Here is a 72,089-nt window from a genome sequence, read left to right as displayed (position 1 = left end):
GGAGGGGGCATTTGGAAGACCATTGAAATAGTTCAGGTGAGACCCACCCATCTGGTAATGGTGGAGGTGGTGAGAGGTGACCATATCTGGGATACTCTCTTGCAAACTAAAGATAAAATTCTGAGTCCCCCACTGATTGAATGGATCCCCTCTTGGCCAAGGTGACCCCAGAAAAACCCTAAAAACTGAATTCCCAGCAATGAAGAGATGGGAAGTCAGACAAAACTCATTGCACCCTCTCCCTTTTGGAGTTTAGACACAAGTGACCAGCATTAATGTTAAAACAGAAATCAAAAGACTAATAGAGTGGACTCTGCGGCAAAAGATACCAAATTATAAACAGGGCCTAAGGTCATGCAAAGCAAAAGTTGAGTCACACTCCCTTAGAAGTAACTCTGACCCAACGTATTGGTTAACAGAAATCCTTATCTTAAAACTTTATTTTCTGCTGATTCCAAAATTTTAGACAAGGCTTTACTCCTTTAATGAATTACAAATTAAAGAATCTCTAAATCCAACTGTAACCTGTAAGTTCGAACTTCAACATGTCCTCCCTTTGGGGGCTAAACCAATGTTATCATTCATGTATTGAGTTATGTCCTTGCTGTAACTCCTGTCTCCCTAAAATGTATAACGCCAAACTGTAATGAGACTGCCATGGGTGCATTTTCTCAAGACTTCTTGAGATTGTTCCCTGGGTCATGACCACACACATTGGCTCGGAATAAACGGTTTTTACGTTAACTTTTTGTTTGTTTGTTTGTTTGTTTGAGACAGAGTCTTGCTCTGTTGCCCAGGCTAGAGGAGTGCAGTGGCACTATCTCAGGTAACTGCAATCTCCACCTCCCGGGTTTAAGCAATACTCTTGCCTCAGCCTCCCGAGTAACTGGGACTAGAGGTGCACGCCGCCATGCCTGGCTAATTTTTTTGTATTTTAGTAGAGACGGGGTTTCACCATGTTGCCCAGGCTGGTCTCGAACTCCTGAGCTCAGGCAATCTGCCCGCCTTGGCCTCCCAAAGTGCTAGGATTACAGGCATGAGCCACTGCGCCTGGCCAACATTCTTAATATTGAGCTGACTCAGTTTGCTAAAGGGTTGGATGCTCTGTGTGTGTGTGTGTGTGTGTGTGTGTGTGTGTAAAATACATATGTATGTGTGTGTGTGTATACATATTTATTTATATATATTTGTCAAGGATGTCTGCAAGATTTGGAGTCTGAGCAACTGAGAGAGCTAGTTGTTCACTAGGGTGTTTGGTGAGTCAACACTAAGACCCACAAACCAACTGTTTTGGTTGAACTGCAGAGCTTTTGTGAACAAACCATGGAAATATGGTCAGAAGCAGAGGCTTCTACAAAGACAGCTGGAAAATCTGAAAGAGTAAACAGGAACAGCCACTTCTCATTAACCTGGCACTGAAGTAAACATTCTCTCACAAATGCAGATTTTTTTTTTCCTAATGAGGTCCTAAACAGTTAGAAATATTTGGAACCGAATTTTCATTTATTTCCTGTCTCGCCAATGTCAATAGCTTCCAGCCAAAGACCATCAGGAACACACCTACAGATGAATAAGTTAGATCATTGCTTGTTACCATGCAGGGTCCTCATAATATCCCCACAGAGTCCAGGCAGCTCCCAGGTGCCTAGGGCTTACTTACAAGTATGGGTTCCTTAGATGAGGTCTTTCCACTAATGGACAGTCCTAACCTTGAAATTGATTTTATGGGCTAATAATAACAATTATGACCGGACATTTGACACCATACTCCCGGTGTCTATAATCATCTTTACCAAATATTCCTCATGTACATTCCACAGCTCTATTGATTTTGTTAGATTCACATTCCCTTCGAGAGATGACAATTGGAGTGTAGAGGAGGATGAGGTGCCCATTTGGTTATTAATTGGTAGAATCCTGAACAGTGAATTATCCTAAAGAACAATTGACCCAATTAGATGGCAAGATGATGAGTATACCGAATGACTAATGACTAATTAGTTTATTACAACTGTCTTAATTGATTAGGATAAGTCAACTGATCAACAATTTGCTCTGCTGCCTTCATATTTAACCATACTCTCACTTGAAACAAAACACAAAAGCACGTCACCTGGATGGTTACTTCATTCTCCCCATTGTATATGCACAACCTATTTTTATTGTATCGTGATGGTTCATCCATAATAACAGATCCAGTACAGTACTTGGTGCTTCGCATATTTTGAAATGATCAGAGTCTCATCCTTGAGAAGAATGCCACCTTCAATTTGTGCCTCCAGGGACACAATAGTTTATTCACATAAGAAACAAAACCATCACCCATCTCTGTTGGCTTCACCCTCTGATAAATGGCCTCACTGTTTGAGATTTTCCCCTTTCTGCCTGCCCCTATATAAGATTAATTACATTCCTCTGTATCACTCATTCTCTCCACCATTGTGTTCATTTCCTACTAACTTTATCCACTGATGTACTTCACCCCCCGGTGTTCCTAAGGAAGCCTGAAATTAACATAGCCTTTTTTTAATTACTTGGTTTTTCCAGGGTAAACCATCCCTTTGTGTATATCCAGAGAACTATGTACATCATTATCATCTGGCTCCCAAAGGTCTTCTCTCCTCATTAATCCTGTAAGTGATTTACTTATTCTTCAATTTAAATAGAGACATGCCCAATTTCCAGTCAGGACAAATAAAATGCGTGATTTCTGTCACCTCCACCCTACCCTTAGTTTAATGTGCTTAACTTGAAAGTTGCTGGCAAACAACTTCCAAACACTTTTGTGAGAGCAAGGAAATTCAATCCTTAAGATGCAATGGCGGTAATTTCCTTTTGTAACTGCTGGCCCAAAGTGAGTTCCTGGGGCAGTTTTCATGGTAAAATATCCTGCCCACAGTTCTACAAAGAAACAGTATAATTTAGTGAAAAGAGCCCTGGAGCTGGAATCAGAAGACCTGAGTCCACGTTTATCTTAAGTGTGTGACTTTAGCTGCATCACCTGATGTTTCTGCTAGTACAACTTTGGCAGCCAGGAACAGACAACCCTGATTCACCAGAATGTAAATAATAAGATTTATCATCTGGTGTACTATAAGTAATGTGAAATGGGCAGGTTTAGGAGTGCTGGCCCTAGACTCTGGATCTGTAGTTTCCTTGGCTTTGTTCTTTTTTGTGTATTAGGTTCATCTATAGGATGGCAACAAGATGGCTGCAGCAACTCCAGCCATCACATTTAGATTCAATAACATCCCGAGGCAGTACAGTGACTGTCTTCTTCTCTTTAAGAAAAAGAAACCCTTTTCCTAGCAGCTCTTCAGCACGACTAATTGGCCAGACCACATCACAAGTCTCCCATAAGCCAATTATTGGTGAAAAGCATGAGGTTACCACGATTGGCTTAGACCAGTGGTTTGAACCCTTGGCTGCAAATTAGTATACACTGGGGAATCCTTTAACTATCACAGTGCCCAGAGCATACCCCAGACCAATAAAATCAACCTCTGGGGGCAGAATCTGGTATCAATATTTTATAAAATTCCTCAGGCTGCTAATGTTGAGAACCACTAGCTGAGAGTAATCAGAATCTACTCACGAGTTTCTCTTTAAGATTATAAGGAAGAGAGCGGATTCTTGAACAGTATTGGGTTTCTGATGGGCAGAATGAATGAGGACAAAGATGATGGCTAGGGAACCATTATCTGCTTTCCTTCATTTCCCAGAGGCACACCTGTGAAATGGAAGCTAGTATCTGTCGTACTCATCTGCCAGGGTTGATGTGGTTCATTGTGAAATTTCAAGTCAGATATATATATCTATATTTATATACACATTCAGCTATGCAAATATAGATATCTGGATATATGAATGATTGTTCTTATTGCTCTTATGCCCTAAGTGGACAAATGTCCAGGCTCTCTACCATTTAGCCAAGTCAGGTTACAAAAGGTTACTTTGTTTATGAAGATCAAATACACGGAAAAAGGTAGGCAAACATAGGCATGTTTAAAAAATCTGTTTCCAATTACTGACTATTCCGCAGCTTGTAAATAAACACCCAGACCAGTGATTCACACGCTTTTTTTTTTTTTTAGACAGGGTCTCGCTGTCACCCAGGCTGGAGTGCAGAGGCGTCATCATGGCTCACGGCAGCCTTGACCTCCTGGGCTCAGGTGAGCCTTCCACCTTGGCCTCTCAGGTAACTGGGACTACAGATGCGCACCACCACACCCAACTAAGTTTTTGTGTGTAATTTTTGTAGAGATGTGGTTTAACTATGTTGCTCAGGCTGGTCTTGAACTCCTGAACTCAAGCAATCCACCAGCCTTAGCCTCCCAAAGTGCTGGGATTACAGGCATTAGCCACCGCCACTGAAGGTTCTCAAACTTAAGGCTGCGTAAGAATCATCTGGAAGGCTTGTTGAAAGTGACTGAAAAGCCCCACCCCCAGAATTTCTAATTGAGTAGCATTCAGTAGCAAATAGCGTCTTGTAGCAAGTTCCCAGGTGCTGTTGATACTGCTAGTTTGCGAACTTTGGAACTACAAATTGGCATTTCTTATCTCCATTAACGTCAAGGTACTCGAAGTGTGATCTGGGGACCAGGATCTTCAGCATTACTGAAAGACTGTTAAACATGCAAATTCTCTGCTCCCACCCCAAACCTACTGAACCAGAAACTCTAAAGCCTAACAGCCCTATCCCAGAGTTTCTGATTCAGTACCTGCGACAAACCATCCAGCTGATCCTGATTCTTGCTGATGTTTGAGAACCACTGATCCTTCCTGGCTACACATTAAAATCATGGAATTAAAAAAATTAGCATGCCTTTAAAAAATTGCCCAGGTGGTTACAATGTGCAGCTAGGGTATGAGAACCAATGGGCTACAGCAGTATCTCGCAAATGTTCGTGGGCTAATTACTTGGGATCTCGTTAATATGCAGATGCTGATGCAGTAGTCTGGAATGAAGCTTGAGATTCTGCAATATTAAGAAGATCCCTGAATATGTGGCTGATGCTACTGACCTCCCAGTCATAGTTTGAGTAGCAAGGATCTATGTAGATAATTAACAGACTCCCTCAACTCCCACCCCCGTGATGCTTTAGTGAATTGACATGCATCTTTTGAGAAGCTTAGCTTTTTTCCAAGCATCACTGAGCAACAGAGTGGAATCTAATGGGAAGCTTTGGAGCCCCTTCTCATACATGGCTAAGCTGATTGCCCACTGTGCCCCTGCTCTGTGGTTTTCTGGGTCTCCCTTTAGAATGAAGAGGTTGGCTGAACCCATACAGCTGCAGCCCTATTGCTCCAATCAGAATCATCCCAACCTCCCACACAGATTCCTGCACTTGCTCTCTCTTTTCCTTGCCCATCCCAGGATGTGAGCCGTGTTTCATTCCTACCAGAAAGTCTGACATCCCAGTGACCCTAGAGGGTATAATATCTTTGAGGTATTTAAGGCGAATCATACTCTTTTGCCCTACCCTGATGTAACCAACTACATTTCTAATTATTTTCATGGGTGAACCATACAGTTGGCTCTCCATATCCTCGGAACCCATGGATACAGAGGACTTGAGTATCCTGGGATTTTGGTATCCTTGCAGGTAGGGATCCTGGAACTAATTCCTTGTGCAGACGACTGTGCTGACCTAATGTCAGTGAACAGGTGAACTTTGGGGGACCAGGTGACCCTTGTATTCTGTTTATTTATGGGACAGGCACAGGACTGGGTTCTTTAGTTTTTCAACACTAGTAGGACACAGAGGATGAAGAATAAATAGGGGGATGTAGGCATGAAGAAATTTGTCATTACTATCATTTTTGATGATATCATTTTCAATGAAACTAGGCTGAAACCTTCAAGGGTCATTGTTCATGCCTCAGTTGTCAGTTGAGCCCACATTAATAGACAAGATGATTTCCAGATAATCCAGATGATTAACAGAAGAAACAAATCATAAGTGATGGGTGGGTCTGCCTTCCTCTGAAGCCGCCTGATGCAGACCTACTCATCTCTAGAGACAGGTTCAGCTGTATGCTTCCTGGCAGTGACCCTCAATGTATGGTCCCCTGACCAGCAGTGTTGTCTTGGGAGCTGGTCAGGTGGCCACACTTGGAGTGACTTTGCTCTAGTAGGTATTCAGTGATTATGTGTGTAGCACTGTTGAAATTTACACATTCTACTCAGATAAGAAAAAAATCACTTTGCTGAATAAAAGTAGAGGGTAAGGGAAAGGAGATAAGACTTAAACTCACCATTTACCACTTAATGGCATTTTAGTTCCTTCTGGACTAAATAGTCCTTGCAGTATCCCACTTGCTTGCCCAGTCTTTCTATTTCTTCTTCTTCCTCCTACTCTTTCTCCAGGTGGCGTCTAGGCATCCTTGGTAGCCCCAGTGACTTTGTGACAGCAGTGGGAAGAAGGCTTAGTTCCCATGTACATCCATGTCCTGGAGCTCTCCTTGGTTCCTCCGTCCCTATGGTGGTGGTGTCCTTGGGCTTCCTGTTTGTGTCTGTGGCAGCTGGTACATGCCTAGTCTATCTGCAGGCCCCATGTCCTTTCTGGGTGACTTAGTCCCAGCTTGGTTCTCCTGAGACCAGTGGTCCTGGTAGCCCCCTGTCATCCTCTCTCCATGTCTTGGTTTAGGTCACTCACCCCAGCCTCAGGGCACCGTGCCCCATGCCTAGATGGCCCCGTGGTAGGTTTTCTGCTAGTTTCCTGCTTTTGCTGCTTTCTGCCCTCTTGGGACCTCTGGGACTTCTGATTTCCATGATGATGTCATTTGGCTGCATAAAGAGCTTCTGGATAACTAGTTCATGGGCTCTAAAGAGACACACAAGTACTACCTCAGGCCCTCTCGCTTCTGAATGTCCCACACTCAGCCTCCTTTTTGCTATGGCCATGGTCATGCTCTGTTGGGGCGGCAATGGACAGAGCACGGGGTTTCTTTTGGGGTCTGTGACTGTCCCTTGGTTCTTCCCTCTATGACCAAATGCTCATGCTGCTTATGGCAATATTTCTCCCACCTTTCCTGTCTCTTCCTTCAAGCTCCCTCCCAGGAGGGAAGAAAAGCAACAGCGCTGGCATTGTGTCTTTGCTGCCCTCCCCTCATAGGAAGTCTAAGACACATTCCTGAGCTGGCATTTACTCAGCCCCAATTCCTAGGTCATGTGGCAAAATGGCCAGAGGGAAATAGAATGCAGACTGGGATAAGGAAGATTAAAAAGTTTTATTTTGCTTATACAAATTGTTTACTGGTAAAGAATACAGAGTTTTAGTCCTTTCTGAGCTCCTCTGTTCCTTGGACTTTCCTGCCAAAGTAGAAACAGAAAACACAGTGCCTATTAAATGGAGAGGGTGGGGGGTTGGGGGTTATGTGATCACTCACAGCAAGTAGAGTTGGAAATAATTATTATAATAGGCATTTGTGTTTGTGTTTATCTACACAGCAGCAAAAATCAACTGGCTGTGGCCGGGCACGGTGGCTCACACCTGTAATCCCAGCACTTTGGGAGGTCGAGGTGGCTAGATCACGAGCCCAGGCGTTCGAGACTGGCCTGGCCAACGTAGTGAAAGCCCAAATCTACTAAAAATAAAACGAAAAAATTAGCTGGGCATGGTGACAGGCACCTGTAATCCCAGCTACTCGGGAGGCTGAGGCAGGAGAATCGCTTGAACCTGGGAGGCAGAGGTTGCAGTGGGCCGAGATGGCGCCACTGCACTCCAGCCTGGGTGACGGTGTGAGATTCTGTCTCAAAACAAACAAACAAGCAAACAAACAAACAAACAACTGGCTGTGCGGGTCCAAAAGCATAGTTTCACATTGGGAATGATGCCTGTTTCATCTGTTAGTATATCCCCAGTGCTTGTATCTGGTACACATTACCAATAATTGTGTGGAATGAAGCAAACATGTAGAGAGAGAGAGAGAGCCCAACAGACATGGAAGTGGGTGAAATAACACAAGAGCTTTAACAGTGCAGATGGAAAGAAAATCCTCCAGCATGGAAGGAAAATACATCCCATCACCCCAACCATCTTCACTCAAGAGAGTCAATAGACTAGTCCAGGCAGAATTCGGACAACGGTTTAGACGTGGGTATCCTAATCATAATGGAGTTTTATGTTTCCTTGTTTTACAAATTCTGCTTTTATTTCCACTTCTTTAACAACATTTTCTTCCCAGTGACCAACAGATTGCAACTTCAAGATAATTATATTTCACTTAACATAAAATAACACCTTTAAATCAGTCCCTATGATTAGGGATGTTCTATTAAAACATACACACACACACACACACACACACACACACACTTGGCGGGTGCAGTGGCTTACATCTATAATCCTAGCACTTTGGGAGGCCGAGATGGGTGGATCATGAGGTCAGGAGTTCAAGACCAGCCTGGTCAATATGGTGAAACCCTTTCTCTACTAAAAATGCAAAAATTAGCCAGGTGTGGTGGCATGCACCTGTAGTTCCAGCTACCTGGGAGGCTAAGCCAGTAGAATTGCTTGAACCTGGGAGGCAGAGGTTGCAGTGAGCCGAGAGCACACTGCTGCACTGCAGCCTGGGCAACAGAGTGAGGCTCTGTCAAAACAAACAAACAAACAAACAAAAAACAAAAAAACAAAAAAAAAAAAAGAAAAAGAAAGAAAGAAGAAAGAAAGACTCAATAAAGTTCAGAAGGTTGAGGCAACATGCATCTGCCCCTTTCCAGTAAACCAAAATCATACATCCCACATCCTTATTTCACCACCAATTAAAATTTCAGAGTACTCATCCTCCCTTTTGTTCTTCTGATTTTGTATTATAGGGATTCTTTCCTATTCTACTAGCAGATACTGCTGCGATGCTCAGAATGATGGCCATCTGAATCCTATATTTTCCAACTAAGCTGGAATGAAGGGCATCCATAGACCACATGAAACACTCCTCACAGCTTCCATATGTCCCAGCGCAGCGAACACCAGGCATGGCCCCCAGCAGGCAGCCTCTGCCCAAGGCAGCATGTGCAAGTGGATTCTGGTCTTCAGGGCTTCCAGCATTCACTTTTGTTCCCATCTGTCTCTCTTCTCACTTACATGAACCCCCGACTTAACCAAACTCTTTCTTCTCATGTTTTACAAATTGACAGTTGTCAACCATGAGTTCTCAAGTAATATTTTTACTATTGTGGAAAGGTAACTCAACTTCCCCCTCTCTCTCTTCCAAGCATGGTGGTTACAGGAGATCCAGGAATTAGAAGCAAGTGATTGTCTCATGGTGTTACTCATCACTGGCCAACATCGTATGTCAGTTATGCTCGGGCTTCAAGTAACCAAATATCCAAAAAAAACCCCACAAAAAACAAAAACCATGTTACTTAAATAAAAATAGGGTGACAGAGTTGATCTGGGGCTCACTGGTATGGGACCTCAGGTTGCCTTCTCTGTGATCCTCTTGGTTATCTTCTATGGCCACTAGCTAATGTGGGTGGTAGCTGCAAGCTTAGAGTCCTCATACAGCAATGTTCAAAACGGGAAAGGAGGAGAGCGCTTCTTCTTGTGCAAGTCTCTCTCTCTTTTATCAAGGAAGAAAATCATACTCAGAATCAAAATCTTTTTCTTCTAGCATATTTCCCTCCTTAGGTCCCGGAAGATACAAATGGATCATAAATCAGTGCCCTGGCCACAAGGGATCCCAGGAACATGAGATTCAGATATTGTCTTCTTCTGCACTTCTTGGTAGGCTCTGTACTAACCATGTCTTTTATTTTCTATATTCTGATGCTTTGACATCTGGGGCCTTGCTGACCCTGGAGGGACTGCCCTTCCTAGGGTTAGCCAATTCTTGGAGACAACTCTCCCACTTTTCAAATGTAAAGTCACCGATTCAGAGTCCACACATTTCTAACCACCTCCTTTATGGGGCTGTAATACTCTAGGCCCCTCTCTATCTGCCCTAATCACACTAGGAAATAGCCCCTATGTCCTAGACTTCACTGAAATTACTCGAACTTGCTAATTCTAAGCCTACTTGCCTTGTCTTGCCTGTTCCTTGCTGGAGAAATCACAATAAAGACTCTTGCCCAAAACTCACCCTTATTCTTGTGACTCAATCAACCCTGGAACTTCCCTGTGTGGCCCCTCTTGCATGGTTTGCCCACTCCTCTTGGGAACTGTGAGTAACAAACTGTCTTTTCAATAGCAGTTTTCTCCTGATCAGTCAGCCTTACTGAACCTCAGATTTTTCATTAATACATTATATTTTAGAACAGGCTTTCCTGATAACAAACCCTTCTGGAAAAGTTTTTCTCTTCCAGGGAAAAATAATAAAAGAAAGTCTCTACTTTTCCAGATAAAAGAACGTTCTAATTCTTTGTTGCCACATGACAAATTACCCAAAGACTTAGTGGCTTAAAACCACAATGATTATTTTACTACCTCTCATGGTTTCGGCGGGTCAGGAATCTGTGCAGTACTCAGACGGGCAGTCTGGTTTCAGGTTGCTCACATGCCTGCTGCCAGGCGTGCCTGTAACGGCAGTAACATGTGGTTAAAGACACTCAGTCGGGCATTGTGCTATGCACATGCATTATCTCCGTTAATCTTTTATAGCAACCCTTTGAGATGGGTACTATTTATTAACATGATTTTACAGATGGGGCCATAGACTCACAGAGTTAAGTAATTCATCAAGGTTATGCAGTTGATAAATGGCATCACTGCTCAAGAGGGAAGCCCCCTCCCTCCCTCCTTTCCCATCACACTACTTCATTTTGATGTCTTTGTAGTAGGAGAGGTTTGAAACCATCCCATGCATTCATTTTTTTTCCTACCTTGTATCACATCCACAGCCGAATGCAAAGTCCTTGAGACCAGGTGTGTTGCTTATCTTGTTCACTTCTTTATTCCCAAAGGCTGGAGTAGAATCTGGTACATTAAATGTGCTCAGTAAATAGTTGTTGAATGAAACATACAGCTTGGGTTTGATTGCCTGTCTGACTAATGGGTCTGATAAGTAGGTCCTGTCTGCAATGACTCCAAGTCATAGAAATGACCCCACCTGCCTGAAGGTGCTTATTCCTCAGATTTGACTCTTGGGCGAGTCCCTTTTCCCACTGCTGGCATTTCTTGTGTGCACTTCCGGTGGCTTGTTCCACTCATGAAGCCTTACTTCCCTTCATATAAGGCTCCAAGTTCAATGGTATTTCTGCATTACTGAGGATACATGATGCTGAATCCTGCGGGAGGACAGTTTACTGCCTTCTTAAAAATGTAACAGTGGCCGGGCGTAGTGACTCACTCCTGTAATCCCAGCACTTTGGGAGGCCAAGGTGGACAGATTATGAGGTCAGGAGTTCGAGACCAGCCTGGTCAATACGGTGAAACCCCATTTCTACTAAAAATACAAAAATTAGCTGGGCATGGTGGTGCGCACCTGTAGTCCCAGCTACTCAGGAGGCTGAGGAAGGAGAATCACTTGAACCCTGGAGGCGGAGGTTGCAGTGAACAGAGATCACATCATTGCACTCCAGCCTGGGTGAAAGATCAAGACTCCATCTCAAACAAACAAACAAACACCAAAAACAAAACAAAACAAAACAAAACAAAACAAAAACGAAACAGTGACAAATAGGAATTCAGAATCCATCTCTGCCTTTCTTCCTTTTTCTTTTCTCTTTCTCTCTCTCTTATTCTCAGTTCCACCCCCAGCATGATACTGAACTTTGGCAATGCTGGCATATATGGTACAGGTTCTCTATTTCTCTATGCTGTCTTATGTTCTGCATGGTCAAGTTTCTCCATAATAGCATTTGTGAAAGGGAAGGGGTGGCATGGGTCACATTAGACCCTGGGGAGAGGACCCCAGATATCCTAGCTCTCCTTCTTAAAATGCAGAGAAGTGTGCCCTTGGGGACCAACATCCTCTTATGACCAGAGTGAGATGCCTGCGGGTGAGTGTATTGGCATGCGTGGCACTATAACCTTATAATAGCTGCTCTTTGTCCTCACAATAAACCTCTAACCCAACCTTCATTTCACATGTGACGGGGAAGTCTCTTTCCTTTCATTACTTTCACTATGGAGTCAGGTGTCCTGGGCCACCATATGGCATAATTATACCTTGTGACACGGTAGCAGGGCTTCATATGTTGTATTGAGCTTCCTCAGGGACAAGATATTTTGTCAAGGGAGAAGGACTGATATCCCCAAGCTTCCTGTGGGGTGGTCGTTCTAGAGGAACCCCTGTTTGCTGCTACCATACTTTTATGGACCATTACAGATTCCATCTCAAAAAAGAATTCTACCCTAACTTTGTGGAAGATCCAGATTTCCATAGCTTTCTGGGACATGCTGAATAAATTGTATAAGATCTTGCAGGCAATTACTTTTCACAGAAAGTCTTGGGCCGGAAAAAAATAGCATAAATCCGGCTGAAGCATTTCAAAATCTGTAAGCAGAATAAATTCCAGACCAGGGCCATGGAACAGTGATTCTCTTCAGACACAATGATTCTCACCAGAAAAATATGTTCCCCTTCCTATGTAGAAAAATGGAATCACTGAAGGAAAGAGCCTAGAGGATCTTTGATGATCATCCAACACAACCCCTTCATTTTCTTTATGATTTGAAGAGGCAAAGCATTTGGTGTGAGGCTACAGCGTGAACTAGTTGCAGAGGAGAAACTGGAACGCACAGGTCCTGACGTCTGGCCTAGGGTATTCTCATTTTGCCAATCAGCCCTCTGATCTATGATGAAGAACTCTGAGATTACAGCACACTGGGAACAAAAAGGAGGAGGGGCCTTTTAGAAGAATGGCGAGTTCACTTTACACTTGAACAAACTCGCTCTGGATAGAAAGGCTCACACTTTAGATGTATACTGAGAATTCCCAGCCTGGCCCTCGTTCTCCTAACTGGGCATCTTCAACCTTTCTTGTCATCAATATGTTGGCATTCTTGCAATGGTGTGATGAGGACTGGAATAAAGAAGGCATTGAGAGATCAAGGAACTTCAGGAGCCTGGCCAACCACTTGAGTGAAAGAAACTAAATATAAAAGGAGTGGTTTGGGCTATGTTGAAGGGGAGGGCATGTATTCCATCTAAAGGTATTCCTGCTGTGTTGGACATGTATAACCCATGGCAGGCTACATACGACCAGTCTGTGACCTCTACTGTGGCCACATAAGAAACTTATTACTGCTGATATTTCTCCTTAACAAAGGAAATGGTGCTTTCATTTGACTTTGTGACTTTGGGGAACTTGAACTTGCACTTTTCAAGCTGGAGGATTTGACACCAGTTACCAGGTCTCCGTGACCTTATAATGCCAGACACTTTCTTCCACATTCATCCAGGCCGTAGACCATCCACTGCACCCTGAGGACTTGGCCCTAGGACCCAGGCTGGAGAACAGGAATACAAAATCAAGGAGGTGGTGGGCTCTTGGTGACTATGTAAATAGGACTGGTACTTCGTGTTTCATTTACCTGACATGGGAATTCAGGCCATGTGAATTCTCCAACCTAGTCACCTAGTGAATGCCTTGGACTGCACCCTGGGAGTGTATTCACAGGAGGTTCTGTTCCAGGTTGTTTGTAGAAGCACATTGCCGCTGGAGCCGCCTGGTAGGGTGGTCCAAACCTGGAATTTTCTTGGAGCATGTGAAGTCTCTGTTGGGGCTGTCTTTCAAGATTACCCAAACTTCCAACTCTTGAGGTACCAAAGAATTCCCAGCATTCTTCCTTGATGCCAAGCAGAGAGAGCATAAGCAGAGAGAAGGTCCCCAACATCCAGCTATCTCAGGTTCCCTAGATCTCACTGGAGATTGGAAATCTGCCTTGGTTGCTGCCTGTCAATCCTCTCTCTGCAGGGCTGAGATCTTCTTCTTGGAGTAATATTAGTAAATAGACATCACATTGTTCTCTCCATTTTCCTGTTTTATTTCCAGGCAAACATTTTTCTTCCTTGCAGGTCACCTCTTCCCATGCAAATCAGCTTCTTAAAACAAATGGCTGAGAGCTGTCGGTGGCCCAGTCCCGCAAACAGTACTGGCCTTTGAATTCCAGTTCAGACTCATCCAGGACACCCCCAACCCAGCACTGTCTGGTGAGCTGTTGTTTGGCCCAAGCCCTTGCAGAAGTGACCTCCAAATGGGATGCACTCCCTCCAGACCGAATGCCTGACAATCCATTTGGGTGAGAGAAGAAACAAGTAGAATCTCTTTTTATCTTGTATCTAAATAATTTAGAAAGGGATTGCCACTATACAATATTGTGATTGACACGGTACATGTACATGATTTGTTAATAAAAATACATGCACTAGAGGTTCCAGCTTAAGAATTTTTTTTTTTTTTTTTTATCTTAGGACAGAGTCTCGCTCTGTCACCCAAGCTGAAGTGCAGTGGCACAATCTTGGCTCATCGCCACCTCTGCCTCCCGGGTTCAAGTGATTCTCCTGCCTCAGCCGCCCGAGTAGCTGGGATTACAGTCATGAGCCATCACGCCTGGCTAATTTTTGTATTTTTAGTAGAGACAGCATTTCACCATGTTGGCCAGGCTAGTCTCAAACTCCTGGCCTCAAGTGGTCTGCCCGCTTCAGCCTCCCAAAGTGCTGGGATTACAGGCGTGAGCCAGGTGCCTGGCCAAGAAAACTTTTTATTTCATTTCATTGACTGCTGTCTTACAGAGTGGCTTAATGGTATTTTTAATAAAAATCAAGCTATGATTTAGAAAATAGGCTGCTTTCAAGTGATTAAACAAGACCCTGAAGTCCTAAAGAAAATCTTAGTGCAGATATGGGTGGCTCAGCATTTGCATCTCTGTTCAGGCCAGGTTCTTTCATCTTTGTGTAGCGTGTCAACCTTATTCAATAATAATAACAACAACAGCAACAATAACCCTTTATAGAGTAATTATCCAGACCCAGGCACTGTTGAAAGCATTTATGGACATTATCTGATTGGATTTCTCTAATGACCCTATGAGGTGGAAATGAACTGTTTTTACTCACATTTCTGACACCAAATGTGTGGCATCCTTTTCAACACCACTTCTCCAACTCTCCAACACCGGCCGGGTATCTTACAATTCATGTCAATTCCAACACTGTCTTCCTGCAGTTAGCATCAGATTTCACAAATTAAGGGTTCAATCCTTCCCACAAGACTGCCCCTGCTTCAGACACGAGTCACCAAGTCCCAGGTTGTCACCTGTACTTCTGACCAACTGGTTATAAGTTCAGAGGGTTTCTTTAGGCCCCTCCCCAGTTTCCACAATTTGCTAGAAGAGCTCACAGAGCTCAGGAAAGTGTTTTACATACTACTACTGGTTTATTACTATGGATACGACTCAGGAACTGTCAAATGGAAGAGATGCATTGGGCAAAGTGTGGAGAAGAGACACAGGGCTTCCAAGCTCACTCCGATCCTGTCACTCTTCCAGCACCTCCATATGTTCACCAACCTGGAAGCTCTCTGAACTCTGTTGTTTAGGAAGTTTAATGGAACTCTCACTAGGTAGACATGATTGATTAACGAGTTAGCTATTGTTGATTAATTCAATCTCTAGTCTCTCTTCCCTGGAGGTTGGGGAGTGGTGCTGAAGCTTTCAAGCTTCTAATAAGGTCTTGGTCTTTCTGGCGACCAGCCTCCATTCTGAAGCTATCTCTTGGATTTTGGAGAGAATTACCTCATTAGAACAAAAGATACTCCTATCACCCAGGAAATTCCGAGAGTTTTAGGAGTTTTGTTCCAGGAACTGGGGACAAAGACCAAATATCTTCCTATGATAATACAGGTGAGTACCATTTTATAGATGAGGAAACTGAAAGTTAGAGAGGTTAGGTAACCTTGCCCAAAGTCTCTGAGCTGATACACAACAAATTCTACAAGGCAAGGTTGTAATTCCCATCTGTTAACTCAATAGCTCATCTGCCTAACCACTTCACCATAGTTCTTCTGCCAGAGTTACTGTCAAAGACTTCCTCTTGTTAGGTGACAGAGAACATCTATGTTTTTCTTTTAACTTTTGTGTTTTATTATAAAATCTATATATACTTAGCAGGAGCTAATTTAAAGTAAGAACTTCAACATGTTGATTTGTTAGCTTAATTTATAATCGAATGCATTCTTGGGACAATAACTGAGTCAAGTCATCCTCTGTTTGTACCTTTGTCCAGGTGTTTCATCACAGAAGGACAGAGAAGGTCAGGTAAAGGAAATATCTGGAGAGGTTAATTAAATCAGATAAGGTCAGGTAAGAACCAGAACGCCAGGCAGGTAAGAAATATCAAGGGCCATTTTCACAAGATGGCACTGAAGGTGAAGAGGGAAGTTCCTGCCCCTCCCAAAGCTGAAGCAAAAGCAAAGGTTTTGAAAGCCACGAAGGCAGGGATGAGAGGCATCCATAGCCACAAAAAAAGATCCACAAGTCACCCACCTTCTAGGACCCAAGACACTGTGGTTCCAGAGGCAGCTTCAATGTCTTCAGAAGAGCACCCCCAGGAGAAACAAGCTTGACCATCATGCCGTCCATCATCAGGCCCCCAACCGCTGAGTCCGCCATGAAGACAGAAGACAAGCGTTCACTGTGGATGCCAAAGCCAACGAGTGCCAGATCAAACAGGCTATGAAGAAGCTCTGTGACATTGATGTGGCCAAGGTCAATACCCTAATCAGGCCTGGTGGGGAGAAGAAGGCATACATTCCACTGTTGATCATGCTTTGTTGATCATTCTTGTTGATCCCAACAAGATTGGGATCTTCTAAACTGAGTCCAACTGAGTAATTCTAAATAAACATTGTTTCACCATTAAAAAAAAAATCATGTACTGTAAAATAGGCTTAGGAAAGGAGAAAGACACGTTCTAGGTAAGGAAAAGTTCAGTGGTTCATAGAATTCAGGTATTGGAGCTCAGGAAACAAGGCTAAGAAACTAGGGGAAGACAGAGGAAGAAATTGGGCAGAAGTTCTGGATAATCCAAATAACAAACTCAGATCAAATTATGAACAACAAGAATACAGAATTTTAGCCAGAGACCCAGACTCTGTGTAACAACAGTGGAGATGGAATCCTGAGGCAATTGATTTGTAACGCATGGCTTCTCTCAAGCCTTCCTGCCCATGGTTATATTTTGCTTCAGAGTGTTGGAAGCCAGGGAATCTGAAACTCAAAGCCGGTCATTGCACATGTGGGGAGGAGGCACCGGGTGAAGAGCAGATACATGGGGAGATCCTAGCAGTAGGCATAGGAATGGAAGCCCACTTAATTAGCAAAAGCTTGATTTGTGCAGTGTGCAATTAGAGAAAAGGAACACATATTAAATCAGAGATTGATGGAATTGCTGCCATCTGTTACAAGCTGGGGAATGTGGGAAAGAGTTTAGCTCACATTTTGGTCAGATCAAACAATTCTTTGTGGTTCTATTTTTCATACATGGAAGGTGAAGCATGGAAGTTCATGTCTACTTATTTCTTTTCTATGATCTTTTACTTTGCTAACTTCTCATCTAGTTGCTACACCCAGCCTAGTATCCAGCCCAATCAGGGCTTTTAGTGGTTATTCTAATTTATTGTATTATAGTGGATTACTGCTGACTACATAGAGAATTCCTTCTAAGGCTTGAGGAGAAGCCTGAACAGAGCCTGTTCTCTGATGAAAAGTGAAAAAAATTGCCTGCAGGTAATGAGTTCTAAGAATCAAATGTCTTAAGACTCTCAGGTGTGTGCTGCTTGAGAACAAAGTTCAGTCAGATTTGATTAAGTGAATTAATTAGCAAATTTATTTTCATTACTGAGACAGTAATTTAGTTCTAGCCTGCAGAGAACTCACATATGTTTCAGGCTTGACAAGGGCTATGGCTATTGCAGTTTACCACAGTCTGAGATTCATAGTTAATTGGGATACATTACAGTTCTCTGGTGAGAAATAAATCCAAACAAGAAAAAAATGTATATATTAGCAGCCCATTGTTTTCAAGGAGTTAATAGCTCTCTGAATTGTGCATCCTCCGTAAAAATGATTGTGCATTCCACACGGCAATGATTACTTTGTGAGAAAATAAAGCCAAAGAGAAAGTAAAAGTTAAGTAATCAATTTGTCAAATGCTATACACAAAATAAAGTATTTTTAGATGATTTCCAGTGTCCTCATTTGTTAAGTGAGAGATTGTTAAAATATTTACATTTCATCCAAACATAAAGCTATTTTTTTTGTACACCCTACTAGAGAAATGTGTGTTAGAGAAAACAAAAAGTGGAATATTACTGAAAAAAGTGGAAGGGGAGTTTCGTTTTCCATAGTGTCTTGGATTGCCCTCTTTGCTGTCTCCTGGATAATTTTTCTTTCCTAGAGAAACTGGATAAAATATTGCTTCCAATTCCCTTCTAGGGAGGATGGAGACTTTCTGAGGAAGAATCTTGATGGCCCTGGGAATTGAACACTAGGAGAACAGCTATGTTAGTTAAACTGCTCTACATAAGAATTAAGTCAAGAATTTAGACTTTTGAGGGCAATTCTTTTTATTTATATTTTAAATGGCTCTTACATCTCTTCAGTGTCTTTTAACCAATACATTATCCTTCTATCTTCTTTTTTCCTTGCAGTTGCGTATTGAGGACACAAGGTCCTTCATCCTACAGAACTTCCTAAAATCTGTATTTTGCTGGTTGCACCCTTGTGGTGTTAGATATCTATTGAATTCCCTGAAATGTAGAATTTAGAATTAGAGGCTGGTCACAGCCTGGTTTGCTTTTTCCCCATCAAGTCTGCCTCATAGGTAGTAGTGTGCACTTCCTTCTGGAGGTACACAATGTCCTCCTTTTGTTGATGTTAGCAGTCATTGATAATCATTACCTAGATCCTGGATCAAGGCTACGCAAACCTAAAAGATAAATCTGGCCCACTGCTTGTTTTTGTAAATAAAGTTTTATTGGAACACAGCCACACCCATTGGTTTACATGCTATCTTTGGCTGCTTTTGCACCATAATGGTAGAGTTGAGCCTTTGTGACATACACTGTATGTCCCACGATGCCTAAAATATTTACTTTCTGGTTCTTGGCAGAAAATGTGTATTGACCTCGATCTAGATCCATTAAATTATTAGAGGACACAAAATGATGTCATTCAAAATTTGTCATTCTTCACTTATTAGTTACAGTACTTTTATTTTTAAAAACTTCCATTGTCAACTGTTGATTACTACAGGTTCTATAAGAAAGACAGAATATGTTTGATCCTTTCAATCTTCTTTTTAAACATTTTTTAGCTTGTTTTAAAACATAAAGCTGTTGGCCAGGTGCAGTGGCCTGTAATCCCAGGACTTTGGAAGGTCGAGGTGGGTGCATCACTTGAGGTCAGGACTTCAGGACCAACCTGGCCAACATGGTGAAACCCGGTCTCTACTAAAAATACAAAAATTAGCCGGACGAGGTGGAACGTGTCTATAGTCCCAGCTACTCGGGAGGCTGAGGCTGGGGAATCCGCTGAACTTGGAAGGTGGAGATTGCAGTAGCCGAGATTGTGCCATTGCACTCCAGCCTGAGTGACAGAGTGAGACTTCATCTCAATAATAATAACAATAATAATAATAACAATAATAAGACTGTTACTTAACATCCTCCAAAGAGGTCTAATAGTCTAGTTCTTGTTTGGTTTGATTTGAGAATTGTTATAAACTCATGAATTTAAACATATTTGATGAGCTTCAGATGCTCTCAGTTATTATTACTCTTTTTTGTTTGAGACGGAGTCTCACTCTGTCTCCCAGGCTGGAGTGTAGTGGCGCCATCTCAGCTCACTATAAGCTCTGCCTCCTGGGTTCACACCATTCTCCCGCCTCAGCCTCCCAAGTAGCTGGGACTACAGGCACCCACCACCACGCCTGGCTACTTTTATTGTATTTTTAGTAGAGACGGGGTTTCACCATGTTAACCAGGATGGTCTTGATCTCCTGACCTCATGATCCACCCACCTCAGCCTCCCAAAGTGCTGGGATTACAGGCGTGAGCCACCATGCCTGGCCAGTTATTGCTATTGTTATTAACATTCCAATTGTTCCCTCCTTAGCCATTAAGTGCCTAAGCCATAGACGGAGTCCTTGTAACAGAAACCTAGCAGTTTTTGATAGTTTTCTTGATTTTTGAATTGACAACTAATTCCAGACTCATCTTGTATTTTTCCTGCCTCAGTCCTGAAATTAGGCATCTCTCTGAGATTTCTATGTGGGAAATGGTATTTAGAGCCCTTAATCTGGGTGCTCACTATTAATGGGTTGGTCATTGTTTGTAGGCCTTTTCCATGGATGGAGCTAGAAAACATGTATTCATTAAGTTATAAGATATCATGAGTTCAGAATCATACTTCCCATTTTAATTAAAAACTATAGAAATTTTACTTAACCTCATCAATCTTACATCTGTCTATCCTTTCAACTATACTCATTATCTCAGTTCCCAAGGACAGTAACACATTAAGCAATACGTATATCTCTCACTGTATCAGCCTCAGCATAATGATACAAACTTCACCACCAACAGGCTGATTCTGAAAACGTTTCTTCCCTGGTTCTTTTAGTCCTTAGGCTGTCTCACACAAAAATTTTACACTCAAATTACTATCTTTTAAAGTCACTTAGACTAATTGCTTACTGAGTGGTTTCACCACCCACTGTATGCTAATACATAGGGAGGTTCATTTGTCTAATTTTACTTTCAATATATAAAGATTACTTTTTTACTTCATTTTATAATTTTATAAAATATTTATATAGTTCTAAAGTCACATCTACAAAACAAGGTATTTTCAACTAAGTCTTATCCCCTCCATCCTATTTTCTCCTTCTCTTTTAGGTAACCATTTTTTTTAAGTTATGGTTTGCCTTTTCATTTTTTTAAAAAGCAAATATCTTTTATTTTTTAAAAAAGATAAACTACAGGATTTTATATATATATGTATATATAGGTAGATATATACACACACACACACACTTCTATTTACGTCTTAATTTTTTTCACTGAATATTTCTTTTGTTGTTGTTGTTGACATGGAGTTTCACTCTTGTTGTCCAGGCTGGAGTGCAATGGTGTGATCTTGGCTCACTGCAACTTCTGCCTCCCAGGTTCAAGCAATTATCCTGCCTCAGCCTCCCAAGTAACTGGGATTACAGGCGCCCCACCACCACACCCAGCTAATTTTTTGTATTTTTAGTAGAGACAGGGTTTCACCATGTTGGTCAGGCTGGTCTTGAACACCTGACCTCAGGTGATCCATCCGCTTCCACCTCCCAAAATGCTGGGATTACAGGCATGAGCCACCGTGCCTGACCATTCACTAAATATTTCTTTGAGATTACATTATGGTAATGTCAATAGATACTCTCTGAGGTTGAATTGGGAAGGAAGGAGCATGGGAGAGAGATGGCAGTGGAGGGAGAGGAGATGGCAGTGGAGGGAGAGGAGAGGACAGGAAGGTCAAACACATGGAAGAGGAATAATGTCAATGTCAATGTAATACCTTCCCATAATAAACTTCAGAAAAAAATTTTTAAAAAATATTTTGCTCTTCACTTTTACTTCCCTCTGGCCACCAGTAAAGAAGCGGTGGCTGAGTTTTGGGTCTGGAGGTGTAGAGCTACACAGAGCATTTGGGAGCAGAAGCTAGAAGCAAGGATACCATGAACATGTACGTCCCTGGGAATCAGAACTGTGGAGAGTGATCAGCTTTTGTAGGCCACAGAATCTGTGGCATTCCAGGCCAATCACACTCTCTTTCTGCCACAGCTGATTACAAATTAGAGTTTCCTACAACTACCTGCCCACGAGGCTCCGTAATGTCCTCTTTTAGGGATAAAGGGACTCATCTGATGGCTGAATCGCACCAATGAAGTCCCTGAATGTCCCGTATCTTTGTGTCCCTGTATCAAAACTCCAGAAAGTCTCACTTGATCTCCCAGCCTGTTTTATGGATGAAGGCAGAAAGCCTCTGTGGTTATGTTGGGTGAGACTTTGACACCAGCATGTAAATTATGGAACTGACTAAGATCAACGAATGAATCACAGCATCAAAGCAGCACCAGGGCCCTCCAGGCTTAACCAAGCCTCAGTGAACCTCAGCCCCAACATGCCAGACGATGTTCCAAGACATAATTTTTCTTTGTACCTCAGCCAAGAATGTGGCAGAGTGGCAGTGACGGGGTACTCACACTGGTTTCCCACAAAGTAGGTGCTCCAAGGCAGTGTCTTGGCCAAGTAACGAATCTTAAGTGTGCTCGTGTCGTTAAGCTGGCAACCCTATTTTTCCCTCCCCTGATGCAGCAGTGACACAGCCTTCAGAGGCAGTGAGTGGGGAAACCGTCTTAGCCTTTATACTCCATAGGCAGAGACAGGAATTCCTTTTCAGTTGGTGTGTGTTTTCTTTCTAACCATTAAGTGTGTGCTTCCACAATCAATTCTCTGATTCTCTGACATCAACTAGGTGTCCTGGCATTCAATTCTTTTCTGACTCCACCCAGAGTTAGTACAGACCCCACAGGTTAAGTGCTGAATCCCACAAGACTGCCCCCACTTCAGATGCCAGCCACAAATGACATCCCTAGGCAACCTGTACTGTTGCACTAGCTGACTACAAATCGGGGTTTTCTGTGACTCCTCTCACCAGGCTCCATAATTTGCTATAATAATCACAGAACTCAGGAATGGGCTTTACTTCCTATTACAGGTTTAGTATTAAGGATGAGCTCAGGAAATGGAAGAGGTGCACAGAGCAAGGTATTGGGGGGAGGTGGTGCAGAACTTCCATGCCCTTCCCAGGCTCACCATCCTCCCAGCACTTTGATGTGTTACCAACCAAAAACCTCCAAACCTCGTCATTGTGAGTTTCTTATTAAGGTTTAATTACATAAGCACAATTGATGAAATCATTGGCCCTTGGTGGCTGTCTTCAATCTCCTGCCCCTGTCCTCTCTCCCAAGGTGGGGCTGATATATAGGTATATATACACACACACATATATACACACGTATATATACATATATACACACACATATACACACATATATACACACATATATATATACATATATGCACACACATACACACATATATACACACACATACACATATATACATGTATATATACATATATACCCACACACACATATACACATATATACACACACATATACACATATATACACATATATACACAAGTATATACACATATATACACACATGTATATCCACATATATACACACATATATACATATATACACGTATATATACACACGTATATACATATATACACATATATATACACACACATATATACACACGTATATATACATATACACACACATATACATATACACACCTATATATACATATATATAAACACATATATATACACAAATATATACACACACACACACACGCATATATATATTTGAGATGGAGACTTGCTCTGTCACCCCCAAGTTGGAGTACAGTGGTGTAATCTCAGCTTACTGCAACCTCTGCCTCCAGGGTTCAAGCGATTCTCCTGTCTCAGCCTCCCAAGTAGCTGGGATTACAGGCGCATGCCACCACACCTGGCTAATTTGTGTATTTTTAGTAGAGATGAGGTTTCACTATGTTGGCCAGGCAGGCCTCAAACTCCTGACCTCAGGTGATCCATCCACCTCGGCCTCCCAAAGTGCTGAGATTGCAGGGGTGAGCCACTGTGCCCAGCTGCTGGGGCTGATATTTTAACCCTCTAGCCATGTGGTTGTTTTTTTCTGGTGACCAGCCCCCATCTTGAAGCTATCAGGCCCTCCATCCTGCCAAGAGTTACCTCATTAGCGTAAACATGGCTATGGTCAAAAAGGGCCCCTCTACAAATCACAAATTATACTCCTGTCACCCACAAAATTCCAGAGGTTTTGGACACTCTGTGCCAGGAACCAGGGACAAAGACCAAACTGATTGATTCATTCATTCACTTATTTACTTATTGTACCACAGCTGGTAAGAAGTCATTAACATGTGTTGAGGGAAGACAGGATGAGGCAGAATGAGTTTGAAAGTTCCAGGATTTTTGGCTTAGAGTTCACCTCTTGGGAGGGTTTAAGAGCTAAGTAATTCAGCTTCACCCATGTATCCACGTACACATAAACATGGATTAGGTGTGAGGTGGAAGGTGGGGAGGTGGCAGAGCAGGTACCAGAAGTAGGAGACCCAGGCTGTGATAGAGATCCCTGTAGCCGCAAGGCAAGGACCCAGAGACACCAGCTGAGCACCATTCCTTGGACTCCCGAGAACCCATCCACAGCAATCAGGGACCCTGACGTGAGATCCAGGCATCATCGAGGAACAATCTGAAGGAAGTAGGATGCCCCTTTACTGAAAATCAGATTAGGAAAGTAAAAAAGGGGAAAGAGGCATTCTTACTACGGTAGGCTTCAGAACTACATCCTGAGCCTGGTGGTTTTGGCTTATGTCTGTGAACAGCCAATGGGTGGCTAGTTCTCCGAACAGTGGAAATCTGGCCTTGTCCTCCATGACTAAACACATTTCGTAACAGGCAGCCTTTCCCCTACTGCTAAGTGGTTTCAGGTACTAAAATATTAAAGAAATATTGTTGGTTTTCGTGGCCACTGGTGGAGCTTAAATTTTCAACCTGCTTCATGAAAATACAAAGTGTTAAATATTAACTGAATTGGGCTATTTTTAGCTTTCTGTTCTGCTTAAGCTTTCTCTTCCTAAAGCACTCTGCCTGCCTACCAGCCCCTTGTAAGAAACTTTTTGCCTGGACTAGAGCCAGGTCAGTGCAGATGGAGCAACCTGGATGCAAAACCAAGATGTTTAGGCAGCTTGATGGATCCAAGTAAAAATATTGCTATTAGAAGCAATTCTTCGGGCTTTCATGCGAACTATGACCCCTCAGGAGCAACGGAGTTCTTAAGCTGTAGTCTTTATATTTTGACAAAAAGAAAATAATTTGAGATTATTTTGTTAGTGAAAATAGCCTTGGTATACATATTGTTTTCTCCCAAAGCAAATGTTCCAGAAAATGAATCGATCAGGGTTTCTCATTCTGCTGTTTTAAGCCATGCTTTGCCTTAATTGACTGTGTCACTTAGTGGTATTAGCTTAAAACCCTGATCTCTTTAGCTAAGCCAGGTAGAACACTGACTTCACAGGCAGTAAGTAGAAGGCGGCTGGCTGACCCTCAGTTTTTTTGGGCAGAGATGGAGATTCCCTTTTCACCCAGAAAATGGTCCAAACTACTGTATTGATGGGAAGTCGGGAAGATGCAAAAACAGCATATGGCTCTGACTTCTTTTTAAGGCCACTTAGACAAATGACAGTGAGTGATTTTGAGGAAAATTAGTATCAGAAAGAAAAAAGAAAGAAAGAAAAAATTGCAGTACCGTATAAAACAGGCAGTCACTGGTTATCATTCTGAAATATGATTTCAAGTGAATTTTCCACTTTGATGCCAACAGAGCACTTTTCTTTTCCCTCCCTCCCTCCCTCCCTCCCTCCTTCCTTCCTTCCTTCCTTCCTTCCTTCCTTCCTTCCTTCCTTCCTTCCTTCCTTCCTTCCTTCTGTGCTCTCTGTCTGTCTTTTTTTTAAAGACAAGGTTTCCCTCTGTCACCCAGGCTGGAGTGCAGTGGTGCTGTTATAACTCACCATAACCTTGAACTCTTGGGCTCAAGCAATTCTCCCGCCTCAGCCTCCAGGGTAGCTAAAACCACAGACCTGTGCCACTAAGCCATGCTAACTTTTTGTTTCATTATTATTATTTTTTGTAGAGATGGGATCTTGCTATGTTGAGTGAACTCCTGGCCTCAAGCAACGCCCCTGCCTCAACCTTCCAAAACGCTGGGACTACAGGAATCAGCCACCGCACCCAACCCTTAACAAAGCATCTTTCTATGAAGTACCACATGGCTAAGATTATAAGAAAATTCCACTGGTCCCGTCAGCCTTTCCCCCAACACAAAGTAGTCCTGTTCTTCGACCAGCTGCAAAGACTTCATTTCACTCAACTGTGGACTCAGACCTGCAAAGATACCATTGAAACCATTAAAAAAAAAAAAAAAAAAAAAAAAAAACCTCAGAGTGTGAACTTTTCCTGACCCTATTTTTGGGGTGGAGCTCACAGTACAAGTGCACATTTAAAAGCCTGCAATGGAGGTGTTTGGATTACTTGCCATGTTGGAGTACATCAGTGTCAGCACTGAGAGATGATCTAACCAGTGGTTCTCAACCTTCACCGTGCATGTGAATCTTCTGGGTGGAATCACATGAGGGAGAATTAAAATATACAGATATCCAGGCCCCACCCCAGAGATTCTGATTCTACTGGTCTAGGGTGGGACTAGCATTTCTGAAAAATGTCATTGGTGATTCTAATGTATAGTCAAAATTGAAAATCATTCCATCTTCTTTATTTTCAAGATGCGGTTACTGAATATCAGAAAAGTTAAATACTTTTGTAAAGTTGCAGCTGAAAATTTGTGGGGCTGGGATTCAATCCCGGATACTTCTAACTTCAAATTCCTTTCCCTTTCTGCCAACGTATTTTATAGATCATACGGCCTTGATGCGGCTGAGTTGGAATATAGATCTTAGGTCTCCTGGATTCCCGCCTAACGATTTTCTGGCTCCACCGCATCCATATCCACTTTTTTCTAGCTCTTGACTTACTGGAGTGAGAGTCAACAGCAATTTTCCCCTTTCACTGAACTTCTGGATAGATTGTCCCAGAGAATATGAAGTTAACTTTCTTTCGTTCGAACATTAGGCAAAAGTAAAGTCAATCAAAATTTATAGCCAGGGCTCAGAAACTCATTTCTATAGGATTCTGTAACCAAGCTTCCAGAAGGATTTGAGAGTCTTAGATACTTGGTTTTCCCAGGAATGAGCCAGTCAAAAAGAGGTCACCAGCTGAACTAGATGATTCTGATTCAACAAATCCATCTCCTTTGTCTGCCTTCTTTAGGAATTTTTCCTTATTTACAAAGGATTATAGAAGAAAGGAGTTAATTTCTATGGCCTCTTTGTTCTTGCCTTCTTAGAGAAAACATCTTTCACTTCCAAATTGACTTGAAAATTTATGATAAGAATGAAGATAAAAACAACTAGCTTACTGAGAGCTTATTGGCAAACACTTCACATGTTATATTATAAAATTTCACAGCAATCACATGATGTAGTATGTTTCTACTACATAGCTTTTCAACTGATGACACTAAGGCTCAGAGAAGTTAAATTATTTATCTAAGGTCACACAGCTAGCAAGTAGTGGAACTGGAATTCACAGCTTGACACCACAAACTCGGGCACTGGGTTTTGTCAGTGTCTGTAATAGAAAGAGCTGATGTGATGCCTGTGGTTCTGGTCTTCATCTGTTAACCCTTCAGCCTATATACAGAAGGCATGGGCTGTACCAAGGACCTTCTCCTTGGCAAGATTTGCCTTCTGTTGTACGCAAAGGAAAAGATTTCCTCCTCACATCAATGGTCTTCAGAAAATAACCTACCACATCCAATCACTTGCCTCAAGGCTGGACAACTGTAATATGCAAAACACTCTGGAATTCTCATGGAGCAAATCAGCACTAGACTGAACTTGAGACCACGTTCTTCTCAACTCCTTCTGCTGCTCTAGCCTGCTTCCCTCACTTACTAGCATTTTCTTTTCCTTCTAAAGAGCATTCAGTATATTACGAGTATATGAATCTCTGTCTCAGACTCTACTCCTGGGAAACCTGAGCTGAGACAATTGGGACCAGGAGTAGTCCTAGGAAGCTGACTTTAAGGATGAAATTCTGAAGGTGGATCACTTCGGACCTTCTGCTAAAGGAGGTATCATCACTGGTGGTAGGTGCAGAGTGATATTCCCTGGCTGCTGTAGCAGCTCAGTTAAGAAGACTGTCACCTGTAGTGAACTGGGTGGGACACATGGCAAATACATATGGTACTGATTCCCCCAGTTCTTCTCTAAGGGGAACGTTGGTCATTTACTCAGGTAACAGCACAATGAGAAAAATGGAATACTCATACCATTTGAGGGTTGTAGATACAAAGTTCAAGTTGACACTGACACACAGGGACCCAAAGCTCCATCTGGGACTCCAGTAGAGTAAAAGTATAGAGGAGTCATGTAATAAATGAAGTCCTGACCCAGGTCTGTTTCATAGTGTCCACTGGATCCAGATACCACCCAGTGGCTATTTCCTCAGTTCCTGAATACATAATGGAAATGGACACATTAAGTTGTTGGCAAAATCCTTACATTGGTTCATTGACCAATACACTTAGAGCTATTTAATAAGAAAGGTTCAGCGCAAGCAACTGAAACTCCCTTCATGTCCAGTCAAGATAGCAAATGTAAAATAATCATTATATCTTTGGAGAAATGGTAGATAAAGATTTAAAGGATGCAGGGGCAATGGTCCTGCAAAAACTAGGTTCATCATGGAGAATAACAGTGTACCACTGCAAACTTAACCAATTAGTACAGCCAATTGCAGCTGCTGTTCTGGAAATGGTGTCTTTATTAGAGACTCTGGCAAGTGGCATGAAGCTATTGATCTGGCAAATGCATTCTTTTCAATACCCATCAAATAGGAAGACAGAAGCAATTTGCATTCATATGGGATGAATAGCAGTATACATTCATGGTCTTGCCCCAGAAATATGTTAATTATCTTTCTCTCCATCCCTATATTGTCTGAAAGGATCTGGGCCATCTGGACATTCTATAGATGAACACATTCACCCATATTGCTGACATCATGTAAGTTGGCCCTGATATGCAAGAAGTGGTAAAACACATGCACTCTAGAAGGAGAGAGAGAAATTCTAAAAATATTTAGAGTCCTGATACATCAGTTAAATATTTATGGACCCTGTGTTCTGGCACAAAATGGTTCATCCTTTCTAATGTAAATGACAGGCTATTGCACAATGTACCTCCTACCACTGAGAAAGCAGCACAGGGCTTAGGTGGCCTCTTCGGGTTTTAGACACAGCATATTACATTCTTGAGAATACTACTCTGACCCATTTATTTGGTAATCCTGATGTTTTAAGGGGACCTAAAGCAAGAAAGGGCTCTGAAGCAGGTCCAGGCTGCACTATAAGCAACCCTGCCACTTGGGATGCTTTATGGAGTTTCTAGCAAGTCCCAAGAGAGAACTCATAAGGTTTCCTATGATTTCCTAGGTTCTTGAGCAAAAGAATACCATCTGCAAGTTAGACATATATGCCATTAAAACCACATGCATATGTCTCCACACACATGCTCAAACTCAACTGCTACTGAGCCCTGACAGAGACACCATGTCTTACCGTAAGACATCAAATGGCCATGGAGTCAGAATTGCACATAATGAACTGGACTCATCAAGTCATAAAATTGGGGTGGCCACTGCAAGATAGAAGTGGTATATTCTGCATTGAGCTGGACAAGGTTCAGAGAGTACAGGTGGCCTAGACATCAGACTCCATGTCAGTTTCCTCTATCATATCAATGCCTCTCGCACAGCTCACACCTTTCATCTCAAGAATCATTCTCTATGTTCAGAAGGCAGAGGAGAAAATCTCCTGTACTTAATACATAAGTGGATTCAGATCAGTAGGTTTGTAGGAACTGGAGATGAACTTCTTCACTCTAGCCCCACTTAGAGATGGCCCTGAAAAAAACAGAGATGAGAACAAAACTTCTGAGTGGGCAGAGCTTCAGGTCATGCTCATTGGCATCTGCTTTGTGTGGAGAGATAATTGACCTGAGATTAGAATATATATGGACTTATAACTAACGCAAATGACTTAGCTGGTTGGTTGAGGAAGTGGGAAAAACAAGATTGGAAGAGAAGACAAGGAGATCTGAGGAAGAGTTACGAAGATGGACATGTGGAAATGGACATCGAGTGTGATAATCCTTGTACTGCATTTTATGCCCACCATAGAATATCTGCTGAAGAAGAGGCACCAACACCCAACTGGAAAGGTTGATGTAGCCAGTTAATGGTAGCCAACCTTGGTCCTTGACCACTCCATTGTTTAGTAGTGAGTAGGGTTGCCATTATAGTGGAAATAGAGGCTATGCATCTGTCCAGCAACTTTGGCTTCCTCTTGCCAAGAGTGAGACTTGCCAGGTTGGACTTCAACTGTTTAATATCCAACCTGCCAGTAAAAGAGACCAAATTGAGCAACTATAGGGTGCCATCCCATCAGTAAGACCAACCAGCTACTACTGTTGGCCTTTCAGTTACACTGGATCCCTTCTTCTCTGGAAAGAGCAATTCATCTTAATCACAATTGGCATGTATTCTGGATACCAGTTTACCTTTTCTGCCTGAAGTCCCTCTGCCAGTACCATCATTCCAAAGGCTCACAGAGGGCTTCATCTTCCAGCGTGTAATCTTGTGTAGTTATGTCTTCAGTCCAAGAGACTGGCAGAGAGAGGCACAGCAGTGGGCACATGGGCATGGCATTCGCTGGTCTTACCACATATTGTACCACGTAGAAGATATCAGCCTGGTAGAACAGTAGAATGTCCTTTGGAAAGTGCAACTGAGGCATCGGCTTTGAGATGACACCCTCTAAGGATGGAGCTTTTAAAAATATTTGGAGTGCATCTCCAATAGCTAGAACGCACAGGTCCAAGAACCAAGCAGTAGACATAGGAGAGCCTCCTATGACTTTCATTCCCAGAGGCCCTCTTAAGGAACTTGTGCTTCCTGCCCCTGAGTGTGAGTCTCAAGTTCTAGTTCTCAGAAGGCCTGTGCTTTCATCAAAGGACACAGTAAACATCACGCTGAACTTTGAATTGCATTTACCACATGGCCACTTTGAGTTTCTCGTGTCAAAAGACCAGCAATGAAAGAAAGTAGTTACCATATGTCTTGTGAGGGGTTATAGCCTAATCATGAAGGGGTAGAATTGTGATTAAACAAGGCAGGCAGGGAAGTGATCCACTGGGGTACCTCTGGGTACTCTCATGCCCAATTATAATTATTAACAGGTATAGAGAAGGAAAATGATAAAATCAAGTAAAGTTTTGAGATCACATACAGCAGCAGGGGTTTGATTTATGCTTTTCCTATCAGTTTCCCCAGTATTTACGACCAAGCAGGATCATGAAGAAGCTGTAACCAGATGGGGGAGAACTTAGTGTCAGAAGCACCCATAGGGCTGAGAGCTAAAGGAGTGGACTGTAGTAGTTGCTATTGGTACTTATGCCATATTCCCCTTACTGCCCAGCAAATCCACCCCTCAGCCCCTGCAAGTACTGCAGCTAACGCTTCACACCTGAGACTCTCCCCATCTTCCTTCTTTTGCTACTACTGTGTAGCTGTTTATGCTACCGTTGACCCTAATGTGTTGCAACTCTAATGGGAACCACTTTCCTCCACAGCTGACCCCTACTTCTAACTATTCCCTAGCGTTTGGGAAGAGACCCTGGTCTCCTTCACTGTTCAGTCACAATCACAGTACTAACTGGATTTCACTAATACTACTAATTAAATTTCAGTTCAATTCGGGGAAGATGTTCCTCCCCACTCACTGGATATGGTCTACCTTCCACACTCAGAAAACTCATTCCCAGGCTTCAACAGTGTCCTGATAAAGTGTGGCACGGTCAGACCAAATTCAGTTCAGTTCCTGCGAGTCTATCCTCTAGCACAGTCATCCTTACTGTCTCACTTGAGGCTTCTGCATGGCTGTCAAACAAAGTGGTTGGGGCCCTATCCTTTAACAAGGAGGAGCAGTCCACTTCTATAGGCCTAGACAATTCAAGACCCTCCAGGGCGCCCGCCCAGATGTCCTCTCCAAAGTTTCAGTGTCCCACCCTATGAAGACCTAGACGTTAGTGTAGGAAACTTGCTGGGGCTGATTCGTCAATATTTTCTCAAGTTCTGGTGCCCTTACAGATAGATCCTGAGCCTGGTTCTCAGAATGACCAGCCCTCCAAATATAAGAGATAAGCATTTCTTTAAAGGATGCCAAACAGGTCCTCTGGTGTTCACATTTTACTTTAAAATTTTGATGATCACCCTAAGCCTCTCATTTTCTCTCTTCAAAGCCTCAGTCGTGTTCAGCCACCCGGTTCCTCAGTTCTTATAATTACCATTTCCCTCATGCTGCTCCACTCCCAGAGAAAGTGCACAAGCAGGGGCATATCCTTCTGCCTGTGTCCCAACCCAGAGGCTGAGAAATCTTGCTCTAGCAAGAGGAGCCTGTCCTCCCAGTCGTAATCCTGCTTTCCAATAGAAGTCTGGATATAAACATAAATATCTCTCTCAAGAACAAGCTGTATATTTAAGGCACAGAGCAATTTAAATCTAATTTAAAGAAAACAAATCTCTAATTCTGTGTTGATCTTGTCCCTAAAAATGTTTTACCTAGTTCACATAGTTGAACTGAAACTTAACATTGCTCAGTCTGAAGTTATCTACATTTAAATTAGTTCACTGATTCTAGAGGGCATTGGTTACATGTTTGTTTCACATCTACACTACAAGAGGGATTGTCTTCCCTGAAGATAACTTCTATCTTCCATCTTAAAAGTGAGGTGAGAACTTGCAGTGGCCCCAAGGACAGTTTTCTAACTTTGAAAACATCAAAGATACGGCCTCTATCAAGTATCTCTTCCATTTAAAGATCAATGCATGCATATAGACAAATTGTTACACCCAAAGGAAATAAACACTACCCAAAGCTAATTACTCTTAACACATTGATATATTTCCCACCAATAATGTTTGCTCAGAAGACACACATCTGAATCGATATGTTTTTAAAAATCTCAAGGAGATAATTTATATTATTTATAATTTGTAATTGCAGTGTGAATTATTTTTGTGTGTAAGTTATTTAGAAGGATACTTCAAAGTTTTTATTTTGGTGGCTTAATAATTTGCTCATTTTTAGTTTTATTTTATTCTGGTAAGAAAAAAGGATGAGAGGAAAGGCTGCACCTTTCATTTATTGTTTTTGCTTTTTTAATTTGAGATTATTTTTGTAACCTAAAGTGCTCAATTAAAAAACAATGTATTCTATAGATGGTGAATGTTGAGGTTTATTGCTCATTTTTAAGAGGTATCTGTGTTACTTCTTGAGTAGATTTTGTAGTTTCTATATATACACTTCATTATTGCTTGTTTGATTTATCATGAGTAGTGATATATCTTAATATCCCCAACTATTACTGCATGACAATTTTTCAGAGGTTCTGTTAAATCTGCCTTGCTATTTTATTCATCTCATACATGTTTGTACCACTCATCAAAAGAAGTGAACTTTTGCTCCCTTCAATATTTTTGTCTTGAAGTTGGTGTTTGATATTCAAGCTTGTACTTCTCCTTCCTTTTGTTTGATTTTGATTGATGTATCTTTGTCTAATATTTTTCTCTTCAGGTTCTGAACACCTTTGTTTTAGATGTTCTCTTGTGGACGGGAATTGGCTAAATTTTGAAAAAAAAAAAAGCAAACTCGAGAGTCTTTGCCTTTTAAGAGGCGTTTAACATCAGCTTTGACTACCACAAAAGGCCTATTTCATGTTCTAACATACAGTTTTGTACTTTTTAAATATTGTTTTATGCTGTTTCATTTGTGACTCCTATTTGCTCTATAAACCATGTTTTCTTTGCTTTTACTTTCTTTGATGTTTATCTTTTAATGTTTCAAAAGTCTCTTTGGCTGCACCTTGACTAATTCTCAGAGTCAAGAAGGAAAGGATCTTTTGAGTACACAATCCTCCACGCTCTTCTCTCTCCACATTTCTCAGACTTTGTTAATATTAGCTGACGTTTTAATCTCAGATTTTTTTCATAGAATCATGAATTTTACATTATTTTAAAAGGAGCAGATGTTTTGATTTTAGATTCATTTTACAACTAGATTTACATTTATCCTGGAGAGAACAAGACAAATATGAAGGATGTTTATCTAGTTTTAGAGCTGAATCCTGTCAAATTTAATGCAAAGTCTCCATTTTTCAGTTTGTAATATTTTAGTATCGCTCAATTAGTTGGAGACAATCTTTAAATAATTGTTTCCTATGGATTTTTTTGGAGTTCTTGTTTAATACATGTATCTTTTTTTATCACTTCCATTGATAAAAGACATCTTGTATCTCAATAGTTTTTGCTCCAAACTGTAAGTGTTGCTCCACTACCTTGTGGGATTGATACTGCAGATGAGAAGTTAGAAGACAGCCTCTAACTTGCTTTTCCTTTTCTACACAACCCTGTTTTTTTTTTTTTTTTTAAGACAGAGTCTCACCCTGTTGCCCAGGCTGAAGTGTAGTGGCACGATCTCGGCTTACTGCAAGTTCTGCCTCCCAGGTCCATGCCATTCTCCTGCCTCAGCCTCCCAAGTAGCTGGGACTACAGGCACCCGCCACCACTCCAGGTTAATTTTTTGTATTTTTGGTAGAGACGGGGTTTCACCATGTGAGCCAGGATGGTCTTGATCTCCTGACCTCGTAATCTGCCTGCCTTGGCCTCCCAAAGTGCTGGGATTACAGGTGTGAGCCACTACGCCCGGCTTCTACATAACCCTTTCTTTTTGCTGAAGTACTTTTTAGGCATATTGATCCTTTTAATTTAAACAGTATTCCAAAATTAAATGAGCATGCTCATACTATTTTGCCTAAGACAGCTTGGGAATTGCAATCCATACACAGAGGTCATTTTTTTTTTTTTTTTTTTTTTTTAATCCTTGGCCCATGGAGGGTGGATTTGTATTTTTTCTTCGATAATTGCTTATGCTTTATTTCTCCCCTTGACCTTTACTCCTGGTCTTTCATCTCTGTTATTTTCTTTCTCAGTATTTCCTTTCAGACCTTTCCCTCTGTATCCTTAAGCATGGATTTAATTTCTTTTAATTTAATTTCTTTTGCAGCATCAACTATGTCTTCTCCCTCCTTTTTTTTTTTTTTTTTTTTAACTTTTCAAATGATAATTCGAGTAGGTTTTCATCCAGGGAAGCTCCATTCTACAAGTCTGACGTCTTTGTCCTCCACTGTTCCCCTGATCCTCCTGATCTTTCAGCCTTGTGGAGAAATAGAATTGGCTTTGGGGCCCCATGTGCTCTGCCCACCCCTGTGTCCTTGTCCTTCCTTTCCATAGCCAGGCTCTTCCTCTTAGGATGAATTGTTCCATGGCCAGTTGTCACCACTGTATGCCCACTGTTCATGGAGATTTAACCTCCAAATAGATTTTAGAAAGACAAGAGGTGAAGAGGGAGAGAAGGGAACAACTGTACGCTTGGTGTCTCAAAAGAAGTCTCTTGGGTACTCTTCATTGGGGTCCTCAGAGTTCTGGTTTGCACCAGTCCTGGATTGCTTGTTTTTTTTTTTTTTTTTTTTTTTTTTTTTTTTTTTTTTTTTTTTTTAGACGAAGTCTTGCTCTGTTACCCAGGCTGGAGTGCAGTGGCATTATCTCAGCTCACTGCAACCTCTACCTCCTGGGTTCAAGCGATTTTCCTGCTTCAGCTTTCCAACTACCTGGGACTACAGGTACGCACCACCATGTCTGGCTAATTTTTGTATTTTTAGTGGAGACGGGATTTCACCATGTTGGCCAGGCTGGTCTCAAACTCCTGACCTCAGGCGATCTGCCCGCCTTGGCCTCCCAGAGTGCTGGGATTACAGGCGTGAGCCACTGCACCCAGACTGGTCCTGGATTGCTGATGGCATATCTCCCTCTCCTTTCAAGGTCTCCTTCTCACCAGATGAAGGTTTTTTTCAATCCATCTTCACCTGCCTCGTCTCTCAAGTTTTCCTCCCAGACTCAGGCATGCAGTTGCCTGCTAGTCATAGGAAAGTCCACTTTTTAAAACCATCCACTCTGCCATCTCAGGTATCTCCCGAGAATCTTTGAGAAACTGGACTAGGAGTGTGGACTAGACTAGGAGTGTGGTTACTGTTCTTTACAGAAAACAAACAAACAAGCAATATCAAACTAGCTGTGAAGAAAAGTATGAAGGATGTAGGAGGTATCCCACAGGAAGTAAAACTTAAAAACCAAGTTACTGGAAAGGCAAGGGTGATGCTTGTCCTCAGGAATAAATGGAACCAGGGACTTCAACATTGCTACAACTCTTCTTCATCATTCCCCGTCTTTATGTGACATTTCAATCTCTCTCTCTGTCTCTCTCTCTCTCTCTATCTTCTCTCTCTCTCCTGTTCTTCTCTCTCTCTCTTCCTCTCTCCTTCCCAATTCTGGATCAATCAATTGTAGCCAAGGAATAAGCTTATCTTAAAAAATGTAACCCTCTATAGAAACCATGTGTTTGGAGGAATAAAATTTGCTAAGAAATAAAAGTTTGCATTTTTACAATAATCATGGGGAGAAAATGGACAGAAAAAAAAAAAACCAATTGAGCAACCAACAATCAAATAGCTGAACAAATAAATAAATGTGTCCACTACCTCATTCTCTGTTCTGGTTCATTAAAAATTTATTTAATGATACATACATACATGCTTTAAAAACCTAAACAGCATTACAGTAGTCATAATGAAAATCAGCAGTCCCAAGTATTATTCCTTCCCTGTACCCTGCCCCCTAAGACAACTGCTTTCAACTTTTAGCCAATTTTTCTAGTCTAAACTTCCATATTACCAAATATTATATTGGCACTGCTATATTTCTTAATATCATAATTGTAGACATTATTACTTTTTTAATTGAAGGTGAACATCTTGCCGGGCACAGTGGATCATGCCTGTAATCCCAGCACTTTGAGAGGCCAAGGCGGGTGGATCATGAGGTCAGGAGATTGAGACCATCCTGGGGAACATGGTGAAACTCTGTCTCTACTAAAAATACAAAAAGTTAGCCAGGCATGGTGGCAGATGCCTGTAGTCCCGGCTACTCAGGAGACTGAGGCAGGAGAATGGTGTGAACCCAGGAGGTGTAGCTTGCAGTGAGTGGAGATCGCGTCACTGCACTCCAGCCTGGGTGACAGAGCGAGACTGCATCTCAAAAAAAAAAAAAAAAAAAAAAAGAAAAGAAATAAAGAAAGTGAACATCCAATTCTTTTACATACTCACATATGCTTATTGTCCTTTCTCTATTCTTAGTATAGCTAAATCATGCTTATTGGCAAATTCAATAGTTGGTCCTTATGTTATTATTATTGTGAAAATGAAGTATTATTCATTAGTAAGCCATGTGGTACACTGTAAAGAAATATATTTATCTTCTTATGTAATGTTTTTCCCTTTTCAAATTTGTAATTGTCTTTTTTAAACTTTTTCATTTTTTATATCATTATTACTAATACTTCCCGAAATCTTTAATGCAATTGTTAAACTACCAATTTTTATTTTTCCTTGTGGTCAAGGATGGGTGCTAGAGAAAGCTCGGACATCATACGAATGATGTAATACTGGAAAGAAAGCCTTTCCTGATTTCTCAGAACTGGAAATAATTTCTCCTTTGAGAATTCCCACTGACTGTATCTCTCATGGTCCTGAACCTTTCTGACTTACCATAGTTATTTGTCTACGCATCTTATCTTTTCTACTAGACTGGTTTTGCGCTTTGAGGGCAGGGTCTATGTCGAATTCATTGTCCCAACTGCCCAAGCCAGTGTTCTTATGAAAGGCCACCCCATAAGTATAGAGAGAATAAATAAACTCTGCAATTCACTCTAATATTTTTACAATTTCTTCTGTGTTCATGTTGAATAGGTACCATGATGCTGATGGAGGGAGACTGAATTTCATGAACTTAATCCATATGCTGTGTTGAAATACTTAACAGAGAGTTATATAAAGGAAAGTTAGGGGCTTTAAGTAGCTTCTCCAGTAAGTGGAAGAACTAGGATTCGAAGCCAGGTATCGCTGTAAATCCTGTGCCCTCATCCACCACATTCCAGGCTCAGTTCAAAGCCAAAAAACAGGTGGCAATGCATTAGCATGTTACTCGGGTCTCTAAGATGTTTTCCATTTTCATCAAGGGAGTGCTAACCTTTTTTTTTTTTCCCATATAACCTCAAAGTCTGTAATTTCAAACATGAATATCCTTAAATTCTAAAAAGATTTCATTTTTGGTGGATGCGCACATGCCATCTGAAAAGCTACTGAAAACAGTGTTTGCCGTCTCTGAGCCCAGGGTACCCTGTGCTCACTTCTACAACAATTTTTTAAAGACACCTTCCAGGATTTGTAAAGACATGAAAAGAGTTCTCTTCAATGAGGTATGGCCTGGTTTGAGCTTGTTTTCCATTTGTAAATCCCTGAAGACAAACACCTGCATTCTAGGTCATTTCAGGAAGAGCAAGGATCCCAGAATTGCAAAAAAAAAAAAAAAAAAAAAAAAAATCTTTCAGCATTTGGTGGTTTTCTGTCGAGTCTACCAGTAGAGGGCGCCTAATCATCAGCAATCGTCTCAGAAACCTCCCTCCATACGCGCTGGGGCACCAAATGCATTATCTTGTATTTGGTTTTTGTATCTTGTATCTGTTTTTCAAGCTGCCGATTAACAGAATGGGCAAACCCATTTTCTCTTCGTTTTGCAATTGCCTCGCATTGTGTAAATGAAAATGCCTGCCTGCCGGGTCTAGAGGTGGTGGTGGGGATTTGGGGGGCTGTGTAAGGGAGGAAAACACAGCTTCTCCTTCACATAGAAAATTGGAATAAATTATCGGCAAGACGTTATTAATTCTGGCACTGTGTTTACTTGGTTCATCCATCGCAATTTGGCGACTGGCATGCGGCTTTCTCAGCTATTTATAAGGCCTTGTATGTGATTATGCCAAACGTGTTTAATTTTTTTTAACACATCCCTATGAACTTATGCCAGATGTCAATGAATTATACAACCTCAGACTGTTAGCAGAGACTACGGTGATCATTAGTAGACACTGGTCAGTATGCAGATGAGTAGACTGATGCCAAAGGATGCAAAGGCCTTGGCCAGGATTTCCCAATTAGCTAAAAGAACAGTGGGTACCAAAACCCACTGCGGACTATGCTCTCAAAACCACTTATTTAATCCTTTGGATGGGAAATGCATTTAACACTTCTGATTAGGAAATCCCCTGTAACCAGTACCTGCTGGAACCCAGATCATGATGTCAGAGCCACTGGGGCAATGAGATTAATTTGTGAAGATTTTTCAGAGGGTTTAACTCAAATGCATACATGTGGATTGGCTTTAATACTGGGGTTTAGATTGGCTCTCACTTACGTAGCCCATTTTGCCTTCTTGCTTCTCATGCATGCCTTTGTTCTTCTGAGCAAATGTTTTCCAGTTTTCTCTACCGTAGGCCACCTCTAGGAGACAAGGTTTTAAAGGGAAAGTCATACCTGTTATCATGATTCACAGAATCCTGCATGATCTAACCCCTAGCTACTGACCGATCTGCACCAAATTCTGGCTGTCCTTTCACCCCCCCCGGAACACTACCTAGCCCATCGTTGGCACTGTAAGCTCATACCTGCTGTAAAACCTTTACACAGCTGTTCCCTTTGCCTGCAGTTTTCTTGCCTCAGATCTTCTCATGGGTGGGTCTTTTTCCTCCAAATATCAGCTCTTCCTCCATGAAGCCATCCCTGACCAGTGGAACTAGGTGGTCACCCACTGATGCTTTACTCCATCAACTTGTGCTATTTCTTTCTTTCTCTTTTTTTTTTTTTTTTTTTTTTTTTTTTTTTTTTTTTTGATGGAGTCTTGCTCTGTCACCCAGGCTGGAGTGCAGTGGCACGATCTTGGCTCACTGCAACCTCCGCCCCCCGGGTTCACACCATTTTCCTGCCTCAGCCTCTCGAGTAGCTGGGACTACAGGTGCCTGCCACCACACCCGGTTAATTTTTTGTATTTTTTTAGTAGAGATGGGGTTTCACCGTGTTAGCCAGGATGGTCTCGATCTTCTGACCTCATAATCCGCCCGCCTCGGCCTCTCGAGGTGCTGGAATTACAGGCGCGAGCCACTACGCCTGGCCAACTTGTACTATTTCCTTATATCGTCCTTGTAACTCACTGGCCATTTTTTCAGTTTTGTGTTTACTTTTGTCTTTGAGCCCACTCCCATAACTAAAACATGTATTTCATGAAAGCAGGGACCTCATCTTCCGTTTTCACTAGTTTTCTCTCCAACCCTTTGAACAGTCTTTGACTCATAACAGGCATTCAAGTCAGGCTACAGAGAAATGTTCATCTGAGCTGCGTGTAGGGAACCTTTCCTTAAGCCTGTTTTCATACGCATCCACAAGCCACTTTCTCTTCAGAGGGAGTTCAGTGTCTTCATGGCCTTTGGAGGTTTCCTTTCTTTGAGCGAGCTGCAGGCTGCAGTTGGTGCTAACTCTAAGGTCTGAATGGCTTTGAGCTGTACCAGCCTCCTCCTCAACATGTAGACAAATCTGGTCTGGCTGTGTAATAAGCACAAATCACCTGCCTTTGCTGATTCTCCCTTGGGACTCCAGAAGTCCCTCACTAAGGTTATTTCCGCCATAAAACTCTGTGGAGCAGAGTCACATGCAGGGCATAGACGAGTTGTGGGTGATGAGTTAGGATATTATCTGGAAATTGACTTTAAAGGGATGAGCAAAAGCAACTTAATCAAGTAGTCTCACAGGACTGTGAAACATCTTGGGATACCCAAGGCATATGATGAGGTCTGGCCGCTCATTAAAGTTATTAGATCCTCTGGGAGGACAAGTTTAATAAGTTTCCTTCGTCTCTCTTAAAATAAAACCTAATGTTGTTTCTTTTGGAAGAATGAGCGAGGCCCTTCTCCCTGCTCCATATCTCAGACTTGTGCTACAATTGGTGGGGTGAAATTAGATGTTAAGAGGCATTTGGGAGGGTCAAGAAGGAAGGAATTCCGCTGCACATAACTGTACAGTCATCATGATTTCTGCCCTCTCTCTCTCCAACCCACAACAAGGAGCAGAGGTACAATTGAAGACTCAGTAAGGTGAATATTATTTCTGGACTTGGGTGTCAATGGTGTCTAACAGTAATAATATTATTATTCCTAATAATTAAGACTAATAGGCACCATTGATTGAATACTTGTTCTGTGCTAGGTGCCATTCTAGATGCTTCCTATAACTAGTTTTATTTAATTCTCACAACAATCTTATGAGGTATTAGTTTTCCATTTTGCAGATGAGAACACCAAGCCTCAAGGAAATTTAGGGTGCATATCTCAGGCGACTTAGATAGTAAAGTCATGATTCAAAAGTGGTCGTAGTGCCCTCTACTACTTCCCAGCCTTTCCCCATACTACAATGCTGTGAGCCACCAGAATGTATCTTTGTACAAGCACTGACTCTTTAGGGATTTACAGAAGCCAAAGAACCTTAAGGGGTCACTAGTGATCTCACAATTACTTGAAAAAACTAAAACACATGAGTCACTCAGACTGAAGGGTACATGTTGGTTACACTGTTGGCAATAGAGGCTTCATGGTGATAGAAGATATTGCATTTCTTTATTCTCAAGCTTGAACACTCATCAGTTCAAGTTTACTACTTTTGTTTATTTATTTAGCAAATATTAGGCATTTAAACTGTCAAGACCAATGGGGAGCACTGGTTAAAGTGTAGTAGACAAGGTCAACATTGCTTTATTCTCTGAAATAACTTACAGTTTAAAATTCTCATTGAAGGAAAAGAAAAAAAGATCGTAACTCCCATTGTCTAAATTTCCTTTAACTTGCCAGAAAATCGTTTCATCCTTAGCAAAAGTTACTAAGAAACGACTTCTGTTGTCACTTTGGTTCTGGCCCTTCTCTTCGTCAACTTGTTTCTGATATCACTCACAAGATGTGTATTTATAATAAAAGGTTCCACTATGGGGTGACCTCGGACAGAAAGGAAGGCAGGTGGATTACTTACCCAGCCCTGCTGACCACCCTTTACCAAAGACGAATGACCAGGCCCCCATTGATTCTATTCTTCATAGGGCTCCAGAGCCGGAAAAGGTCATTGCTATTCTTGAAGAGCCCAAGTAATAGAATTGAAAACTTAGGTCAAAATTAAAACATGGAAATTTCATTAAAATGAAGAACTGAATCTCCAGATTGAATAAATCACTTTCAGGAAAACAGTGACAAATGCTACCAACAGTAGATATATTCAGGTTATGCTAATGAAAGTCAAGGCTAAAGAAAATCCCAGCACTTTGGGAGGCCGAGACGGGCGGATCACGAGGTCAGGAGATCGAGACCATCCTGGCGAACACGGTGAAACCCCGTCTCTACTAAAAAATACAAAAAAAAAAACTAGCCGGGCGAGGTGGCGGGCGCCTGTAGTCCCAGCTACTCCGGAGGCTGAGGCAAGAGAATGGCGGGAACCCGGGAGGCGGAGCTTGCAGTGAGCTGAGATCCGGCCACTGCACTCCAGCCTGGGCGACAGAGCGAGACTCCGTCTCAAAAGAAAAAAAAAAAAAAAAAAAAAAAGAAAAACTAGAAAAAATCTTTTGCCTTCTTTAAAGCAGAAGATTATCATGTAGGCCTCAGGTTTCCCCACAAAGACCATTTCAACACTGTAAGAAAATGGAGCTGTGTCCACAAGTCTAAGAGAAGGAAGCATGACCGGACACTATTATACCCAGCTAAGTTGTTCAGGAGTGTATGTAGCATGCAGTCATTCTCAAATGCAAAACAACTTAGGAAGTGTTGTACCCATGACTCCTCCTTGCAAAAATTTAAAAAACAAATTTTACTTGATGAAATTTAGCAACCAATGATGAATGGAAAAGTTGAAAGTTACTCATGCCTCTGGGGTTTCCAGACTTAGGAAGCAAGCAGTGTTTCTTGGATATAAGACCTTGCTGAGCTTTATGAAAACTGTGTGGTATAGTAGAGAGAGACCTGGATCCAATCTTGGTTTTATCACCAACTTACTGTGTTCAAGAATATTTCTCTTAATTCCTGGGTCTTAGTTTTCTGCATCTGAAAAAATGAGACTACCCTAGCTATGTACTCTCCATATACAATGAAAGACACAATCTTAGGCATTCCCAAATAATGGTGCTGTTGCGCTCCCATCCAATTCTGCATCTACCTACAACCCTGGATTGGCATTCTTTTCTGATTCCTGTTTACACTCCATGTCAGTGATATTTGGGGCACTCCACAGTTGCTTATCCCTCTGGTAGGTTTACTGCTTAGTCAAGGCTTTTGTTAAAAGCCAAGGCTCATTCAACTGAGGCCTCATCTTGCTTGCTATGACATCATTAATCATGGACTTGGCTGGGCAGCCACTCTGGGACTTGGCTGAGCCCCAGCAGCTGTATTGTTAGCAGAAGGTTACCCTGCAAATTGTGATGCTGCTTTTCTTCTCTGGTTTGCAGCAAAAGCTTCATTTGCCAGCAAGGTTTTAGGGAGGACATTCGAAGAGAGGACTTTTTAGCTCTGCAGTTCTTTGCTTTCACCTTTTCTCTGATGGGGACATGTGGGAGATCTGTGTCTCTCGAGTTTTCTTACCACACTGACAATAAAATAGCCATCATTGCCTTCTCTACAGCAACAGATACAGAGATAAAAATGGTGAGAGGAGGGATAGGAAGGCTGATGCCTGGCATAACTGCCTGTTCTATGGGTGCCCATGACATCCTGTGATTCTTTAGATTAGAGCACTTACCACACTGTCTGTCTACTTATTTGTATCTCTCAACAGGCACAATTCTGCATTTTATTTGTATTGCATCACTAACAACACATTCCTGCTACATAGGAGTGCCATTAATATTTGCTAAATAGCTGAACTAATGGAGGCCAAGACAAGGGAATCACAGGGGGAGAGTTGATGGTAAGCAATGTGGGTAACACTCATTCGCACAAGTAATTCATTTGTTTGACCCAGCTCACTGAAAAAAGTGTCTACAATGGATGCACTCAACATCAGGTCCTAGCTATCCTTCTATCTTATACCCCCATACTTCTCTATCCTACCTTAGCCCCAACAGCCAATGTGATGAACACAGTCCACTGTCCATCATCTTTCTATGGACTGGAAACCATTTGTGTTTGACACTAGGTTCTTATTTAGCCACATGGACACTGTAGACCATCGCTCGTGTGGCTGCACCAGTTATAGTAGAAATGATGGCTTGGTAGCATGCTTCTCTTTTGTATTGTTCATTTTGGAGCCAATGCCCAGATTTTAAACTTCTGCTCACTTATTTAATGAGCACATTCTTTTTGTCAGGCATTGTTCTGAGCACTAGAGATATAATGATGCCTCAGACTCAGTATCTGCCCTCAGGAGGCATTAAACCTAACTGTTGACTCACGCCCCCTAGTAGCACTTCTAATAACCTAATGCCTTTGGGTTGACTTGCTCATCTTCCTTTCTAGGGCTTTTTTCATTGGAATGATGGCATCAGATGAGGCAATATAGATACAAAAATGTACATGAGTTTATTATCTGGAGTTACCATAGCCAAGGTCAACAGGAATATAATAGGTCAGTAAAACCTATCATACATCTAAATAAACAGGACCAATTTTTCCTTCTGTACAGAAAGTTCACATTCTCCTCATAGTCTCATTTTTAGTATGTGGTACAATCTCTTATAATCCCCACATAATGTCTCCCCAAGGTGGAATAAGCTGGACTGTAGTTTCTTTCATGACTCTTTATTTCATTTGCATAAGGCTCTTCCCATCATGATTAGAAGGGGCCATGATGAAGATAATGCACATAAGGTGGGCTCTTGGTAGAACACTCAGGGACAAATATTTGCACTTTGTCTCCATTCTTGAGTCATTGCATTTGCACCAAAGTTTTAAGAATAGATACATTTTGCAGCTTTCTCCTCTGGTTTTTCCAAGAGGTCTTATTAATAACCTGTACCATCCTCCTTCAATTGACCAATAATACATTTTATTCCCACATCCCAAACCTGGGTATTTTTCCCTCCTGCAATATAACGGATTCCTCCTCTTCCCAATACTACCTATTCAGTATTTATCACCTCTAATTCCATGAGTTAAATTAAAATGAACTTCATCTTTAATACAGGGACTTGCTCCAAATTTCACATTTCTTCCAATGATGTCCCTATTCTATAGTTTCCTATGACAAAAAACTTGGAGTTATCTTGTTTATTTCTTTTTCCCTATCCGCCTTTTTCAGTTAGTCACCTCTGTTGAATATTTTCTTGAACATTCATTGGGTCTAACCTCTTTCTCCAATACCACTGTAATCTCTTCAGTCCATAAACACACATGCAAATGCACACACCTGACCACCACCACCACCACTGCCTTACATATAGACCATGGCCATAGATTTTTAGCTGATCTTGCTGCTGGCACACTCTTGAAATGCCAAAGCATCCTGTACTCCACCCCCAAGTTCAACTTCCTGAAATCTTGCTTTCTGTAACTCAAAGTCAATATTTAATGTCTCCCATGATGTTAGCCCATCTCTTCCTCCCCATGCTACTGCCTCCATCACAAGCCACCTCTTCTCAGGTGCTACTTCTGTCCATGTCTGCCAATGCTAATTTATCCTTTCATTAAACTCCTGTTGACATCGTGTCTTTATTTCACTCTTACTAGCTTTGAAACCATTTTCATGTGTTAATCTTGTCCGTCTTCTCCTCTGGTATCCTAAAATTCAGGAGGTCTGCGAAACATATTTAACATTCACCTCTTTAATATTTCATGTATTTTAGTCTTGTTGCCCCAAGCCAGATCTAGGCAAATTCACGTGTCTTTTAAAAAATTTAGTAGAGAGAGTCTATAAGTGAATTTATTCCTTAATCTTTTGAGTCACTCTTTAACTCTGGTTTTGGACAAGTCCCCTCTCCACCTTTGAATTGCCTAAGGATTGCATCGTCGCCAGGGAGCCCAGCCTCTCCCCCTCCTCGTCCTCTATAATGTGATTCCGATTCCACCTCAGCTGGGACAGCTCTACTCGTATCCTCCCGTCTTCCTTCCTGACCTCTTCATGACTGAGCCGCGTAAGAGCAATACATACGAACAACAACTAATATTTATTTAGCTCTAACGATGTACTCAGACTGTGTTAAGCACTTTCTCTCATTTGATCCTCACAAAAAACCCCTCTGAGGTAGGTAAATGTTTTCTGGAAAGAAACCACAGAGGGCCTGTGCCACTTCCATGGAAACAAAGGCTGTTTTCAAACACTGTTAAGAAACTGTTTCTATCTTAGGCTTTCAATGACCTGGATTGTCCATGTGTGGAAGAGGGGGAAAAAAGTGAGAGAGAGAAAGAAAGAAAGAAAAAAATTGCTAAAGGAAGCTCTTCTTTTAATGCGTTGGTTAATTAATCAATTAATTTTGGGTTATGCACAGGCACTTTCTTCTCTGTAATTAGAAGGAAAAAAAAAAGCAGGACTTTGTGCTTCTGAGGAACGCTCTGATCCTGAAAGGTGCAGGCTTTTGCTGCTGGAGTTTCCCTTTTCTCCCCAAGACCCATCCGTAGGTATTTCAGTGTTGAATAAACAGGCCTGCACGTTGTGTGCCCGGCTCAGGACACCCCGCTGAGAGTATGTCCTTAATACCAACAATGCCACACATTTATTCTAAGCTGACCCCAGTGACCCTCAAAAGTTTGTTCCCTCAACTGGGTCTCCTTGGTCCTTTCATTCGCCTGAATTCCCTACACAAAGCCCTTGTCACATTCACAGTTCTCTTGCAACCAAACTGGGATGGGAAGAGAGGGGGAGTGGAAAAGAAGTTGAAAATAGCCAAACCTTGATCCTCCACCTAAAAGAAAGTGGGGACATTTGCATGTTAAACCATCCGCACACATTTCAGCTTCCTCTCACCCACACCCACCCCCATTTTAACACATTCTTTTCTAAAATCCTGAGAACTGGGGCCCACATCCCCATCTGAAGGAACTAGAGGTCCGTGTAGATAAGAAACCCCACTGTGAAGAAAGCTCCTTTCTCTCCTTTCCATTTGTAATTATCAAGAGTTTTAAAAAACATTTATATTCCAAATGGAAGGCTCTGGCTTTTAGAAGGAGGGGAGAAAAGATACTTTTGGCTTTAAGGATGCATTTTATTCCCGGTTTCTGCCCATGCCTCCTTCCCACCCCTGGCCTGTTTGTTTATCTTTGATCGGTGGAGGCAGTATTTCAAGGAAGAATGACATCACTGACTGTGAAAAAATATTTTGTTTTATGCTTTTCCTCATCTTTTAATTATCAAATTCTTCTCTGCCACTCACCCACCAGGAATGGAAATTGCCTATGAATTTAGGATGGATTGGCTTACTTCAAAGAAGAGTCTTTCCTAGCCAGCCTCTTCTCATTTTTCTTTCTGTTATTAGTTTTATCTCTTCAACCCCAATGTAATGAGAACGCTCCCTTGAGTACAAGTAAAGCAGATAAAGAACTCTGAGGGTACATTTGTGTTTTTCCACATGTCTCCATGAGGGGAAAAAATAGGCCAATACACACTTTATTTCATTAGCATTCACACTTGAGCCAGGGAAGACTCACTTTAATTTCCCATCATGCATCGGCTCCCACAGCCCTTTGACCCTAGGAATCGCCTCTGAAGAGGGGAACAATGGTGAGAACCCTTGTGATATTTGACATCCTGATGAACGGAGATTATTTCGTTGTTGTTGTTTAATCTAGGGGAAATTCAAGTAACATAAATTTAGCCATTTTAAAGAGAACGAGTCAGTGACAATTAGTACTTTTACAATATTGTGCAACCATCACCTCTATCTAATCCTAAAATATTTTCATCACTTCCAGATAAAGTCTCATACCCATTAAGGAGTTTATCTCCACTGCTTCCTCACGCTAAGATCTTGGCAATCACCAATCTGATTTCTAGAATGTATTTATCTATTCTGGATATTTCTTATAAATAAAATTATAAAACTTGTGACCTTCTGTATCTGGCTTCTGTCACACAACATAGTGTTTTTGAGGTTCATCCTTGTTGTGGAATGTACCAGCATTTCATTTATTTATATGGCCAAATAATATTCCATTGTATGTACCATAGTTTATGTATTCATTCTTCTCTTGATGGGCATTTAGTTTGTTTTCAACTTTTGGCTGTTGTTTTCCACTACTGTGAACCTTGACACCATGAACATTACTGTACAAGTATTTATTTGGGTTTATTTATTTATTTTGAGATGGAGTCTTGGTCTGTCACTTAGACTGGAGTGCAGTGGCGTGATCTCGGCTCACTGCAACCTCCACCTCCCAGGTTCAAAGGACTCTCATGAGTCAGCCTCCTGAGTAGCTGGGATCACAGGTATGCACCACCATGCCCAGCTAAATTTTGTTTTTCTTTGTATTTTTAGTGGAGATGGGCTTTTGCCATATTGCCCAGGCTGGTCTCAAACTCCTGGTTTCAAGAGATCTGCCTACCTCGGCCTCCCAAAGTGCTAGGACTATAGGTGTGAGCCACCACGCCTGGTCTCTGTCTTCAGTTCTTTTGGTAATATATCCAGGAGTGGAATTGCTGGGTCATACATTAATTCTATGTTTAGCTTTTTGAGGAATTGCCAAATTATTTCCCACAGTTGCTGAACCATGTTACCTTCCCACTGCAATGTATGAGGGTTCTTATTTTTCTGTATCTTTGCCAACGTTTGTCATTTTCCTATTTTTTGTTTTGTTTTGTTATAGCCATCCTCATAGGTATGGCACCTAAATGTATTGTACATCCTAGTGGCATCTCAGTATAGTTCTGCTATTCATCTTTTTAACTACTAGTAGTATTGAGCATCTTTTCATGTGATTTCTGGCCATTTGTATACCTTCTCTGGAGAATGCTTGTTTAAGTCATTGACCCATTTTTAAATTAAGCTGTTTGTTTTTACATTGTTGAGCTACAAAAATTCCTTATGAATTCTGGACACGAGACCTTTATCAAGCGAACATTTTTTAATTTGATAAAGTCAAATTTGCCTATTTTTTCTTTCATTGCTTATGCTTTTGGTGTCATATATAAGAATCCATGGCTACACCTAATGCTACGAAGATTTATCCTTATGTTTTATCCCAAGGGTTTGATGGTTTTAGTCTTTGTATTTAGGTCATTGTTCCATTCTGAGTGAAGTTTTATATGTGTTATGAAACAACCGAAGAGTGGAGTCTAACTTTATTCTTTTGCATGTGGATGTCCAATTGTCCCAGCACCATTTGCTGAAGAGACTATTCTTTTCTCACTCAGTGGTCTTAGCATTCTTGTAAAAAATCAATTGGCCATAGTTGTATGAGTCTATTTCTGGAATCTGAATTCTAGTCCATTGGTTTGTATGTCTATTCTTAAGCAAGCAGCACACTGTTTTTTGTAATTTATTTTCAATTTACAAATAATAGTTGTGCATGTTTATGGGGTACATGTGATATTTTGATCTACACATACATTTCAGCAATTTCAAAGAGACAATATGTCATTATTAACTGTGGTCACAGTGCAGAGTAATAGAACACTAAAATTTACTCCTCCAGTCTAACTAAAACTTTGCACCCTTTGTTCAGCATCTCTTTTTCCCTTAGTCACTCACCCCCGGTCACTGTATTCCCAGCCTCTGGTAACCACCTTTTTACTCTGTTTCTATGAGATTGACTGTTTTGGATTGTACATATAAGGGGATTACACAATGTTTGTCTTTCTATGCCTGGCTTATTTCACTTAGCATGATGTCTTCCAGTTTTGTCCAGTTTTTGTGAGTGATAGAATTTCCTTCTTTGCAAAGGCTGTATACTGTTTCATTGTTTGATTGCTATAGTTTGTATTAAGTTTTGAGATTAAAAAGTATGAGTCCTCCAAATTCGTTTTCCTTTGTCAAGATTGTTTTGACTATTTGAGGTGCTTTGCAATTGCTTATAAATTTGAAGATTAGCTTTTCCATTTCTGAAAAAAAAGACCACTGGAATTTTGGTAAAGATTCTGGTAACTCGGCTTGTGTGCAGTGGCTCATGCCTATAATCCCAGCACTTTGTGAGGCCAAGGCAGGCGAATAACCTGAGCCCAGATTGTACCACTACCCTCCAACCTGGGCAACAGAGCAAGACCATGTCTCAAAAAAAGGTTAGGGGTGGTGGCTCACACCTGTAATCCCAGCACTTTCGGAGGCCGAGGCTGGTGGATCACCTGAGGTCAAGATCAGGAATTAGAGACCAGCCTGACCAACATTGTGAAACCCCAACTCTACTAAAAATGCAAAAATTAGCCAGATGTGGTGGTGTGTGCCTGTAATCCCAGGCACTCAGGAGGCCGAGGCAGGAGAATTGCTTGAACCCAGGAGGCAGAGGTTGCAGTGAGCCAAGATTGCACCATTGCACTCCAGCCTGGGTGACAGAGCAAGACTACATCTCAAAAAAAAAAAAAAAAAAAAGAAGAAAAAGAAGATGGTTCTGGTAAATCTGTAGATTACTTTGGGTAATATTGTCATTTTAAGAGTATTTACTTTTGTAATCCATGAACACTTGACATTTTTCCATTAGTTAGATCTTCTTTACTTTCTATTAGCAAATTTTGTAGTATTCATCGTATAAGTCTTTTACCCATTTGGTTAATTTATTCAAGGGAATTTTATTCTTTTGGGTGCTATTGTAATTAGATTTTAAAGAATTCTTCTTTTCCATTATTCATTGCCGGTGTATAGAAACACAGTTGATTTTGTGTGTTGATCCTGTAACCTGAAGGTTTTTACCGAATTTGCTTGTTAGTTCTTGTAGTTCGTGTGTGTGTGTGTGAATTCCTTTATATTTTCTTTATATAAATCATGTCATTTGAGAATAGAGAGAGTTTCACTTCTCACTTTCGAATTTGAATAACTCATTATTATTTTTATTGCTTAATTATTCTGGCTAGAATTTCTAGTACACGTTGAATGACAGTAATGAAAGTGGGAATCTTTTCTTGTTCTTGATCTTAGGGGGAAATTTCAGTCTTTCATCATCGAACATGATGTTAGCCATCAGGTTTTGATAAATACTCTTTATCATATTAAACAAGTTCCCTTCTATCTGTAGTTTTCTGATTTTTTTTAATTATAGAGGGCTTTGGTTTTAATTAAATGCTCTTGCTACATCAATTGAGACAATAATTAATTTTTTTGTTCTATTAATGTGGTGTATTGACTAATTTCCTTTTTGAACTACTCTTGTTTTCTTGGTGTAAACTATTCTTGGTCATGGTATAGAATCCTCTTAATATTTTGTTGAATGCATTTTTCTTTTAAAACATATCGGAAACGAAAAGAGGAGTTATAAGCTAATAATTCAATAGTATTAGTTTTTACATTTACCTATGTAGTTATCTTTACCAGAGTTCTTTACTTCTCTGGATGAGTTCAAGTTACTAGAGTCTTTTCAGTTCAACCTGAAAAACTTCCTTCAGCATTTTTTAATAAGGTAGGTCTGCTAGTGACTAACTTCCTCAGCTTTCATTTATCTGGGAATGTCTAATTTCTCCATCATTTTTAAAAGGACAGTTTTGCCAGTATAGAATCCTTGGTTAATTTTTCTCTTTCAGTACATTAAATATTTTATCCACTTGCCATCTTGCCTCCATGGCTTCTACTGTAAAATTGTGTATTGGTTGTACTGAGGATCCTTTATATGTGACAATTCACTTCTCTTTTGTTGATTTCAACATTGTCTTTCTGTGTTTGACTTTGACCGTTTAACTATAATGTGTTCTGGTATAGATTTCTTTGAGTTGATTTTACCTAGAGTTCATTGAGCTTTTTGAATGTGTTGATTTATGTATTTCACCAAATTTGAGAAGGTTTCCTGCCATTATTTCTGCCATTTTTTTCTTCACCTTTGTATTTTTCTTCTCTCTCTGGGACTTTCATAGTGCATATCTTGATAGTGTTCCATTGGCCCCTGACATTCTGTTCATTTTTTAAATTAGTTTTTCTTTCTGCTCCTCAACAAGAATAAATCCAGTTGTCTTTTTTTCCTGGTTTTTGCATTCTTTCTCCTGCTTTCTCAAATCCGCTATAAAACCCCTGTAGTGAATTTTTCATTTTAGTTACTGTGCTTTTCAGTTACAGATTCATTCTTATACTTTGTATATCTTTGTAATCCTTATCTTATTTACCTTTATTTCTTTATCTTTCTTCTTTATCTATTTACTGATACTCTGTATTTTTTAATACATCACTTTCCTGGTTTTCTTTATTTCTTTGTCCATGCTTTCCTGTAGTACTTTGAATATATTTAAGACAATTTGATCAATGAGTCTTTGTCTAATAAGTTCAATGTCTGGGCTTCCTCAGGGAAAACACCTATCACTTTTGTTTTTCATCTGAATGGACCATATTTTCTTGCTTCTTTGTTTGCCTTATGATTTGTTTTTATTGAAAAATGGAAATGTTTAATATTATAATGTAGTGACCCTGTGATTCAGATTCTTCATTTTTCCCATGGTTTTCTGATGTTGATTGTTAAGGGCTATGGCCATATGTTTGGTCATTTTTTTCAAACCTTTTTTTCTGAAGACTGCAATTCTTGTCACATGTGTTCACTGAGGTCGCTGTTAAATTATCCCAGCAACCAACCAATGAGTTTATAGAAATTTGATTAACTATCTAGAGCCAAACAGAAAAGTAAAAAGTTTATTACTCACTCGATCTTTACATTTTGACTCTTAGCTGAGGCACTCCTTCACTGTTAAGTCAGGCTCCCTACAACTCTACCTTACCCTTCACCTCCTGTTTGCAGGAAGCTCATAATTTGTCAGAAGTGCAAGTCAAGATCTTCTCAGATCTTATCTGAGCATGTGTCCAGTCCTGGGCATATGATGCACTCTATCTTCCTCAGTACACTCAAAGGCTTTTCTAAACCTGTATTCTCTCAAGAAACTCCGTCATTAGCCTTCTCCTTCCTGTGCTCTTGCATTTGCCTGCTGCTTGCTCCATTTGTCATCCATTGACCCAGTTGGGCGTTGGTAGTGTATATTATAAATCTTTCTGCAGAGATCATTGCTGATGCCTCCCAAAAGCCAGATCCAGCCTGAGGAAGTGTGTCAAAACAGGACTGCCAAACAGGTAAAAGTGCATAACCACTGAAATTTAAAGAGTAGGTCAATATTACCTTCTTGACACCAACAAGTCACACCAGGAATGTGAGTTGTGGATCATCATGGCTGCTGCCACAGTACTAGGGAACTAAGAATGGTAGGCAGGCAAGCAACAATGCCATAGTACTCTTCATTAAAATTCAATTACTTTTTTATTTTTTTTATTTTGCCAAGGACTCTCCTGGTTGTTGTAATTCTTGCATTAGAATCCAGAATTCTAAAAAAAAGTTGATTCTGCCAATTTTTGCCAACTATGTCCATTTCAGTGGAGAGACCATTGTTTGAGCACCTTACTTTGCCATCTTCCCTGTGTACCTCCCTAATTTGCTTTTATCTTTTTTATTTATTTTGTCGGCTCCCAGAGGAAATGGCAAACCTATTGAACTTCTTTTCCACAATGTGTGTGTGTGTGGTAGGGGAGGGCATATAAAAAGAGAGGTATAGTAGAAGAGAGGGGTTGTGGAAGAGGAGCAAAAATGTGAAACTCAATTTAGGACTTCCTTCTAAGAGAAGCTATAGTTAATCTCTTTCCTCTTGCATACCTTCAAAGCCCAGTATAGTGAAAAAAATGTATATTTTGTTAAGGAGGTATAAATTACACAAATGTAAAAAGGGCAGCTTGCTCTCAGACGTGCTGCCAGAACAAAGGACACTCTTGTGAAAATGACGAGTCAGTGCTCTTCAAATGATGTTTGATCTCTTCATGAGCTCCTGCTCAAAACAAATTAACTTCAACTGCATACAACAGTGTGGATGAATCTCACAAAGCTAATGTTGACAGAAATAAGATGAACAGAAAAGCATACACACTTATAATTTAATTTATAAACATTTCAAAAGCAGACCAAACTATTCTAGGGTGCAAGACATCAGGTAGTGGTTACTATTCTGAGGGTCAATGGTTAGAAGATGCTCCTGGGGTAGTGTCTATAGCGCTGGTAATGGGACGGAGAGCTGGTACTGTGTGTTCAATGGTGCTCCAGTGGGAAATATGGCATAACATATTTATAGACAGAACATGACCATAAGAAAAGTCGGTCAGCCATGGAAACACAGAGAAAAGAAATATACAGAATCCAAGCAAATAAAAAGAAAGAGTACTTTGCTTAAGTTCATACTTAGTTGGGATTATTTTGATTGCATCAATCAGAAAATCTTGACTCAAATGGATGAAATAATATTGAAAATATACCTTTAAATAAGTACCTTGGCTCCAAGATTAATCTAATAATTTAACAATTAACCACAGATTCAGATTCTCAGTTTTTTTCATTTTGCCTTCTGTACTGAAATCCCCCTTGTGTTCTTAATATAGCTGTTCACAGTTCCAAGTACCACATGTGAACTGAACATGACATGACAGATAAAGGAAACATGAAATCCATATTATTTCCCTGTATCTTTGTATCTGTGAAAAAAAATGTCTAGATCTTCAAGAGTATTTGCTTCAAGTGGGAACTGGATCATATTTCACTCCTAAACCATTGAATTCCTAAACCATTGAATGGCCTTGAATTCCATGTTTTGCCCTGTTTGTCTACATCTGATTTCTTTTCAGTTTATATTTTCCTTGTATCATGGTACCTTTATTTTCAACTAGAGCCATGTTTCTTTTTTTAAAAAATCAGATTATCTTATTAAAGAAATTAAAATATTCAGAAAAGGCAAATATATATATTTTATATATATAAAAATATATATATTATATATATATACATATAATGGATTCATTTTGCCTGGGGTTAGAATGAGAATGGGTAGTGAGTAACTGGAAATGGGCATGATAGGTCTTGTGTGAATGATGCAAATGTCCTAAAATTACACAACTCTGTAAATTTTTTAAAAAATCTTTGAATTGTATTTTTATATTAAGTAAATCATGCATCAATAAAGCTGTATTTTAAAAAGTGTTTAATTCATTCTCATTTGTTACAACAAATTTTTAGGTCTTCATTCATCTTGTTTTGAATTTGGTTTTATTTACTTATTTATTCATTTATTTATTTATGTTTTCTTAAAGTAACCTCTCCTGGTTTTGTTATATAGACCAAATTTACTTTATCATTTTTCTTTAGTGGTCTTAAAATTTTACTTTATGATTTTATTTTATTGTTGTTCATAACAAAATCAATTTCCTCCTACATACCAACATAAAGACAGAGATGGTAACTACTTACTTCACCTTATAAAAGATGAGATGTAGAATACCTTACTCATTACCTCTCACTCATTATCCTATCACTTCCTGGTTTCAATGAATAATTCTGGAATGTTCTGATCAAGAAAATTTTCAAATAATAAAATCCATATCACAGAAATCCCAGATATATTCAGTTTTATAATTATATTACACCTCCTTTCAAAGATTTAATTATTTCACCTATTTTATTGCTCACCATCACTTCTTTTATACCCTGTTTCATCTGCTAATTTCTTAGTTCCAATGTATTTCTCAATAATTTTAACATTTGATTAAGCAAATACCTATTAAGAATTTAATATGAGCCAAGTGTTGAGGCAAGCTCTGGGGATATAGTAATGGAGAGGATTAATATCCATACATACAATGGTTATTGTATATTAAATGAATGGGCATCATATTTGAACTTTAGCTTTCTTACATATAGTATGAAAATTTCAGGAATGGTAAGAACTATGTGTTGTATGTTCTATTCATTATTATTTTTTTTAATTTAGGAGGTCATTAGGCTGGGTAGCTCTCGTGCTTTAAGTAAGCAAACTGAAGCTCAATGTAAACAGTAAAATGAAACAAGAGACTTGGCCAATCAGAAAACAGCAACTAGCCTCTAACTAGCGTCTTTTCACTCTAACCAATCAAATAGGTTTTCTTTTACCTCCACATCAGCCTGTAAAATCTCGCTGCCTACCCTATTGCAGCAGAGCTCTTGGAACCTCTTCCGGTTCTGAGTGATGCCCATTCATTAATCTTTCTTTGCTCAAAGAAAGTCTGTTAAATTTATTTTGTTTAAAGCTTTTTCTTTAACTTGTGTTCTACATCCAAGACTATATTTCCGTTGTTCTCCTGCAAATTATAGTTTGACTGATTATAAAGTTCTCAGTCATATTTTCTTCTCAAAATGTGGGACATTATTCCACTTAGTATTGTAAAAGACAGCTTTCATGCCAAACCAATTTTTTCCTCTTTAGGCAATCTGATTTTATTTGAATTTTATTGCTGTTATCTCTCCTCAATACACACACACACACACACACACACACACACACACAATTATCATTTATCTTTGGAATTAGAAAAAAATTTCAATAGGAATGTGGCTGAATTAGGGTCTGTTACTTCTACCTGGGAATTAGTGAATCTTCTGAACTTAAAAGAATTTTCTTTAATTCATTCTCTGATTACTTCTTCTGGTATTTTCTCCATTTTGATAAATATATGCTATAAAATATATAAATAATCTCAGATCAGTTTTACTGTTATAGGTAAGCCATGCTGCAGTTATACAAACTTCAACATTTAGTGGCTCAAGTTTTACTTCTTGCCACAGTGAAGTCTGGTGTATTCAGATCTTTCAGGGTGATTCCCTTCACAGCAAAGATCAAGAGATCTAAGACTGCTGCTATTTGTAGTTCTACTATCTTAACATGTGACTTCTATGGTGGCTGTAGACGATGAAGTGAGAATCCAGAGAACTTCCCCTGCTTCTTCAGTCCTGAAACACATGACTTCAGCTGGCTGGCCAGAGCTAGTCCTGAGTTCCAACCTGGGGAGCACATGGAATATTGAGTGAGCACCTCATGAGGTCATCCCTACATCCAGATGACTTGTGTTACTTTCAGAGGTGTTACAACCTTTTGATAAATTAGAGGTTCTGTCAAGGGAATTTGATCAGATGTCTTAGATTTGTCCCCATTTCAGTTGCTTCCTATGTCCCAAATGTTCAGATTTGAGGAGGGAAGTCTATGCTTGTCCAATGTTGGAAGCTGAGATGGGTTCTACCATGGATCATATAAGCCCCATGTGAGTTTTTCAGGTCTGAATGAGGATAGAAGTGAAGCCTCTAGTTTGATTTCTGTTTTATTCAACCAGGTCAGAGCTTCAGCAGCTTTCCAGGGGTGAACACGTAGCCCAAATACAAAAGATGCCAGTGTCCAAGCTAACTGCAATAGGGAGATTCGATTATCTCCAGAAAATTCACAGAAGAAATGCTCACGATCAACAAACACAATAAAATTAGTTTCTACCCCACTTTCACTTGGGTGGCTACTTCTCTCTAACTGACCATTTTGTCCAGGAGAGCTGGCAGAACTAAATGGCAGGAGGAAATCCACCCAGGAGGATATATGAATCCCAATGTCAGGTCCATTTCTTAGGTCACTGGTCATCGCTCACTGCCTGCCTCCCCCAGAGCCATCACTACCAGTCACTGCTCTTAGGAAATGTTAAGAACTTGTCCAGTGTTTTTTTTTTTTTCCACCTTACTTCCCAGGAGAGCTTTTTCTTCATATGTGGTGAATTGCCAGTTGGCCAAATCTTTCCTTTGCTTGGTCTTATTCACAACATACAGAGCAGCAATACTTCTGAAATTCTACATATGGAGAGAACTCTTCCATAGTTTCTAATTCTGATCGAAAACTTATCTGATAATTATATTTCTTGGCTTAAATATTATTTTTAATATTTATTTTTCTGATTAGAAAACATCAGAAAAGAGAGTAAAATGGTTGTTGCAAACAATCCAAACATTTCCAAAATGTGTAACCTAGAAAATGGATGTCGAATTGAGAGGGTAAGAGATAAATAAAGAATTAGATGTTTTATTGTGTGACCTTACATCACTTAAATTTTATAAAATATTTATACTTGTGAAACTGAAAATAAATATATACATATACAAAATTTAATGAAAGTCTTTATTTCCAGTGTAACTGTTATGGTTCTTTATGTACATACTTACATGCCAACTGGTTCATTTGTTAGCTTGTATACATATATTTACACATTTATTAACATATATTTATTATACTTACTGATATGATTTGGATCTGTGTCCCTGCCCAAATCGCATGTTGAATTATAATATCCAGCATTGGAGGTGTAATATCCCTCCACCTGGTGGGAAGTGATTGGATGATGGCGGCCGGTTCTTATGGTTTAACACCATTCTCCTTGGTGTTGTCATCACAATAGTGAGTTCTCACGTGGGTGACACCTCCCCCTTCACACTTTTTGTTTGTTTGTTTGTTTTTACTTTAAGTTCTGGGATACATGTGCTGACCATGCAGGTTTGTTACATAGATATACATGTGCTATGGTGGTTTGCTGCACCTATCAACCCATCATCTAAGTTTTAAGCCCTGCATGCATTAGGTATTTGTCCTAATGCCCTCCCTCCCATTTCCCTCCATTCCCTGACAGACCTCAGTGTGTGCGTTGTTCTCTTCCCTGTGTCCATGTGTTCTCATTGTTCAACTCCCACTTATGAGTGAGAACACGAGGTGTTTGGTTTTCTGTGCCTGTGTTAGTTTGCTGAAGATAATGGTTTCCAGCTTCATCCATGTCCCTGCAAAATTAAACTAAATAGCTTCTGCTCAGCGAAAGAAACTATCATCAGAGTGAACAGGCAACCTATAAAATGGGAGAACATTTTTGCAATCTATCCATTTCACAAAGGCCTAATATCCAGAATCTATAAGGAACTTAAACACATTTATAAGAAAAAAACAAACAACCCCATTAAAAAGTGAGCAAAGGATATGAACAGACACTTCTCTTCACACTCTTGCCCCTGCTCTGGCCATGTAAGATGTGCCTGCTTCCCCTTCATCTTCTATCATGATGGAAGTTTCCTGAAGCCTCCCCAGAAGCAGAAGCCACTGTGTTTTCTGTACATCCTATAGAACTGTGTACCATTTAAATCTCTCTCTTTTTTTTAATTACCCAATCTCAGGCATTTTGTTATAGCAATGTGAGAACAGACTAATACACTTATAAATGTTAAATTTATTTTACAGAAATGAGATATAAATTATATAACTAGTTTGATCCATTTAACGTATTTTTCCTGTTCTTCCATGTCACTACTTGTAGGCTTTTCTCAGTACTTTTCATGGCAGTATATTGTACTCTTTCATTGTTTCAACAAGGACCTGGATTGAGGAGGAATTAAATATATGTTCTGAAGTGTTATTTTTTTCTGGAAATCTGTCTTATGACTCTGTTTCACAGTAAACCTCCCATTCTCTTTAAATAAAGAAATTGATAGATTATAGATTTCCAAGGGAATGGTTTATATCACTTGTGACTGCTCTGTTCTCATGAGATGTACTAAACCCTTTCGCTTTCAGTAATCAGTCTTCACGTACATCTCTCAAACTTTTTTTTTTTTTTTGAGACAGAGTCTTGCTCTGTTATCCAGGCTGGAGTGCTGGAGTGCAGTGGCACGATCTCGGCTCACTGCAATCTCTGCCTCCTGGGTTCAAGCAATTCTCCTGCCTCAGTCTCCTGAGTAGCTGGGATTTCAGGTGCATGCCACCATGCCCAACTAATTTTTGTCTTTTTAGTACAGACGGAGTTTCACCACGTTGGTCAGGCTGGTCTCGAACTCCTGACTTTGTGGTCCGCCTGCCTCAGGCTCACAAAGTGCTGGGATTACAGGCGTGAGCCACTGTGCCCAGTCACATCTCTCAAGCTTTCTTCCAAGATTCACTATCATAGGATATTCTGTTTTTATATGATGTACATAAATACAGTCTTCCATGTGGTCCTTTTCCTTAACTGACAACAGAATCCAAAGAAATAAAACCTACAACAGCAACCCTGAAGGTAGAAGGGTAGTGTTGAAGATAGCAGGACAACAGAATTATGCCAGCCTCATGTATTCTCATCCATCCATCTTTAGAGCCATAAGATTCAGATAATTGTCTGATGAGCTGAAACATATAGTGCCCGCCATTCTGGAATATGCTTCTTTCTGGATCAACCTGTGTTGCTGCTTCACTTGTTTTATGATAGATTTTACCTTGGTACTCAGATTTCATTTAAACTTTAAAACAGTGAAGACAGTAAAAATAAACGCTTCTCTTTAATACTAAAGGTGAAATTCAGTTCTCAACCAATTAAAGAACCCACACACAATAGACATGCTGTTTGCTGAGGAAATGCTTTTGGAGAATAGCCTCTTACTTGCCTTTAGCTCTGTGTTTAACAGCAATCAAAGTTTGTCTTCTCAAAAATGTGCCACAGATAAAAAGCATTTGTGTTCGCAAAATAAAGCCACGGACAGAATCCATGGATGTGTAACCAGAATGTAACCTAGTTCTTGTGACAGTGACTTCAGGGAGCTTTCGTCTAAGGCCATCTTCCCCTGAGCTTGTCTTTGCGTTAAAGGCTCACCTGGTGCCCAGTAGAGACCCACCTGAGTCTTCTTTCTTCAGCTTGTTTACTTGTATAACCTTTTCATTCTCATCCTTAACACATATCAAGATGTGTCTGTGCCTCGTGATTGATCTTCAGGTGATAAATAGCTAACTTCATCACCTAACCCATGTTGGCCACAAAGTCTCCGTGGTTTTTGTTGTGAAACTCAAGACATAAAAGGGATAATTTTGTAGACACTAAAATGATGGCCTGGATTTTCATACTCTTGAAAATATGTTCATTCATCCATTTTGCACTTCAGTCACCAGTTAGAATGCATAGAGTATTGTATTATTCTTATGGTGCCTCAACTCAGGTTATAATTCACATCCAGGTGGAGAAATTAGAGACTCGGCTTGGAGACATTGCCTTTCTTTTCTCAGTTCAATACTTATGATTGTTTCTCAATCAGAATTTGCTTCATACCTTCAACTCTGTACAATCTGGCCTTTTTCTGTCAGCTTATAGTCCTGAGGAGAGGGAGGAATGAGAAACTTTATGATTGGATGGAGATACACTGAATTTAATTAAAAATGGTTTCTCTGAGGCCATCTGAGACTTCATCCTTTTAAGTCTTCTCACCTTGGATCTCTTGAGGTTTGCAAGACTCTTGGCCCCACTGACCTCTATCACACACAACAGATGGGTTCTAGTCTTGAACTTGTGTCTCCTCTGTCCTCTTCCCTCCTGACTCAAATTTTATAAACCTATCTTCTTTGGGATCTTCTTTTCCCACCTTCCTGGCGCTTCTCTTTTCTTGTCCTTCTCCTCAGCCTCCTTACATTTACTTTGCCCTGGACAGAATCCACAATATTTATTATCATTTAGTGTCATTTTGTCCACCTATAGGATGACCCAATATAAATTTATCTTTGAAATAACATAGCTTTTCTCTATTATCCACAATAATACCCAAGCTATGCATATCTTGATCATGGTTGATATGTAAATAATAGAAGACAAGTACCAAGGATTTTCTTCTGTTTCTAGCTCACATGTCCATTTCAAGAGGGGCTTTATGAAAGTGTATCTTGTAGGAAACTAAAGCATAGCAGGATAGTGGAAAAAAACAGAGTGGAAGAAAAGCAGTCAAGTTCCCCTTCCCTTACACTGTGTAAGTGATGCCCTCCATGTCTTGTATACAGAGTAGTTTTGATTCAGCGTTCAGGAAATGACAGTGTCTATTTTTGCTTAGACAAAATAGGCCCTTGGGCTTTGGCCTGAAGCTACTAGAAAACCGTAATGAATAAAAACCAATGCCCCCATTTGAAATTAATCAAACAGTATCACTGTCTGCAGTGTCCGAAGAGCTGTGCTAGGGACTAAAAGCATACAAAACGCGGTGTAATATCGGCTATCTCCTTTTAGGATATGCAAACTGAATTGAGGAGGTATTTATGGAGAAAAATTTTAGACATCCAACCCCATGATTATGATGATCTAATAATTAGAATTTGCAGGACTAAAAAGGTAAGGTCTACTTTATGAGATAATGGAAGTACCTCAAGGAAAATGTAAACAGTTGAATCCTTTAAAAGAAAAAATAAGAACAAATAGATGACTTAGATACACACTGACTAAGAGTCAAGGAAGAAGAAAGACAAGCCCTGTCCTCCAGAAAACAGTTAATGAGGGCAGCTGCAGTCAGACTCCATAGATTAGATCAAACATGCACATAAAGCCTCAACTTGGTGATGCCTAAGAAAGTCTGGCATCAAATGACTTCACAGTTCTGAGATACGCATTTGCTCCTCCAGTTGCTGATAAGTGGAGTGGGTGTGGCAAGGCTCATTCCTGACTAGACTATAAACAATCCAAATTATGGGACATCTGGATTTGAATGAGCTCATAGCATTGACAGTGAAATCAGAGAAAAGGATTTCTAGTTACAACAGTGGTGGGCATTATCAAAACTCAGTTTCCTATTAAGTAGACTATATCCGAAGAGGATGTGTACCTAGTCCTGGGAGGTGCTAGGTGTTTCAGTCTCACATCAGGCAAGAGACAGGAGAGTCCTGAAGTGGACAGGACATCTGTATCTTACATAGAAAACCTCAGATACTACAAACAGACCAATCTCTGTTATTTACCTGTAAAGAGAGAGAAAGGATGGAAATAAACATAGTGTAACAAATTCTGGAAGAATGTAGGGATAGATGTTGAACCTTTGCTGCTCATGTAGTCAGAAGACAAATGGGCATTTAAAAAAAAATTTAGAGTGGCCTATTTTATGACAGAGAGAAAGTACTTAAAACTGATGACAGGATGGTTTTTCACATGAGAAAGTGAGGTTAGGGAGGGAAAAAGTTTAATAACAATGAGGGGTTCACATATATGTTTGTAAGACAACAAAGACAGAAGAATGAGGGTGTAGGAAAGGAAACCTACAAACATTCCAATCTACTGGGAACATGAGAAAAAGAGAAGGAGAGACGAAGTGGAAGACAGAATCAAGGGCAGGGGAGTCGGGGTGTAGGAAGAGGCAGCTAGACAGACAGAGACAAGAGGACTTTGCCAAGGACTTGCTGATACTTTTGGGAAACTGTAAAATGCCTGGTGCTCAAGGATGCTTACCCTAAATTGTGTGTTGAGATATGCAATTTCTGATTGCAGGTGCAGAGATGATCCTGATCAGAATCAGGATCCTGATTCTTATCAAGAATCGATAGCATCAAGATAATTTGACAAAGTAGAAAAGAAATAGTCTTCATGTTATTTTAAGTGGAAAGAAAAGTCATCTTGCTCTAACATTCTCCACTATGTGGTCAGTTCATCGATTTCCCTTCACATCTGAGAGGCTCACAATAAATTATTTCTTATAATAGCTGAAGGTTATATACATTATAAAATTTTAAAATATTAATTAGTTACTAGACCTGTATTAAAAGAACTTTTTTTTCTCTTTGAAGGCTTCCAGACCATGTAGCCTAATGAAATCTTTTGTGATTCTTCTCCCCAAAGCCAATAGTACACTTCAAAAAAAAAAAAAAAAAATAAGAAAAATAAAAGATTCTCTCATTTTCTTTTGTTACTTTTTAGACCTAAATTTCTTTTGTGATTTGGTCATGCAAGCTTTGTAACTTCTACAATAAGGCTTTGCTCTCCAGAAACAAAAACAATAAAAATAACTTTTAAAATGTTGCATGCAAGACATTGAAAATGAGATTTTTTAAAAGGAGAAAGGATCTGGGATACAGGGAACACAATTCCTCCCAGGGCCATTTGCATCATAAAATGTGATTCATCAGCCATTACATCTGCATGGTTCTCCAACTGATGGACACTGATTGCAATAACCAGGGGACGTTGCTATTCACGGTGCATAATGAGTAAGTCTCTGAGACACACTGCCAGTCATGGGTCAGGCAGAGGGTTGGGGTTTCAGAAAACTCAGAGATCCAAACAACACCACCAACAACACAGCACCTTGCAAAAAATAAATCCAAACAAAACAAACAAAAAACACCCTCTCCTTTACTCCCAGTTCTCTCTGATTTTGGAGAAAGTTGTTATAGCTGTCTGGTATTTTGCATATAGAATAAATCTTATGTAAGAGTTTGGACACTTCTTTCTATACTTCTTGAAGAGTGTAGAGGCACGAGCTCAAAGTCTAACTAGCTTGAAACAATAAAACCCTCAAAAGATTAAATACAGCGACTAGTCCATTTCCAACACTGTAGTCTGTCTGAATCAACTACTTTCCGCACCATTTAGAAGATATATGGTCTCTGGAAGTTTAACAGAACTTAATTGAAGGTGTTAGAATGTGTGCTCATACATGTCTTCTAAGGTTTGCTCAGTTTAGATTATGCAAACACACCCAGTCTTTGCAGAGGCTGTAGGTTACTTTCAGAGACTTCCATTAGTGTCACTCTTTTAACCTTATTACAAAAAGTAAAGTTTACAGCATAGGGTTGAAGGTTAAGAAGTGGTTCCCTAATACCTTACAGATAGACTTACTTTCAAGGAGTTCATACTTCTGCTCCTGGTGAACTACCATGAGTAAATAAAACTACATTTTTCAAAAACATTATTTATTATTTTTCTTTTGGTAGAAAATTGTCCATTTTTTTGTTGTTGCTAAAGCAAAAGTCCGATGTGAATAAAGTGAACCATGCTCCAAACGACTCCAAAACTAAAGAAAGATTTACTCAATGCTTAAAAGGGATTCTGTAAACTTTTCAAGGTTTTGCAAACTATCTTCAGGTTATCGATCTGCAAACACATGCAGGTGTGCAGGCACGTGTACACATAGTAAGTATGTGTCTGGTTGAATTATATGGTCAGTTAAGTTAAATAACAAGGCATTTCAAACAATAAGTTGACTGATCTTGTATTTTGACTAGTTAAAATTCTTAAATGTGTTATTTTGTGAAAACTTAGACATATTTATGCTGCATTGTTAGAAGTTATAGTGGTTCCATAGTTGGTGAACTTTTCCCCCCAATGTTTTCTTTTAAGTTCAATGGAGTTGTCTTTCTCTGGTTCCCCCTTTATGCAGCTGATTCTTGAAAAAGAACATTATTTCTTCTTCTGAACAAGAAATATCCATTATATTTAAAGTTTATTATTTAAGGCATTTACCCATGGAGCCCCAAAGGGCTATTTCTAAGTAGAGACAACTGCTCCAAATGTCCCTAGATTTCTTTTTGTCATTATGCAAAGGAAAGCATAAAAGAGAAGAGTGAGTCCTTAGCGCTTTGGGACATTTATTGATCTCAAAAAGCCTTGCTGGAGGATGAGCTTCAAACAACAAGTCTTCCTCTGAAGGCACAACTTTGTTATGACCAGATGCTTTTGAACATGTGAATTAATCCCGCATCACTGCATGGATGATTGATGTTTTTACTCTGAAAGCTCTGGGGCCCCTGTGAAATTTCTGAGGTCCAGTGATATTGAGACAATGATAACCTTGGCACCATTGATTTTGCCATGAGTTGGGCTCATGTTGCAATATGTGTCTTGTCAAAGATATGTACTCAAACAATACACTGCTCTATTCTAGAAAAGTCAGCAAGCTTCTCCCTTTAAGCAACAAAAGCTCAACAAGCTAACAGAGCAAAGTTTCCATTGGAGATCTTTACTCTTTCATGTATGCCACATATGTCTTCAGACTACAGATCAGAGTCCTGAGCTTCATGGCTGGCAGTATACTTCATCAGTATTCATCTTTGTGGGAGGCCACATAATTAAGAAAAAAATGAATCAGGAGTCTCTGGGTGAAAACAAATTCATATCAAGTTTGTTTAAGCAAATAGGGAAATGTATTGGGTCAGTAAAAAGGAAGCATAGAGGTGCATTTGGCTTCAGGCAAGGCTGGAACCAGGGCTCCAGCTAGGTTAGTAGAATATCTTCTCTGTTCTGCTTCAATTGGTTTGCTTTCTCAGACAATCTCACCCAACGTAGCCACAGAATGACTACAGGTAGCTTTAGCTAACATGCTGCCAGTTTGGCAACTCTCATGGAAAGAAAATGCACTTTCCCACTACTTCCTGCAAGAGTTCCATGCTGGATTGTCTCAGTTTAAGCCTGTGTCACCCTAAAGGGAGAAAGGGAAGTAAAGGAGCATGTATGGGTAGTAGCCCGCTTGAGTCTCATGGGCAGAATGTTTCCTCAAATCGATGCCACACAAGAGAAACAAAATTCCTTAACCAAGCATCTCACAGCAGGGGTGTTGCACCATATTCACAGTTTATTCTTGATTGGTTTTTAATAAAATAGTTATAAAATTTGAGTGTATATTAATCCATTAATTTATAAATAATAAAATTTTTCTAGATATTAGCTGATAGAGTATAACACAATTCAAAACTTATGGCAGGGTGCCGTGTCTCACGCCTGTAATCCCAGCACTTTGGGAGGCCGAGGCGGGTGGATTGCAAGGTCAGGAGATTGAGACCATCCTGGCAAACACAGTGAAACCCCCCTCTACTAAAAATACAAAAAATTAGCCAGGCATGGTGGCAGGCTACTCGGAAGGCTGAGGCAGGAGGCTGGCATGAACCTGGGAGAGGGAGCTTGCAGTGAGCCAAGATCACCCCACTGCACTCCAGCCTGGGTGACAGAGGGAGATTCCATCTCAAAAAAAAAAAAAAAAAGAAAAGAAAACAAAAAAACTTATCACATTTTTAAATGTGTACTTGTCACATTTTTAAATGTGTATAAATTTGTAATTTCAAACTACATGGAAAGAAACACAAATATGTCTCAAATTTATCCTGGATAAAAGGAAATTAAATTAGAAATAATGAGCCACTCAGAAAAAAATAGCAATGAATACTACTTTAAAAAATATTTCAAAAAACAACCAAAGATTTAGTCAGAGGCAATTTCATTGCCTTGTAATTTTATTAAAATAAAAAGAAAAAAAGTAAAAGTGTTCATTACCAAAACTAGGACAATGAAGTAAAGAAGAAAAGTGAAACGAAAAAAAATTAATGAATTAGAAGACAGAGTGATAGAATTGATCAATTCAGAACTTATTCTTTGATGTATCATGAAAAAGTGACAAAGTTTGACATATCTAATCAAGAATATATAATAAATGATAAGAATATGATATGAAATATTTAACAAAAAAGATGTACAATATAAAATTTTGAAAAATTTATATATACTAATAAAAATTCTATTTGAAATAGATATTTTGCAGATTAGTGACCAAAACTGACTCAAAAAGTGAAAAACTATACTAGATTAGTGGCAATAACAGTTTATTTAATTTATTCTAAAGAACTATCTGCAAATGAGATCCCCGGCTCACAAAAGTTTATGGGCAAATGTTTACATCATAAATAATTCACATGCTATATATATTGTTTCACTTGATACCAAAAGCTATTAAGATTATCATCCTACTTAAGATGATTGCAGAAACCTGAAAAAGATGCAACAGAAAAGTATATATATATTTTAAAAATTGCAAAAATCCTCAAAAGTATAATTAAATTTCTCAGAGTATTTCAAAAGCATAGCACATCGAGTCCAAGATACGCTTTTTCTAGTAATGCAAAGATGGTTCAATATCTGGAAAACTTTGAATATAATTAATCATTCAAATAGGTTAAAAAGTTGAGGATTTCATAAAAATTTTAAAGGCTTTTTTTTGGTAAAATAAGCCTTTTATAAATAAGCGTTGGGATACATCGTTAATATAATAAAGATGTTTTCTCCAAAACCTGCTCCTATTCCAGTACTCTTAACAAGTCCAAACCAAACTCTTAATTTTCTCTTATAAAAAGCTAAGTTGCCCATATCCTTTGGATCAGCAATTCTACTCTTAAGAACTTATCATTTGATATATTCATATACACTCATGATCAAATATATATGTTTGGAATAGCAAGAAATTGTACACAAATGTATATCTTTCAATGGGATATATGCTGGTTAAGCACATGCTACATAGAAAAAAATTTACAGCCACTTAAAGTAATGTCTACAAGCTGATGTGAAAGATCTCCAAAACAACATATAAAATGCCCCCCTCTCTTTCCTCTCTCTTTCTCTCTCTCTCTCTCTCTCTCTCACACATACACACACACACACACACACACACCAGTTCAAATAGTAAAGGTTCAGAGAACACATATAATGAGATTCTATATTACTCAAATCTATTTCATTTCTGAGTTTCAGACAGTGAGAAGAAAATCAGAGGGCTTATAAAACACAACTTAGTTAGCTCTATTTGGATTCCAAGTTCTGACCATGACAGTCTTGTTTGTGTACACATAAGTGTATGTGTTTATATAGATATAATTAATTCTTAGGAGAATATACTATCAGCTAAATTCTGATTGCAAGGAAAAAAAATTCAATCCAAGTTTGCAACCAGGGAATTCCTTATCTCTTATAAATTGAAAAGTATAAAATTAGACTTCACATATAACTGGGCATGTTTCAAAACCATATTATCTGCCTCTGATTTCCTCCATATCTTGGCTCTGTGTTTTGTTTGTTGGTTTTATTCTTGGCTCTACATGGTGTGATTTCTAACAGTATAATCACACCTTGGTATAATCACATCTTGGTATAGTCACATCTTGGTATAGTCAATCACATCTTGATATAGTCAGGATGACATCTTGACTATACCAAATTTAGTGTTTTTTTTTTCTTGCTCAGTAGTTAAGATAAAACTCCTAAAATTGAGTTTTGTTGGCTCTTGTTGGCCTGACTTGTTTCCTATGCCCTTTCGTGACACAATTTCTGTGACTAGGGAACCATATCAACTTTGGGTTAAAATCAGATCACAAAAATTATATGAATTGAGTTAAAGAGGGATGCTTTATGCAAAGCTAAATTATTAAAGATGCTGCATGGAAAGTATAATTGTTTACTGCAGTGCAAAACAACAACAGCAGCAATAACAAAACATAGGAAGACTGGTTGTCTTCGGTAAGAGAGATAAAGCTATAAATGGAAGGAAGGGTTTCTTTTCTCTTGTGCTTCATTTATGGTTTTCCTCAATGTGCATACATTATTTTTTCAGTAGTGAAAAACAACTTGAAAATATTTATGGAGAGTGAAATAATGGCAAAAGAAAATTCCTACATCACACCATATACTAAGCATACATTCTAGATAGATTAATAATTTACACTACCCAAAGCATTCTGCAGATTCAACACAATTCCTATCAAATTACCAATGTCAATCTTCACATAATTATAAAAAACAATCCTAAAATTTATATGAAACTAACAAAAAAGCCCAAATAGCCAAAGCAATCTTAAGCAAAAAGAATAAACTGAAAGTGTCACATTACCTAACTTCAAATTATACTACAAGGCTATAATAACCTAAACAGCATAATACTAATATAAAAAATAGACATATAGATCAATAAAACGGAATGAATAACCCAAAAAAGTCATATACCTACAACCAACTGACCTTTGACAACATCAACAAAAATATACACCTGGGAAAAAGATAGCCCCGTTAGTAAATGGTGCTGAGACAAATGAATAGCCATGTTCAGAAGAATGAATCTGAACTCCTATCTCTCACCACATAGAAAAATTAACTCAAGATGGGTTAAAGAAGTAAAACCTGAAAAGATAAAAATCCTGGAAGAAAATCTAGAAAAAACTCTTCTGGACATTCATCTAGGCAAAGAATTTATGACTAAGTCCTCAAAAGGAAATTCAACAAAACCAAAAATAGACAAATGGGACTTAATTAAACTAAAAAGCTTCCACACAGAAAATAAATAATTGACAGAGTAAACCGACAACCCACAGAAAGAGAGAAAATATTTGCAAACAGTGCATCTGACAATAGGCTAATATCCAGAATCTATAAGGAACTGAAACAACTCAATGAGAAAAAAAAAATCCCATTAAAAAATGGATGAAGGACACGAACAGACAAAACAATATTTTTTTCAAAAGAAGCCATACAAATGGCCAAGAAACATATAGAAAAAAAGGAAGTTCAACATCACTAGTCATCAGATAAATGCAAATTAAAACCACAATGAGATGCCATCTTATACCAGTCAGCCTCATTAATATTAAAGAGTCAAAAAATAACAGATGTTGGTGAGGATGCTTATACACTGTTGGTGATAATGTAAATTAGCTCAACCTTTGTGGAGACCTCTATGGAAAATTGTACGGAACTTTCTCAAACAACTAAAAATAGAACTACCCTCTAGTAATCCCACTGCTGGTATTTACACAAAGTAAAATAAATCATTTTATCACGAAGACTTCTGTGCTCATATGTATATCACATCACTCTTTACAATAGCAAAGATATGGAGTTAATGTAAGTGTTCTACAATGGATGATTGGATTTTAAAAAATGTAGTATATCTATCATGGAATACTACTTGGCCATAAAAAAGAAAGAAATTGTGTCTTTTGCAGCAACATGGATAGAACTGGAGATCATTATCCTAAGTGAAATAACTCAGAGACAGAAAGGCAAATATAGCATGTTCTCACTTACAAGTTGGAGCCAAACAATGGGTGGCTTCAGCTTGTAGGTGACGTATAGAGTGGAATAACAGACATTGGAGGAGGGTGGGAGGGGAGTGAGAGATGTAATACTATCTATTAGGTACAATGTTCAATGTTTGGGTGATGGATGCATGAAAATTCCAGACTTCACCAGTATGCAATGGATCCATAACAAAACTACATGCGTACCCCTACATCAGTAAGAATAAAAATTTAAAAAGTAAAATATATGTTAAATAGTTTAAATATGAAATTACTCATTTAAAGTGTGCTGAAGAATATATTGGTAAATACTTATTAATTCTTGTATTCAGGGAGATCTTCACAGTGAACCACAATTGGCAAAGTCCATAAGAAAAATAATGATATTTCCAACCCATTTTTACAGTAAAATAAAACATAAATACCAAAAAACAGATGACTATAAAGCTTGAAAAGTGAATATCCTTTTAATTACCATCCATGTATAGAAATGTAACTTTGCTGCCCATACGATAAGCCCCTCCGTATAACCCATCTTAACCTCAAGCCCCTTCTTTTTCCCCACAAAGTAACTCCTATCCTAATTTTTATATCATTAGTTCCTTCCTTGTGTTACTTTACAGTTTTATCAACCTCTTGCTCAACTCAAGACACAAGAGTTTAGTATTGCCCATTAAAAAAAGGATATGTCTTCTAAATCTCTTTTATTACATAGGTTTTCTTTTCATTCCCTTCTTCCCTTACGATTTATTGTTGACGAACTCAGGCTGTTGGACCTGTGCAATTTCCCACAGTCTGGATTTTTCTGATTTTGCACTCCTGTGGGGCAGTTCATCATGCCCTCTACCCTCTAGAGCTCCTGCATGTTGTTGTCCATTAGAGACAGGATCTGCCTGATCCCTATGGTAAGACTGTAAGTGGAGCTGGGCTCTTTCATCAGGAGGGACTTGATATCTCAGTCTCTTTTTCATGATGTTGAGCAACTCTCGATAATTACTACTTAGATTCATTAATTCAATGGGATTGCAAAACAGTAATATTCTATTTGTCATTTATTACCTGGAAAACTTTTATAAATAGGTACTACCCCTCATCTACTACTGGACACCTTGAGTGAAAGTTCATACAGAAAAGACAAAATAAATACTAGGTTATTTTCTTGATTTACCAGTTTTAAATAATTAATATGTTCCCTACTCATCTCCACAGGTGACTTTTTAGGTTTTTAAAAATACGTGGTTATGAGTTCAAGAATTTAAATTTTTGATGACTTTCAAGCCATTGCAATTTTTATCAAAGTTCAAATTGTTCACTTTTGAACTGTGAAAATGTCTTCGAATTAGCTTCTGCCTCCTTTTCTACATGAATCTTGTAGTTTGTGATAGTGCCCACACATTTGGTGCGAAAGATATTCCAGGGTAATCCTGTCCATTTCCTGCCACAGATTTGGATCAGCTGTTTCTCAAAAGATAAAAACCAACAAAACAAAACAAAAAACCCTTGATTTCTTTTAGTAGAAAATAATATTTCAAGGCCTCTATGTGGACTCTAGGTGTGTTCTCTATTACTTGATTGGTCATTGTTTCTAGATCTCTTCAGTAAATAAAACTAGAAAATACGTATATAGTACATGTAAAATAAAATGTCCCATAAATGCATACAAATATTTACAATCCAAATTTATAAGTACAGGCATTTTTAACAAGATTTTTGTTTATATCGTGTGGCTACCTT

This window comes from Chlorocebus sabaeus, chromosome 16 (assembly GCF_047675955.1).
Source record: "Chlorocebus sabaeus isolate Y175 chromosome 16, mChlSab1.0.hap1, whole genome shotgun sequence".
Lineage (NCBI taxonomy): Eukaryota > Metazoa > Chordata > Mammalia > Primates > Cercopithecidae > Chlorocebus > Chlorocebus sabaeus.
Note: the sequence above shows the minus strand (reverse complement) of the source record.